At 44.7% G+C, this 71,719-nt stretch overlaps 2 protein-coding genes across 7 annotated transcripts in view; both read right to left on the reverse strand.

Moving 5' to 3' along the window:
* Positions 1 to 1,288: 1,288 nt before the first annotated feature.
* On the reverse strand, positions 1,289 to 38,181 carry GNB5 (G protein subunit beta 5). The gene is made up of 11 exons (XM_036917762.2): positions 37,926 to 38,181; positions 25,348 to 25,484; positions 22,718 to 22,759; positions 20,730 to 20,806; positions 15,834 to 15,966; positions 10,843 to 10,986; positions 9,341 to 9,432; positions 6,977 to 7,025; positions 5,093 to 5,189; positions 4,145 to 4,311; positions 1,289 to 2,351 (listed from the first exon to the last, which is right to left on the reverse strand). Exons 1-11 carry the CDS (start codon positions 38,035 to 38,037, stop codon positions 2,340 to 2,342), a joined length of 1,062 nt encoding a protein of 353 aa, XP_036773657.1. The 5' UTR covers positions 38,038 to 38,181; the 3' UTR covers positions 1,289 to 2,339.
* A 9,538-nt stretch (positions 38,182 to 47,719) lies between these two features.
* Positions 47,720 to 71,719, reverse strand: part of MYO5C (myosin VC) — an 88,922-nt gene continuing 64,922 nt past the window's right edge. For 3 of the 6 annotated variants that reach the window (XM_036917758.2, XM_057488809.1, XM_057488811.1), the window contains 10 exons: positions 71,464 to 71,632; positions 68,222 to 68,309; positions 65,250 to 65,342; positions 63,819 to 63,973; positions 61,862 to 61,951; positions 59,395 to 59,545; positions 58,449 to 58,731; positions 50,840 to 51,014; positions 50,235 to 50,315; positions 47,720 to 49,122 (listed from right to left, as the gene is read on the reverse strand). In XM_036917758.2, coding sequence (XP_036773653.2) covers positions 48,970 to 49,122; positions 50,235 to 50,315; positions 50,840 to 51,014; positions 58,449 to 58,731; positions 59,395 to 59,545; positions 61,862 to 61,951; positions 63,819 to 63,973; positions 65,250 to 65,342; positions 68,222 to 68,309; positions 71,464 to 71,632 — 1,438 coding nt within the window. In that variant the 3' untranslated portion in view covers positions 47,720 to 48,969. Of the gene's footprint in view, positions 49,123 to 50,234; positions 50,316 to 50,839; positions 51,015 to 58,448; positions 58,732 to 59,394; positions 59,546 to 60,756; positions 60,918 to 61,861; positions 61,952 to 63,818; positions 63,974 to 65,249; positions 65,343 to 68,221; positions 68,310 to 71,463; positions 71,633 to 71,719 lie in introns of those variants that run through there. The other 3 variants (XM_057488810.1, XR_008992606.1, XM_057488812.1) reach the window with 3 other exon arrangements.

Raw genomic sequence — 71,719 nt, forward strand, 5'->3', positions numbered from 1 at the left:
TCCTCTAAAAATAGGAAAACTGATTTAAAAACTCCACTCAGCCTATTTTAAATATGCAAAATACAATTTATTACTTGGAGTTTCCCCTTGAGTTTCCACATGGTGCTGTATATTCCAAACCAAGTATTTCATCAATAAATACTAAACAACACCTACTGTGAGATTAAATACTTGTGGCTTACTGCCCATGGGGCTGAGGGAGCATTCTAGGGAATACTTTCATAGTTAAAAAGGTTTTTTTTCATAGCTTTTTGATTGGGAAGTTATGGGCTATTTTGTACATATACTGAAGATGCTCTCTATCTCTCCAAACACATAACCTTGAAATTGCTGTCCCTGAGTCTAGATGATGTTTCCTTTGTCCTGTCTTCCTTTACTTCTGGGAGGCCCAGGTTAGAATGCAGCGACACTGAAGGGTCTGTGGGAAAGAGGGAAGGGTATCCTAGCCAGGAGCTAGGAACAAACTCTGTAACATCCTGGGAGCAGAGCTTGGAAATACCCCGGGACAAACTCTGGGACCTTTCCGCTTCTGCAGCTGGCAGGAGCCCCGTGGCCCCTGCCCAGACTGGAATCCACCAGGGAAGGGAGAAGGCTGGGAGAGAAGGGGGAGAAGATGGCTGAAACATCATCCCTCTGGACCACGGTCCCTCCCTCTGGGCTCTCTGGAGGCAAGCAAGGACCTTTCATATTTCGCTCTTTACCCTAGGGCCTGCCGTGTAGTTAAGCCCTTGGTAAAAGTTTGCTTGGCAGATGACCAGATATAACCCTAATGTTTAACAAGAATTGATGGAAAAACCTGGGCTGGCTGATTTTTGACTGACTGGCTCATCACAGGTAGTCTGAGTGAAGGCATGTCCGGAAGCCTTTGGTGCTTCCACAAGTGCCGGGGCCAGACCTCTCTGGTGACTGACAGGCCTCTCTGAGCCTGGCTCATCTCTGGGGAGGGCTTCTCTGAGCAGCACGGCCTACGGCTGGGCCTGCAAAGCCAGCACGGCTACTAAGAGGAGGGCCAGGTTGGAGGAGGGCCAAGAGAACAGGGGATCTGGGGAACTCCAGACATACGTCCTTGGGCACCCCAAGGACCTGGCCTGTCACATCCCAGACTGCCCACAGGGTGAGCCTAACAGGAATGGCTTTTGGTGCCTGAGGTGACCTTTTATTTCTCTAAGTAATGCATGCCATTTTTATGAATGAGTTTTCTAAAACAATAAGCCTTGACATCTAAAAAAAAAAAAAAAAAGGAAAAGGGATCCTTGTAACATAAACACTTGGTATCTTCCAGAAGGAATTACTGAATTTCAAATAAAGACAAGTTATCTTCTATTTTTTTCTCACTGTAAGAGAAGCAAAGACATTATCACATGAGACCTATCAATTAATTTGTAGATGTAATTATATCTGTAATGCAATAAATATGACTACAGTTTATGGACTAGTATGAGTCCACATATATATAGTTTCTGAGTATGGTATGGACAAGATCCTCTTTAGCCTGACTGGATACTACTTATCTTAATACATCTAATATTACTAATAGGTTTTTAAATAAGTTCACTATTTTGTGTTCCCACAGAGAAAGGTTTTGGTTGTTCTGAGAAGCATTTGTGTCACGAACAGCACTCAGCTTTTCCCTCAAATGAAAGAAAATGTCCTGTCCAAATGATATAGTGATAGACCACGTCATCATAATTCATAAATCAAACATCCTGTCCATTTTATGCATATCTCGACTTCATTTTAGTTCACACAGATGAAAATGTTTTATAAGACAGTATGAGAGGAGACTGAAAAAGATACCCTTATAATAAAAACATATTTTCAAAAAGTGATTTTGTCCAATAACGTTTGGAATTGGAATTTTCTTCTATCATAGGCCAATTAATTAACACAGTCCTCAAACAGTCCATTAAGATCAGCACATCTAAAAGGTTCCAAAAGTCACAGTGCACACTGAGAAAGGTCAGATTTTTAAAGTACTCCCAAAACAAATCTGACTCAAGGAAATAATATGGGATATATGTGATGCTGAATTCTATTGGTAATAGATGGAGCTGAGACTCGTATAGTAACATTAAAAATGAATACATTTGAAAAAGTGTTCAAAATGAAAAACACTGTACTTGAAGGTGTTCTCCTAGTGCTAAAGCACACACTGGTATCTTTCCAGTGGTGGTTTTAATAGTCATATTGGAGTTGCGTAGTGAGCTTTTCAGCCATGGAGCTGCTCCTTTAAGCTAAGCTGCAAGCAACGCTCACGTCCTCCAGAAGTAAGATCTATTTATATGTGACGATTTAAAATTCCATCCTCAGGTACCCATGTGTGCATCGTGGGCAGACGATTAAGCCCAGACCTGCAAAGACACAGACAATTTTTAGTCCCTTTGGTAGTTAATGACTCATAAAACGAGTTTAAAGAGAGAAAATCAAAGTCAGTTTCACACAGACACACACCACCCATCCCAAGTAGAACACTCACAAGTCTTGGGAGGATAACACTTTACTCCCCACAACTCAAAGGTGATTCTTTGGACACCCTTTCCCTTAGCTAACATGTGAGGGGCACCTGTGGCCTCCTTAGCAGGGACTGGTTACTCTCAGGTCGGACACTGAAACCACCTGCACCACACAGCTCACTGAGTACATTAACTCGACTACTCATTCAGGGACCTCTTGCCTAGGAAGTCACAAATAACTTCTTTGTTTGTTTCAAGAACTTGGCAAAAAATCTTTTTATCTATTTACCCTAAGATTAGACTACTCAACTACCCTTCTTAGGAAAGATTTTCTTTTCTCAAGACAAAACAGAGCATCAAATGACTGGTTACTTTTTTTTTATTATTAAGGTATCACTGATATACAATCTTAGGAAGGTTTCACATGAGCAACATTGTGGTTACTACATTCCCCCCCATTATCAAGTCCCCACCACATACTCCATTACAGTCACTGTCCATCAGCATTGTCAGATGCTACAGATGACTGGTTATTTTTTAAGACTGTCTTTGAAATCATCTCCCTCCCCATACCCGGTGTCCAGCAATCCTAAACTACAGGTCTTCCTTAACAATAGGATTATATCCTGATAAACCCATCTTCAGTTGAAAATATCATAAATCAAAAATGTATTTAATACATCTAACCTAATTGCTATCTTAGCCTTAGCCTACCTTTAATGTGCTCAGAACACTTACATTATAATGTCTCCAGCTGGGCAAAATCATCTAGCACAAAGCCTATTTTATAATGAAGAGTTGAATATCTCATGTAATTTGCTGAATGCCATACTGAAAGTGAAAAACAGAATGGTTGTCTGGGTACAGGGTGGTTTTAAGTGTATCGGTTGTTTACCCTTGTGATGGTGTGGCTGACAGGGGGCTCGCTGCTGCTAAGTGGCATTGCGGGAGTATCATACCACATATGGCTAGCCAGAAAACAGATAAAAACTCAAAATTCAAAGTAGCGGTTTCTACTGAATGAATGCATATTGTTTTCACACCACTGTAAAGTTGGAAAATGGTTAAGTCAAACCATTTTAAGTTGGGGACCATCTGTATTATGCCACAAATGTGTCCAATCCTAATTAAGTCCCTCCATCTAAAGACCTGCCTTAAACCAGACCCCAAACCTCATGAACATCTGTCCTTGCTCTCCCCGTCTGGGATTCTACTACAACTGTCATGTTTGTGGTCTTCCATACTGTGTTAAACAATAAACTTAGCATTGCTGTATTGGTGGTATTTCTGGAGAATCAACAATTAACAAGGTCATGGAGCTCTTTGAGAATCTGAGGGAATTTTCCACAGAATAACAACTCTTCACTACTGGGAGATGAGTGGCAATCTGTGGCTTACTAAAGTCTGAGCTCAGAAGAATCAGACTTTTAGGATCAAAGGGAACCTTTGGATCACCCAGACCCTCAACGACATGCTGATGCACTGTTTAATCTATGCTTGAACACTTGCATTGATGGGGGACTCATTACCTCCCAGGCAACTCGTTCCTTCTGTGGCCATGGGCAGTGCTGAAATTAGAGCTCCGTTTAGCTGCTTTGGCCCATCCTTGCTCATCTAACCCCTCTGCTATAAGGCAGGCCAGTCACTCCTCCTCTCATACACAGAGTAAAATAGAAAAACTTCTCTCTTACTCTTAGGGTATGATCCCATGATCCTGAGCAAAAAGCAGTCCCATCAGGGGAAACTCGTAGAGTACTAACACGGTTTTCATGTCCAAACAGGATGGAGACTCGAGACCCTTTAAGAACATCCCAGACGTTGATGGTATAATCATTGTATCCAGCAAACAGCAGGCGACCTCAAAACAGGAGGATATAATGGTTATTGAGCCAGTTCCTCCCTTCCTGTTTTTTTCATGACTGTCACTCACTCACTGCGGGTGGTGGGCAGGCAGGCACCTAACTGACACACTGCAGCACCATGTGGTAAGGCTATAATGGAGCGCTTAGCTGTGTCTAAAGTGCTATGTGATCCAGAGGACAGGGGATCAAGAGGGCACTGCACAGGGAGTGACCCAAGTGGGCTCCTGAGGACCGAGAAAGAAGCTGCGATGCAGAGAAGGACGGGAAAAGGCGTTCCAAGGCAGCAGTAGCAACATGCCTGACCAGGGGCCAGACGCAGGGCAGGGGGTGTGCTGAGGAACTGGGTGGCTCAGCGACACAGCCTATCAGCCTAGCCTCCCCAGCTGGGAGGGCAGAGGAGCCATGAGCTTCAGGGCATTAGAAAGGGACTCTTGCTTCACCCGCTCCACCTCTGCAAAAAGTCCCTGTAGGGACAAAGGGGAGAAAGGAAGGCTGGGGAAGAAATGCTTACAGGAAATGCAGATGTGAAGTCTTGATACATCACTGTCAACAGCATTAGGTGGGCACAGCCTTCATTTCTCCTGAAGTGAATGGGGCTGGGGGAGGCTGCTTTGGGCAGGGTGAAGTGGGGGGTCATGGAGGAAAACTGGTACAACTGTAGATTACTTAGCCTATCAGCCCACGGGAAGTTCAGCTGAGAGCAAGCTTTATAGGGAGCTGGGTTTCGTTTAGGTCCTGTTTTACAGTCCTGGGGAAGTTTCTGAAAAAAATTCTTACCACTGAGGGAGAAGTCCACGCTGGATGCTCCAAATATGATACTGTCTTTGGAATAGATGGCAACCTCCCTGTCTGCCCGGAGGTCGTAGAGGCGACACTGGGGTGACAAAAGGACAAAGAGGTACTTATTTCTGGCTCTAGTTTGGTGAAGTGATGACCACACAGCTGTAGGCAGGTGTTGATGGCTTTTGTAGTTTGAGCGGTAAGGGAAACAGCTCCTTAGTTTATTTCTCCTGGTATTTTTCTCCCTCAATCCTGACTCCTCTTCATGGATCAGTGGAGATTCAAGGAAACAGCAAACACAGAACACTTCTTTGGGTATCAAAACAAAAAATGAGTCCCTTCTTTTTTTCTCATAAAGGATACATGTTTATTGTAGAAAACTCAGGAAAACTCAGAAAAGCATAAAGAAGGAAACAAAACTCACCCCAAGTCCTAGAAGTACTAACTAACATCTGGGCTATTTCCTTCAGTCTTGTTTCTATTTTATGTGTGTATTTAAATGGAGTGGATGTTTCATTATTCTATTAGCACTATGTTAATGAGCATTTTCTCTTATCATTAGATCATCTTCAAAAACCATGACTAACATGGATGTTGAATATTTCTCATGTGGATTTATCAGAATCTGCTTAGCCATTCCCTGGTGTTTTGATTGTATCTAATTTTTCTTGTATAAATAATAAACGACGACTATTCTTACATAAAAATCTTTATACATATCTCTGAAATTTTCCTAAGAATAGCAAAAGAACAGAATCCTTAGAAGAGAACTGTTCTAAGAAATAGCATGACCAGATCGAAGGGTAGGGATGTTTTGAGAGCTCTTGATTCAGATCTCAAGACTGCCCTCCAGAAGGGCGGCACCAGTGGTCCTGACCCCAGCTCATCCAAGGCTCCTTTATCAGACCATCTCTAGCACCAGTTGTTTCTCGGCCAACCCAAGAGGCAAATGAGCATCTAATCACTTAAACTGGCATTTCTTGGAATACAGGTGACTTTGAAAACATTTTGACATTTATTTGCCATTCTGGATTTATTGCCTTGTAAGCAGCCTGTATTTTATCCTTTTTTTTTATTGGGGGTGTTTAGCTTAGTGACTATGTAACCTCATTTATATCTGAAGGATTTCAACTTGGTCTGTCATATACATGGCAAGAATTTTTCCAAAATGTATGCCTTTATATTTTGTCATATATTTTTTTGACATACAGATGTTTAAATTTTCATTATCAAAACTCTCAGTGTACTCCTTAGTAGTTCTTTTTATAGTACCATATTAGGATGAAACCCATTATTTAATAAGATACTTGATATTCTGAGGGCACAAGAAGGAATTTCTCTTGAAAACTAGGTCAATATAACTTGGCAATTAGTAGCAAAAGCCTTAAAACAAGGCCTATTTTTGACGGAACAGGTTCATATCTGAGAATCACAAGGAAATAATAACTAGCAAAAAATATTTACTTATAAGAGTGTTTTTAACAGAAAAACAAAACCTTGAAAAATCTAAATGTCCAAAAATTGAATATGTGCAGTAAGTGATGGCATGTCTATAACATGGAATACTATTCAATCATTAAGAAAACATAATATAAAAAAATATTTATTGGCATGGGAAAATGTTCACAATCTGTGGTTAAGTGAAAAAAGCAAATATAAGACATTTTGTTTAAAAAGAAAAGATACAGCAAGGGATTCATTCAATTGTCACTTTTCTTGGGTAGGAAGAGCAGAGTAATTTAATTCCCCTCCCCTCCAGGTTTCTTTAATAAATGCACATTGCTTCTGTCATCAGGAAAAAAATTAATTTTTGAAAAATAAAATTAAGTCAGTACGCCTCTCTTTCAAATAGGAAAGGCTTCCAATAACTTAGAAACATACCGTAGCATCATCTGAGCCTGAAGCAAAGGCATCTCCACTCGGGTAGTATCTGCAGAGACAAAGTGTGGGTGGAAAGCTTTCACTGAGTGGTGATTCCCAGTCCCTCAGGCCCGTCAGAACCAGCTGGGAAGGTTGGCCCACGTGGGCCCTCAGAATCAGAATCTCTATGTCCAGGGACACAGGACCACCTGTTGCAGAAGCTGGAAAGGGAGGCTCATCGGGCTGGCCCACTGGCCTCTAGTTTCCCTCCCCGTAAATAGGCAACAGAGACACCGGCCTTGCAGAGTGTTGGTGAGGAGTAACCGAGATAATGAGTACTTGCACCAGGTACCACACAGAGCAGACCCCCCCCAACCACAGTTTCTGTTGATCACACACTTCATTCCCAAGAGTTGGCTCAGAGCTCAGGGATAAGAAAGTGGTTTACACACAGACCCTGGAATCTGATCTACAGAGCCTCGTGCCTCTCTGCTTGACCACCTACTACATGGGACACCTATGGCAAGTGACTCCACCCCGCCCAGACTCAGTGTCCTCATCCAACAGTGAGGATGAGAATGCACATGACCTGCTGTGGTGACTGAGTAAGACAGTATGTGCAAAGACTTTGGCACGGTGCCAAATAAAAAGCATTCAATAATAAATGATGGTGATGATGATTATAGTCACTCTCTTCTCAATGATAAGGCTTCCTAGAGGGAGGGAAGCCTAAACTGAGGCCTGATGCACATCGGAGGAAGAGGGTTCAGGGCAGAGGGGCAGCATGGGTGAGAGAATGTGCATTTTTTAGCCGTATTTCATGAATGTATAGGGGTCTTGTTTATTTTTGTGGTCTTATATTCTATCCTGCCTCTCACTAACTTCATTTACTATCTGTATTAATTTCTGGATTGATTTCCTTTGATTTTCTAGGTAATTACTACACATTTGCAAAAAGTGACAGTCTTTTTCCTTTTCCCCTATCGTACGTTTGAGGGCAGGGAGCTAGAGAATTCTTACTAACACTTCTATTACTGAAGTAAATAAGCATTCTTACTTCGTTCTTGCTTTTAAGGGGAACAAGTATAATGAAGATTCTTGGGTGATTATACCGGAAGTATTGTCTGTGCTGGCTTCCAAATTCACACGTCACTTCTCTCTTGGGATCTGGTTCACAGATCCTGCTACCGACTCAATGCCTCCATTTGGTTGTGTAACAGGCATCGCAAACTTAACTATCTCAAAACAGGGCTCCAGAATCCATGTGCAACCACTGCCTCCTACCTGTACTTCATCCAGTCTTCCCTCTCATAGTAAGTGGGTCCCTGCTTACTGCCCCTTATAAAGGTTTGGGCTTCCTCAGCTCAGGGGTTCTTCTAATGTGACCCCTCACATGTGACGGTGTCATCTGGCTCTCCTCATGTCACCCTGTGGAGTGGGGCTCAGGCAACCCGCACAAATAGCTGGTACGCTGGCTATGGCCTTTGCTATGGGTATAACTGTCCTTCCCCTTTGGCCCAAGTGTCTTGTGTCTTCTGCCAGCATCCTGGAAACTGTGGCAGCCTAATTTGTTAGCTGGCAGCTAGGGTAAAATCTCAGCCCCTTCACAATCCTAGACAGTTCTGTCTCCACAATGTCTTCTTTAATTCTAGCCACCAACATTTCCTTCTTGAACTCATACAGCTTTCTAACTGGCCATCATCTTCCATTTTTGATTGCCTGAAACCTATTCTCCATACAGCAGCCCGAGTGATCTTTTAAAGGCAAAACATAGATCCAGTTAGCCACGTGACCCCCAACCTCCCAATTCAAAACTCCCGGGCAGTCACCTGGCCTGGGTTAGGTCTCCGTATCTCAGCTTCCCCCGGCTCTCTGCAAGCCCGGCTCTTTCATCATCCTGGCTTCAGTTTAAACATCACTTTCTTAGAGAGGCCTTCTAAGTAATAACCCATGCCATCCCACCAGCATGTTTTACTTCTTCCACAGCACTTTTCAGCATCTTAAATTAAATTGCACATTGGTTTATTTGTGCTTGGTTTTGTCTCCTGCAGGAGAGTGGAGACCTTGTTTATGTGGATCACAACTGTACTACCAGTTCCTGAAATAATGTCTAGCATGTAAGTCTCAATAGATATTTGCTGAGTAACTGAATGAATGAGAAAAATACTGACTTAAGGAAGACAATATTGTTCCTGGTGCAATTAGATTAAAAATCTTCAAGAGCTCTAGAGCTCTGTTCAGTTCCACCACGAATCAGCCCTCCTTGCTGGGGAGGCCTCTCTCAGCCAAGTAAACAGCCTGGAGGTGGTTCCTGGGCTAACCACTACGCCAGGCCAGGGGACAGCAGCAGAGCAGAGAAGTAACATGAACATTCTACTCACTGACCGGACACTGTTGATGTCAGATTCATGTGTTTCAAAAGCCTGCACGCACTGGCCCGAGCGCATGTCCCACACCATGGCCTTCTTGTCACAACCCTACAAATGCAAAGTTACCCAGAGTTATGGCCACTGCACGGACTGTCTACAGGCAGGCATGAGTTCCAATTATGGAACAGAGACCATTTATTTCCCATTGGTAAATGGCTGACAACATGCTCTTCTTAGCTTCACCTAAGGCCACTGGCCTCTACTGGGATGCACTTGTAAGGCCGGAACTAGGTCTTGGGGTGGGAAGGGGAGCAGAAGGCCTCCATCACCACTTTTAGCATGTTTTCTTCTTTCTCACCTTTCTGAGTGGGTGTAAACCTTCCAGCCTCCAGAGCCTCGTTCTCACCTCCATCCTGAGCATTTCTCTTCTCTTCATTTTGTTCTTTCCAACCGTAAGCCCCTCAGCCCCCCGCCGACCTCTGCCTCCCTAAGCCCAGAGAGGAGGTAGACAGTGGGTACACAGTGGGACTTCCCCACTTTGTCTCAAGTGTATGGAGCAGCCCTGCAAAGGGGGAGCACCACTGCCCCCAGACCATCTGCACCCCCAGTCCTAAGCCAGGTTGGGGTCGGCAAACTAGGGACCAAATTATGGCCCGGCCAGCGGTCAGCTGGGTGTCTTGTGTCGCCTCCCAGGGCTTCTGCCTCAACCCCCGTAAACACTTGTCGTCGTGCTGCCCAATGCAACCCAGAGAACCATAAACATGAAGTTTCTACATTACACCATTGTAGTTCCAGGAGCTCTCTGATGAATCCCTGCAGGGCAGTCCTGTTATCAGGCCTAGGTAGCATAAAGTAGACTCCCAGGAGTCACACAGAAGAAGTAATGGCTTAAAGTTCGCATCCGAGCTGCAATATGTCCAATTTACAGATGAGGAAATTTAGTCAGGTAGCAAAGCCAGACCCAGGTGTCCTGACTCCTGGGCTAGTGCTCCTCTGTGCCACCTTGTCTGCCTGACTCAGAGCCTTCCATACTCCATTATACTTATACTCCTGTACCCTGGGGTGGGGGTGATGGTGACTGGTGGGAGAGCATCCCACAAGCCACCGGCCCTGACCGCATGGCACTGCCCCACCTTGGCAGTCATCTGACTGGGTCACTGCCCTTGCAGCTCATTTCTAATGCTCTCCAGGGCTGACTCTGCTGTTTATTTGAGGAATGACATTTAAAAACATGGCAAACTAGCACCTTGAGTCACAGCGTTCACACTGGAAAAACACTCTAGATCCCTATGTAGGATGTCAGCCGCAGATCTGGAGACCCTCACAGCCCAGCACTGTGACTGCCCACCAAGTGCTGCTAAATGCTGCAGGAGATAGGGGGGCAGTGGTGAGCTGAGGACAATTCCTGCAGCCCCTTCTAGGGAAGCATCCAGTCTAGTCCCAAGAAATGGCAGCAACTGCTGCCATAAGCCTCCCATGGACACAAAGCTCCCCTAGAGGTTTTCCTTAGGTCTTTACCCCAGACACGAAGGTGTTTCCTGTTTCTGAGGGGGCCAGGTCCAAGCAGAGCACGTCAGCCCCGTGCCCATGGAAGCTCTGCAGCAGCTGCCCGCTCTCCACGTCCCACAGGGCACATGTCCCATCACCGCTTGCCGTCAGGATCTGCTCACAGAAAGGACAGGAAGGGTGTTCTGAATGAATGAGAAATATACTGACTTAAGGAAGACAATATTGTTCCTGGTGCAATTAGATTAAAAATCTTCAAGAGCTCTAGAGCTCTGTTCAGTTCCACCACGAATCAGCCCTCCTTGCTGGGGAGGCCTCTCTCAGCCAAGTAAACAGCCTGGAGGTGGTTCCTGGGCTAACCACTACGCCAGGCCAGGGGACAGCAGCAGAGCAGAGAAGTAACATGAACATTCTACTCACTGACTGGACACTGTTGATGTCAGATTCATGTGTTTCAAAAGCCTGCACGCACTGGCCTGAGCGCATGTCCCACACCATGGCTTTTATTATTACTCTGCCATCCATGCTTAGAGATCCACAGGGAAAGGGAGGCGGCTCAACACACACGTGGACACACACCTTGCTGTATCTGATTCAAGCACAGAGACATTTTTCCTGCACCGAGAAAGTTCATTCTTGACACCCCCACTGTCCTCGAGCTGTGTGCTTACGTGCCTGTCCTCCTGGAGTACAAACCCCTGCGGCCTCCCTGACACACCTGCAGGCCCCTCGCCTGCCCCGGCACAGCGGAACTGCTCTGAGAACATTTGTTGAACCTTGAGCAGCTCCCACAGGCAGCCAAACCCACTGTTGTGCAGGCCAGACAACTGAGGTGCTTCTCAGACAGTAACGTGCACCCTGTCATCTGGCTGCTGGCTCACAGAGAGTCTGGGGAGAGTCTGAGATTCCAGAAATCTCACAAACTCCGGTGATGCCAGTGCTGCTCCCTGGACCCCACTGGGTGAGGCAGCATTTTGTTGGACACACTGTCCTGTCACTGCTTCTCCCCAGAGCTGGGTGCTGCCCAGAGGCTCCCAGGACCACTGAGAGGTGTGGATACTCATGCACTCACAGATCAACAAGCATCTGCTGTGTGCCGATGCCATCCAGGCGCTCCGCTCAGCATTACGGTTTGCAGAAAGATTGTGTCTTGGTCTGTTTTCCTGGAGCTCATTTTAAAAGGATTGGCAGTGTGGACTGAAACCAACCTAATTCCCTGTGCCTGTGTTAAACTGTTTTCTGGGACTGAGCATAGTTTCCTGGTGCTATGTAGGATGATACTGAGACCAAGTAAAAACAACCCAGCTGCTTGCTCTAGGAAGTAAGTGCTCTTGCCATATAAGACTATAAAACAGTGAATCAGCTTACTTCTTCAGACTCTTAAACTTGCTCATCAAGACTTGCTTCAAGACCCTCACCTCCCTCAGCTCATCAATTCAAAGCCAATATGTCATAACCAGTATCCCACCTCAAAGACCCACCTTGAAATCACCCAGCCCAGATTCCGGAACCTTCCAAGTACCCTTCCCTGATTTCTTCATTGTGAGATGCTATGGAAATTCTGTCAGGCTGGAGTTCTCCTTTGCTGCAGTAATAAACTTAGACCTAATAAACTTAGCAATGCTGGATTGCCAAGTTCTTCTGAGAGTCTTGGCAGACAAGACGATGATCACAGTGCTGAGATATAGGCAGGCCCACGGGAAGGGCACCAAACCCACTCTGGCAACATCTGAGCTGCTCTTCAAGACTGAGTGAGAGCTGGCCAGGTGAAGGGCAGGCGGGGAGGGCCCTGCAGCTAAAGGCCTACCTCTGTGTGCCTGGTAGACTGTGAGGACTTTGGCCTGTGGGCAAGAGGGAGCTGTGGAAAGCCATAGTGGGATGAGAAGATCAGGGGTATATTTTAGAAAATTCTTTCTTGAGGTCAGTGCAACCACCCCTTGAGAAGCCTCTGTGTAGCTTAAAAGAACAAAGGCTGCCCACGTGGGGAGAGGAACAATGGGGTGCTTAGAGAGAGGCATGGCAGGTGAACAGGAGCTTTAATTTTTGTCACTGCCTGTGTGTGTGAGAGGCCTGGGCTCGGGCTGGCCATACCTTCGCGGGGTTGGAAGAAAGCCAGAGGAGACTCAGGGGTCTGGGACCCAGCTGACTACATGACGGAGCCCTGGGACCAGCTTGGCCCTGAGCAGCCATGCGAGGGATCCACAAAGGTTAAGCATTGGATAGCAGAGCCTCCCTGCACCCCACCTTCCTGCTGCTCAGACAGCCTGGTGAAGTGATAAGACAATGCAGGAAGTGGCACAACAGAGAGCCCTCAGTGGGTGGAGGTCACCAGCTGAGGAAGACAGCGGAAGCCAGGCCCTAAGGACTGCTAGCCTTCAACGCCGCCACTGACTGGGCTGCGCCTGCACCTCCAATTTCCAATTTCCTCTCCTTCCTTCCTATTCTCTTCCCTTTTCTTTTGCATGCTAGGCCTAACCCTGATAAAGAATCTCCCTTTTACTGCAGAGAAGGAGCACATTCTTAGGAGGGGAACCTATTCCCACCCTGGCCTTGTGCCTGCTGGCTGTACCACCTTGGAGTGGGTTTCCTGCCAGGCAGCTTGGGGAGGCCTAGGATCTCCCTGCAACCCGGTGAGGCTGCCCTGGAGCCCCTCCCTGGAGCAGAAGGTGGGTGAGCTGAGCAGCTCTCAGGCTTCTTAGGTGTGACTCCCAGGACCCTCCTTAAAGCCCCTACTGGGGACAGCTCTCAAATTGCGGGACTCTCCAAGGCTGCAGAATCTCTGCATGGGACTCCCTCCAGGCTTGACTTCCCTCGAGAGGCCTGTGTGCATCTGACAAGATGACCTAAGCTGGTAAGAACAGCTTATAAACACACAGGCTTGGACTGCGTCTTAATCTGGGTACTTGTATTTTATAATATGCTGTAATTCCCTCCAATCTTTCCTGGCCCACACCCACTAGTGGATGTTCCACCCCATTCCTGTCCTAACACTTGCAAAGGACCAATAATCTCTGATCTTTTGGGAGACATCAGGTCCAAACAATCTGCTTTAAACTACCTCAGTCTAGCTATTTAATTTGGAATTTCCCACATCATATTCTTCAATCAAAGAAATGAATAGATTTTAACAGTTAAAAGTAAATTCTCAATACTTAAAAAAATATTTAAAAATATTTTTTGTGATCTTTTTTCCAGTGTATGTAAAAATAAATTTAAAAAAAAAAGACGTTACAATAAGTGCACTGAATAGGACCTCTAAGTAACTCACTGCCATTTATTCTGGAATGTAGAGAATTTGCAGGTTTAATACCATAGTCTTATAGCAGCCACTGAGCTTTTCTTTTTTCATCCTAGATCCCAGAATGGAAGAAAGCTTGAGGTTCATTAGTTCAGAGGTACCCAAGCCAGGCCATGCCTTTGAATCATCCAAGAACCTTTTGTGTTAATGATAATAAAATAATAAGAGCTAACATTTATTGATATTTGCCGGGAGCTTTGTGTATTTTACACAAATCACCTCATTTAATCTTCAGAAAATGTTATGAGGGAGGAATTTACTACTGTTCTCACATGCACATGAGAAAGACAAAACGGAGAATAAAACCTTGTTTAGGACTGACCAGCTGGAACACAGTGGAGCCAGGATGTGATGCAAGCTGACTCAGCTAGATTCCTGCTAGGAAGAAAGCATTCTCCACAGTACAGGTGCCGCTTTCATCCCCACCCCAGCACCTACGGTAACAGCGAGTGAGGGTGACGGGTCTCCACGAGAGGGACTGCAGATGCTTGACGACTCACTGGTTCTTGCAAACTTCTGAGCCTTTCCTCATTTGGACTAAACATCTCCTGTAGCTTTGGCTGCTCCTCAGGCCCAGAGACATCTGATTCTGGCCACTGCAGCCACCTGGGGCCACAGCGCCCCCTACTGTACATGTATGCAAGACTACCGGTTGCAAACAGCTGCAGACATGCACTCCTCGTCCAAACACCCTTCCTCGGGTCAGCAATCGACAAATACCCAGTCTCCTGGTCTCCGTGCTCCCGGCCACGCTTGCCTGCCCTTCAGCATCAGTCAGCTGAAACCAGAGCAGGTCATGGAAGGCTTTCATCTGAATTAAATGCTCTCCTCCTTAAAACAAACCCCAGTCTGATCCAGCCCCTGCAGTGGCTCCTGCCTGTCCACAGAGTCAGCCTAGATACTCAGGGGCCCTGTGATCAGGCCCAGCCCACCTTCCACTGTACTCCCAGCACTCCCGCCCTCCAAGGCCAGCTCAGGCAGCTGCTTGCAGCCAGCTTGTGGCCACCCCTTCTGCTCCGAGCTCTCAGACACCCTCACTGTTCAGTCATGATAGGTTTCAGTGAGGGCAGTGGCTGAGTGCGAGTCCAGCTCCAGAACACGGTGGTATCTGGCAATGTGGGTGGTGAGTACTTACGAAGGTTTGCTGTACAGATGTGAATAAATAAACTATGGAAGATTTAAGACCTGTTAAAACTTAGCCAATATGTTGAAGTTGTGTTGTTTCCACTTTGTGGTTTATTCAACGTAGATCACTACCGGAAGCTTTTTCTTTTTGCATTTGTTCAAAAAGGAGTGTGAAGTAGGTACAGTGAGACATGTAAAGTGCACAACTCTGAAGCTCAGAAGCTCAGAGCAAAGCTTTACACACGGAAGCACCTTGGAACCACCACCCCAGAAGAATGCCTGTTCCACTCCCACCAAGTCAATCAGAGGAGGAGTTCGATGTGGTGTGCAGTTCCTCTCAACTCTGTCAACAATAGCCCTGATTTTTCCCATTTCTGATTTTATTAACAATTATTATTATAATAATAGTAATAGCCAGTGAGAAACAACAGGAGCTTTCCCTTAGAGCCAGCTGCTGAAGCACAGCCGCCCTACTGAGTGGGACACTGGAAAAGCTTCCTCCCCTGCTATATTCCCTTCAGTTCTCTGCCACATACCCTGCTCTCCAGCAGGGGGGTCCCCCAGGCAGCTGCTTATTTACCTGCATGTCAGAGTTCGTGAAGCTGCAGGCTGACAGGTAGTTGGTATGCATAGCAACAGACTTCTTCTTGGCAGCCATGTTTTCATTTTTGTCAAACGTCAGTGGATACACAGAACACTTATTATCCAGACCACTAGCAAGGAAGGAAGGCGTGTCGAATGTTAATATAGGGCAACAGAATAAGAGTACACTTTCTCATTCACACAAAACTTTCAGAATGTTTTCCTTTGGCAGCGTCATATAAACTTTCCCCTAATTTTTACTTGGAAGGTTTCTGAATGTGCAGTAAATTGGAAAGAAAAATAGTACAATGGACACCAGATCACTAACCTAACATCTTGCCATATTTATGGGAGCAAGTTCTAAACCATTTGAACGCAAACCAGACAGGACATGTTATATCTAAATACTTCAATTTGCAAATTTACATCTAAAAACAATTTGCAAATTTACATCTCATAAAAGAAAGAACATTTCTCCTATAAAGCTGGATCATCACCACATCTAAGAAAACTCGCATGAATTCCATAACACTATGTCATAAGGCATCCATAGTCAATCTTCCCCAGTGGGGACATCCCCAGTGCCTAATCAAGGTTCACACATTACATTTGGTTTTTATGGATTTTTAAGATCTTTTAATTTATAACAGACCTTCCACCTATTTTTTTGTTGTTTGTGACAACACGTCAGGTCACTTGTTTTACAGTATGTCACACACTCTGGATTTGTCACACTGTTTCCTAATGGTTACTCAAGTATCACATTTTTGGCAATAACAGTATAAAGGTGATATTGTGTACTTCTTACTGCTTCACTTTAGGAGGCTTGTGATGTCTGTTGTCCCAGGATTGGTGATGCCAAGCTGATTGTGTGGTTGAAGTGGGAACCACCAGATGTCTCTGTGGTGAAGGTGATTCATTTATAATTAGCAATTTGTGGTGTGACACTTTTGAGACCTGCAGATGTCCTGCTCCCCAACAACCTTCCATGCGATGGCTTCAGAATAATCACTCTTGTTTGAACTAAATATCACTTTAGGGGTGAAAAATGCTAACCTTCTAATTTGATAATCCCACCTGCATTTATTAGCTGATATTTTTCTGCAAAGCCAAATATCCCTTCCCCCAGTATAACTGTACACCCATGGGTTCTTTCTTCTCTTAAGTTGTGTTATGATCCATTTATTATCATTAGTCCATGGATGCTCAAATTGTTCCAAATTTGGACAATGGGGGCCCCTTCAAGCAGCTGCTGTTTCTGTTTGATATGACTCCACTGGTTCTTGAACATTTCCTTCCTTTCTGGAACAAGAAAATATCCAAGGCTCACTTTACTGTTCTCCTGCCCCAGACCTGCAATCAGCCTTCCTCATGGGCCCTGTTTCCTTTTGGGGAGGAATGGCATTTAGGAGGGATGCCCTCTCCTGCAGCCCTGGGGAAGCAAGCGGACCCCTTGCCCTTCCGACTGCTTGCAGGTGCAGGACTTAGGAAGTCCCTTGCCGGTAATTAGCCTTGGTGAGCTCGTTCACACATCGCAGGGTGAGCAGGACCTGCAGTTAGGCTGTGGCAATGACGAGCGTGTTGTGGACTATGGGCTTCCCCGACCCTCACGGTGGGATGTGGTCTCCCGTGCTGAAGCTTCAGAGTAATTTCTGTAGTTCTGTTGCAATACTCAGTCTTAGGGTTATTTGCATTGCCCTGAAAGCAGAGTTTTACAGTGTGATGCATCTGCTGTTGAATTTCTGCTTTAGTATTTAGCTCATGTTATGATGTTGGTTATGTTTTTTTAGGTTCTCTGAGCCTCAGTTTCCTCAACTATAGAATGGAGTGGATCCCACTCACCTACCACAGGGGGCTGTTTTTAAGATTACATGAAGAGTTCAGAATGGTATGCTCAGTAAGTCGTTACTTTTAGTTCTATATTCTTCTTGCTTGGAAGCGGGTGCTATGCTTTCTCATCTTTGAGTTCCCTGAGGACATGCAGTCCAGTGCCTTGCACATAGCTGCTCAGAGCAAGTTTATAATACCTTAAGGATATGGCTCTCAACTAAAAAACACTTACACATATATAAAAGCAATTAACACTTTTTTCTTAAGAAGGAGATTGTGTTAATAACTGTTGGAGTTTTTGCTTTCAGGTTTGGAACCCACTGAGAAAGACTAGCAGTCAGGCAGAGAGAGAAAAATAGTCCTGTTATTGCCTGTAGACGTTGAGAGGGTGGCGTAGGTGTTGGTCTGTGTGGTAGTGGAATTAGGGTGTGTCACAAAGCCAGGACAGAGAAACACCTTGTTAGAGCACCACTAGAAACTCAAATTAATCCCAGCTGCTCTCAGCAGTTCCAGGGAGAGGTCTGAGTAGGGGAGAAGGTGCTTTGATCTAAGATGGGGATTCTGGCTTCCTCAGTTTACTTTGTGGTGCTCTCCTCATTCACTGGATCCCCTATTCTACAAAAATACTTTCACAAATGTTCACTCCCTGAACTTCCTCTGTTCTGGTTTTCGTGACAGCCTCTGAGGATAAGGGGTACTGACCACCTGCCACGTGCCGGAGCCCAGGGAACAGACGGGACCGAGAGGAAGGCGCCAGCCACCCCTCTAGCCTGGACTCACACCAGGTGTCACCAGAAGCGTCGCACAGGTCTTGTGAAACTGCTCTCTTCCTTGCCTGCCGCCGCAGGGAAACTTTTCCACCGGGTTACGCTCAGGGAGGTTAAAATAAGGAACAGTCTACAGAACCGTTTTCTAAATGACTGCTGAGGACATTGTTCCCTGTGGTAACACGTCCACTGTATATTACAGAAGGACCTACCCGATATATTCTTTTGTGATTTAGAACCAGATAACTGGTATCTCAATATCAAATATTGAGAAATTATGTAACTTACCCAACTCTACGCATACGCTAAACATTCATGCCCAACTTGAAACATATTACCCTAGAATTTTTACAAATGTAGAATGTTTATTATTCCTAATGAGTAGTAAAGAACTGACCTTACCTAATGAGAGGTCTGACCTTTGCCCTTGACTCCTAGGACTGCTGGATGGGGTACCTTTGTTTGCCGGGGGCTTTGGCCATCAGTCTAACAGTGCGATTTATAAGGGGGGCTTCCAGACACACCCTGTGAGTCCTGAACTCCAGAGGAACTGGACACTACAAGCATCAGCCCAAACCTCCAGGAGAGACTGGAGAGTGAAGGTCAGCCATGTGGGCAGAATGTGATTGAGCCCCAGTAAAAACTCTGGACACCAAAGGCTCAGGCAAGTTCCCCTGGTTGGAAATACCCGGCATGTACAGTCACACACTGTGGCCAGGAAGCATAATGCCAACCACGACCCTACAGGGAGGGCACAACTGGAAGCTCCCGGTCCGGACTGCTCCTGGACCCTGCCCCGCGTGCCTCTTCCTTCGGCTGGGTCTAATTTGTATCCTTTCACTGATAAAACTGGGAGCCTAAGTACAGCACTTTCTGAGTTCTGTGAGTCATTCAAGGAAATTGTGGACCTGAGCGTGGTTGTGGGGGCCCCCAAATTTGTGGCTGGTATCTGAGGTGAGGGAAATCTTGTGTGGACAATGCCTTCTGACTGTACAGCTGGCTGAACTCCTGTGTGCTTACCTTATGTGTGTGTGTGTGTACACACACACACACACACACACACACATATATATAATAAATGTTATACAGATATATAGGAATAAATCTGTGTTTCTTACTGTGGTCACCTCAGATCCTTTCAGGAAGTAAATGGGAATGAATTTTACATAAATATCACCATTCAGTGATAAAATGGAGACACAATCTACTTATGAGTTATTAAACAAATTAGAAAGTATGAAATGCATATGTATGAGCATGGGTACCAAAGGCACACAGGGTCTCTACAAGTGGACAGAGTGGAAAGATACCCCCACAACAGCAACCTGATGGGAGGGACTTTGGGAACCATGGCTGCTATGACTCTGGCTGAAGAAGACTCCAGAGTTTTTGCCTGGAGTCCCCGGGTTTCCATTTTTGAAATAAAACTCTCTTCTCCTGATTGTAAAAATATATGCTTATTTTTAAAAAATTGAAAACAGGAAATTATAAAGATGAGAAACCCCCCCCCCCACCATAGTCCCATCATCCAGCAAGAATTACTATTGCAATTTTGGTATAGTTCATCACAGTCTTTTTAATGCCTTTTTTTCTAAATATGGCTGGGATCCTACTGTAGAAATATTTTGAATGGTCTCACAGTTGCTTAACGTAAGTACATGGAATCTTACGCTGGCTCCAGTTTTCACTGCCAACTCTGTTAAACTGAGCTCCAATAAAATAGAGAATAGAGAACAATCTTTCTAGAAACTTGGATGTTCTTTTCACTTAATGTAATTACAAATTTCCCTTTTTTAACATCTGTATAATATTCAACTCAATTCACTTAATGATTTCCTTTGATAGACATATAGTCCCTCCACCATTTTTTTGCTTTATTTTAAATAATGCTACAACAATTACTATTGTTCATATGGCTTTCCTGTATTTTGGATCATTCCCTTAAACAAGTTCTCAGATATGGAATCATTAGATCAAAGGTTATACATTTTTGAAGGCTTCTGGTATGTTATTATCAACATGCTTTCCAAATTGTTTGCACCAGTTCATGCAAGTGGGGCCAACAGCATTTGCGAGTGGAGATTACAGGTTTGAGACTTACACCACTGACAGTCTGTAATGAAAATAATTATGAAAGAGATTTTTGGGGTTTCTCTTTTGGTCAAGTTCAGGGAGAAATTTGAGACATTGCTTAACCAGTAAACAAAAAATTACAAGTTCTTGTTTGCTTATTTTGCCCACAAACAGTATTTTATGGCTAACAAGAAATCTGAAGAGCTGCTGCAGCCCCTACTCACCCACACGCAATGGCACATCCTGATGGGGCATATGCACACGCCATCACCCACGTGCAGGGCATCGTAACCGCGTGCTCCTGAAACACAGGACGCACTGTTCACAGAATGAACGAGGGGTGCTTCTGCACAAATGTCTTCACATTTCGTTTTTCAAAATAAAATCACTGGAGTTCCTATTAAATTATTGTTTCAAAGGGCAGTGGCATGGAGTAAAGATAGGCTTGAACTGACGAGAGACTCAGCTCCCCTATTATTAACCAAATTTTGTCACCTATACTAAAAGTTAAAAATCTCCATCAGTAACAAATATCCGTAATGTTTTACTTCTCTCTTAATGTTTCAGTCCCCTCAGTCTTCTGAATGAATACTGGCACTTGTTTTCTTTAAAACAATATACATGACTTTTTACACATGTAGGTGTGAGTATACAAGAGCCGTTGTCCTCTGTGGGTCCCAAGACCATTCCTGGAAGGTCTGGATGGGGGCGGGGGGCGGGGAGGGGGTGATCCTGAGTTGCACTCAGGGATAAAAGAGAAGCAGTAAGAACTAGGTGTAACAGTCCCTGGCTGCTGGCTGGTGGTCGTGTCACCTACCTTCTCTTGCAGGCTGAGAAGCAAACAACGGAGCCACAGTCCACAAACTTTTGAGTCTGTGGTAGTATTTCCCTGCTCCTGGTTCTTACACCAGCAAGCTGTGCAACCCTGTGCAGGGCAGCCACTGGGCCTACCTCAGTCTCATTGTCCATCTGTGCAGGGAGAAGCTAGGACTACATGACTGTTGAAGTCCTTTCAAGGGCTGGTCTTCTTCCCTGCTGTGATTCTCTGTGTTTTTGTGGGGAAATGCAGGCCCTGATACTGCCTGTCAAAATTCCATTGTCACTCACAGCTCAGCAGCCTTTCAGAGACCAAGAATAATCCACTGTACTGAGCTGAGGTGGGCACTTCCAGCACAAGGCATCCTACACCCCTTTCCTTACAAGTCATGAGTACACTCCCTGCCAGGGGCCACACATGGCAGCACAACCCCTCAGATATCAGGCAGTGTGTGCTCTGTGACACACTAAGGCATAAACAAAAGCAACAAAACCCCTCACACACCTGAAGATGCTGAAGGGTGCTGGAGGTGCGGAGGCTGCAGGGAAGGAGGTCATGTAGAGGAGAGCCCTTTGCAAATTGCTAAGAAGTCATTTTTATTATTCCCCTGGGGCCTAAGCATTAGGGACTCTGCTCTGAAAGATGGGTCTGGGGTCTGCCTTGATCACATCACGTAACAGCCGCTTACCGTGACATTTAGTGAACACATTCAATAACGCAGAATATGGACACTGCTCAGTTTGAGACAGATATAAGTCTCCTTTTCTACGTAGTGGAAAGGAAGCCTTTCTAAGTAAATTTCGGAATTGAATTTAATATAAAATACTTGTTAATGTAAATGCCAACATGATGCAGGCATGCAATCTACACATATGGGCCTTTTTCCTTAGTTAAGAGAAAAAATTTAAGTCTAATTTTGAGTTGGCCAGACGTTCAAGGATGTCACAGGATAGTCAGTTCAAACCCACTGCAGGCTCAGCTTCCCCAGCTACCATTTGCTCATGTCCACAGTGCTGTGGAGCCTGGTCAACGCAGAGAGGGGAGAGAAAGCTGGGCGTGTGGGTACCTCTTGTCATCACTCGGAAAAACAGTAAGTACAGTTGCGTGTGTGAATGTGAGAAGTTTTCCAGGCCACGCTGTTCCCTGTTTTACTGTTAGCACCTCTGTGGTGGCTCTGCACGCTCTCCTCTGGGCTGGGGCTTCGGCTCACGAGAGGAATGGTGCCACAGTGGGCTGCTAAGGTGTCTGAACACGATGCGCTCCCATGGGGTCCAATCCCCAGGCAGCAGACAGGCTTCCGAGAGACAGGGTGACCGCTAGCGGGGGGGGTGTCTGGTGGGGATGAGGACAGGGCTGGGCTCCTGAAGTGCCCCAGTGGCTGGGACAAGGCCTTACCTTGTTGGTAGTGAAGGAATCCCACACGATCACCTTTCCGTCCTGGAAGAAAAAAAGGAAAGAGTTCGGAAGTGGGTCCCTGTGGGCAGCTGTTCAGCAAGCAGAGAGCACCTCTGTCCAGGGCAGGCTCTGGGCGGCAGAGCTCAGTCAGTGCTGCCGCCTTCTCTGTGGCTGCTGCTGTAGGCCACACAGGGACGTGGGACTCACTGCCATGTTGCCTATTTGTAACACAAACCTACCAGAGAGAAATGCACCTGAGCCCTGGGGCCTACAGCATAGCCACCTGCCCAGAATGTGGGGTGGGGTCACTGGGCCCCCAGGCTCTAGCTGATAGAAGAGGCCCGCTGAGCAGATGCCTTCAGCCTCCAGGTCCCCTGCCATCTCAGGGCTGATGACTCTACAGCAGGCTTGATTTTTTTAAATCACTCAAGCCATTTGGAGTCAAATCTGGTGAACGAGGTAACAGGGGGCTGGGGGGATGCCACTTAAGGGCACAAGGTAGGTCTGATGATCTAAAGTGACATAGCTGTTTGCTTGACATGATCAGATGGAAGATTTCCATATTCATGCTGCATGTGGCTGAGGGGCCCTGAAACAAGGTCAAAGTGGGCAGCTTGGGGCCTGTCCAGATTCCTAAGCACATGGTTCTTTCAGTCTAATTTCTCTGGCTAAATGCCCAAATGATGTGTGGGGTAGATGAGGTAACAGAGCAGAGAAAGAGCAGGAGCTGCAGGCCTGTGCCTCGGGGTCCTCATACCCAGAGCCCCAGTTGCTGGGCAGAACTGATTCAGTGCACTGCCCAAGCCAGGGTCCACTTCCCCCACCACAGCCCCACCTGCCTGTCCCCACTGCCCACCCACTGTGTGCTCTGGAGAGAAAAAGGCAAAAGTCAGTCTCATCACCCTAAATGAGGTCCCCTCAATGAGTGCAGGGCCCTGGGTACAGCAGAGACTGGGCCTCCACCCCAAACCCCACCCCACATGGTCAGGGCCTGACTGATCTCCTGCCTTTTGAGGGAGAAGGGTGGCTCTGAGTCACTCCAAGTCTGTTCCAGAGCCTTCCTGCTATTTGCTGGTCTCCTCTATACCCCACCCCACTTCTACTCTCTCCGCAGCAGGGGAGAATGCATGGAGCGCCCTCTTCCCGCCCTCCCTAATGAGAGCAGTACATGAGAGCATTTCAACACAGCTCATACCTTTAAGGATAAAAAAGTCAGAAAGAATAGGTAGCAACTTAGTACATGTTTGATAATCATTTTGCAAAAATGAGCATTTGACAAAAAAAGTCTAGAAAAAAAATGCTCTAAAAACCACACATAATGGTTGGTACAGGGTGGTGGAAGTAAAAACCTTTTCTTTGTTCTCTTTCTGGTGTTTTGTTAATGTGTTAAAATATGTAAGCAATAAATTCATTTTTATGAATATTAAAAAATGCAATTTTTGTAGGTAATACTAGAATTGTAGGTAATACAGGAGATTAATAACACCTGTCCTATTAAACACAGATGTTAAAGCTTGTAGATTACTTAGAGCATGTACAGTTTTTATACTTAAAAGGGCTATAAAAGAAGATCAAATCATCCTTTGAAAAAGTAAGGCCAAAGGCAGGGATGCGGAAAGCCCAAGTGGCCAGAAAAATATATGACTTCTGTTCATAGCTTTATGTTCAATGCATGTAACACCAAAACAGACACAGAAGTACTGAGGAGGAGAGGTAGCCAGCTTCCTGAAGTTCAAACCCCTGTACAGGCCCTTCCTCGTTGTGTCAGGGCTGCCCTGTGTCACCAGTGGAATACAGAAGTGATGGAATGTCACTTCTAAGGTCAGGACATGAAAGACAGGGTGGCTTCTGCCTCTGTCTCCCTCTCTTGCTCTGGAGGAGGCCAGCTACCTTGTCGTAAACAGCCCCACGGAAAGGTCCACGTGGTGAGGAACTAGGGCCTCCAGCCACAGCCACATGAGTGAGCCATTGTGGAGGTGAGTTTCCTCTTTAGTTTAGCTGCTAGATGACAGCAGCCCCGACCAGCATCTTCACTGCAACCTCATGAGCCCCTGGGCCAGAACCAATTCTGGACTCTCAGAAGCCACCTAAGATAATAAATATTTGTTGTCTTAAGTTGCTAAATTTTGATGTGATTTATGCAGAAGTAGATAACTAATATATAAGATGTAAAATAAACTATGTCAACTATATAAAATGAATGATGAAATTATACTTCACAGAACATATATCTTAAATTTGTTCTTTAAGGAATAAAAAAATTGCTCAACACAAATAGAAAGAACCATGGTGGAATCTCAACCACTAAGGCCCTCAATTTGTGAAAAAAAAAAAAAGAAACACAAAAAACCCACTATTTTAAAAATGGTTTCACTCACAAGTAAGACCTTGAAATATGCTTAGGAAGAAATAATTCTGAATGGTTTGTCAAATATAATGTATAATGCTTCAGTTATTACAATTCCAAATCTACCCACATTAGTAAAGTTCTACAGTATGCAAGAGAATTCTTAACTATGCTAATTCAGCGTGATAATGATCAGAAAGGGTTTTTGAAAAGGACAGCTCTCTTTTCCCCTTGGCTATACAATCAAGAACACGCTCACTGTCACACAACAGGTGTGACGTACCTGTGACGAGCTCACGATCCTCCTCTTATCTTTGCACCAGTCCATGCAGAGAACTTTGTTCCCGTGGCCTTTGAGGGTCCTTCTGGTCTTCATGACAAACTGCCCCAGGGCCTCCACCCGCTCTGCCACCTGGTGCACTGGGAGGACAAGGTCACAGTCAGTTCTGTTACCAAGGAACAGGTTCTGAGCCATGTGCTGGCACGTGGAAGGCACTGGCCTTTCTCTGTGGCCACAGCTTGAGTCTCCTGCTCTTTAATACTGTGCCCTGTGATGCTCTTTTAAGCTCCTAAGAGGGCAGAGACAGCATTGTCATTCTCTTACTTTTGCAATATATGCATGTTAAGGGATTACCGACAAGACTACCTCGTGTTTGTAAAACACCGTGTAGACTTCTCCGGTTGAAGGGCCACAGCTCTGCAAGGCAGGAGCAGAGGAAGGTTGCTATCCCCATGTAGCAGGTGAGGAGACGGAGGCTCCCAGGGTGATCTGGCTAATACAAGTTCCTACAACCACCTGGGAGTTAAGCTGGGCCTTCTGTTCTTTTACCTACCACTTTCTAGTTACAGGGAAAAATGACTTTATACAAATGGTCCCATCAGGCACCTTATTGTGCATCCAAGCTGCTTGCTAGCAGGCACTATGACTCCTGGCACCCCGGACTCATCCGCTGTGCCTGGCATAGGCTGGGACATGGTAGGTGCTCCATTCATGGACTACAGGAAAGGAATGAGGAACCACCAAATGGTACACCTGCGGGTTTATTGAAAACTTACAGTGTCAGTAGACATCAAAGCAATATTCTAAAAGTCTGAACACATGACCTACAGAAGGTTACCTACACCAGGAAGGGGCTGGGGCGTCAGCCTCTTTCCTGAGGCTATGGGCGAGCCTTAGAGGGGCTTACAGAGGCTGTCACTAGTAAGTGTCACAGGGAGCCACGTTCCCAGGCAAAGACCATCCAGTCCAGGCCTCACATCCTAAGGTGAGGAAACTGAGGCTGGGGGATCACGTGGCTCATCCCCCTGTGGAGTGCCCCTCCCTTTCTGGTTAGAGGCTGCACCAGAAAGAGAAGCCCAGGCCCCCCTCCACCTCTTCCACCAAACATCCCAGCTGGATCTTTCTCCAGGCAGGTTGGGGGAAGAAGAAGGGTGTTTGAAGCAAGGAACAGCCCCCAGCAAAGAAGTGGCATCTTAGCACAGACAGAGAAACATGGGAGGTACCCAGCAGAGCTCTCATTCCTTCCCAGGAGCTCAGGAACTTGCTGGGGAAGTGCCCACCTCTCCTCGGAAGCTGGGCTGAGAGGGGGCGACCCGTGACAAGAGCAGCCCTTCTGGGGAACTCTTCCCTCCCCCCCGTCTCCTCCTCCTCTCTATAAACACTTCAGTGTGTAGTTCCTAAAAACAAGGAACTCTTACATAACCACAGTATAATTAATTACCTAAGTCAGAAAATTAACGCTGAAACACCACGCCTCATCCACAGACCTCACTGAGATATTCTGCATTGTCCCAACATCTTTATAGCAAAAGAAAACCCAAGATCATGGGTTGTGTTCAGCTGCCAGGTTTCTTTAGTCTCCAGTTATTTTGTTTCCCACCCTGGGTGTGTCGACGCCTCCGCAGGCTCAGGCTGGGGCAGTGCATTTGGCAGGCACGTCGCAGACTCCCGCCGAGCTGCTGTCGGCAGCGGTCTCGTCAGGAGGCACCTGCTGGCCCCCAGGGCCACCACAGCAATGTTCACCCTGGTCACCTGGTTGCACTGACGTCTGCCAGGTTTCTCCACTGCAGTTGCCACTTTGCTTTTTGAAATGAAAAAGTATTTTGTCGGGCATATTCTGAAACCACATAAATACCCTCTGACTCCACAGACGTGCACACCCTAGTTTGGATATGCATTAATGATTCTTGTCTGAACCAGTTATTATGAGGGTTGGCAAGTGGTGGTTTTTCTAATTCCATCATCCCTTGTGCAGTTTCAGCTGGCTTTCTAACATAAACAGGAACTCTCCCTGCGCCCCAGTGTATTTATCATTCATTCACATTAGTAGGATTCATGGGTTCTTATCTTGTTCAAGAGGTCAGCGCCCTTTACTGTTATTATTTATTTTGATGCTCAACTGGCCAGATTTTCTCAGTGGGGGCCCCACCAAGCAGGCTCCCGTGACCTTCTGACAGGTCCCCATTAATCACTGGGCACTTTTTATCCCAGGCTCGTGTTCTTTCCCTTCCTAGCCCTGGAATCAGCCACTTTCCCAAGAAGTCTTGGTTTCATCTAGTTGCCTCATTCCTTTGTGATGAAGGGAACAGGTTAAAAATCTTTGTGAAAACCCAAACTGTAAAAAATACTTTCTGAACCACAAAAGTGCTACATGAATGTGCAATTACTGTGCCATTGCTTCTGTATGCCACATTCTTCATTGCCACAAATGGCCCATTAGTGCTTTACAGAAAGATTCTTAAAAACATACTGAATGGAGTGTAAAAACAGACTGAATTTCTCTAAATTCTTATAGGTCTTTTATATAAACCTATACCAGCTCAGAGTTGTGAGCATATTCTATTTAGTATTTTACTTTGAAATTTCACATTGATATTATTGCTGCTTCCCCCAATTCAGCATTAGGACAACCGTAGCTATTTATTTAATGTCCCTTTACAAAAAAAAAAAGATGACTCACCTACCCAAAATAGGTCCTTCCTTACATAATGTGAATCTGAACACATTCCAACTATTAATTAGTTTTTCTCACTACATTTTCCCTTCCCACATATAGATTCATTCCCAACCCACTCCATCCTGTTTCTATCTGTCAAAGCCCACATCTGTTGAATTAAAGAGTTTTAAAAAATTAATACCATAAAGTTAAAAAAAACACCTCAAAATGAGCCAAGGAGATCCATTCAGGGCAGGTGTGGCTCCTTGTCCTCTGAGGGACAACGCTTCCAGAATTTAATTTTTTTTAAAGAAATGAAAACACCCAACTGATTTCTATAATAAGAATGTACTAGGATCTAATAGCCCATTAGGAAATCCCTTGGGAAGGTAAGCGCAGGAGGACGAGGTGCTGTCTTGCTCCCCCTCCTTAGTGTAACTAGAGCAGAACGTCCAGGCACCCAGCGCCGGGTTCAGGCTGCCTGGGTCCAAGCCCCACTCTGCCACAGGTGAGCTATGCAACCGGAGCATGCTGCTTACACTCCTGCCTCATGGCATTGTTGGGACAATTACTCAAGCCTGGCACACAGTGGGTACTGGGTATTTGTTCAAAGAATAAATGAAATACTTAGTATTTATTAAATTTCATTCAGTTGTAGCAATCCTAAGCAGCAGTTTTTGGTGGCCCAACATAACTTTTAAGCCCCTTCCCCCTTTGCCTGTACTTCTCCCTACCCCTCATCTATCACCTCTGCTTCGGCTGCCAAGTGGTTCCTCAATTTACCACGGCAAACTCCCCGGCACTGGGGTGGGAAGCACATTTGTTTCTTGATCCAAGGAATCAGGATCCACAGGGCAGAGCTGGGAACCCTGCCATTTCCAAAGCTTGCCAGGTGAGTTATGCCCACTACAGGTGGAAGTAGAGACAACTCTGAGATGGCTCAGAAAGAAGGCTTCTTGGACAAGGGGGTGGGCCAGAAAAGGGGAGGATTCCATAATCTGTGGTTGAGAAATTGGTGATGTCTGAAACACAAAAAGGCGATTCAAAAAGGAGCTGGTTGGAAATAAAGATGGGAAGTGCTCTTTTCTGATGAATGAAGAGCAGGTGGGGAATCAGTAGAAACTGAAAGCCGTAGCGGGAACTCCAGAGGAGGATAGAAATGGACATAGAGGCCAATATATTTTTACTGCTTTGTTTCTAGAACCCCTACTATATGCCAAGCACTGTGCCAGATGCTTGGCTACAGAAAAGAAGGAAAGAATAAGACAGTCCCTATTCTAAGTCCACAGTCTGCAGGAGGCAGACAGGTTACCACAGAAGTACTAACTGCTGTGAGGCAGGAAGGTGGCTACAGATGCATAGGGGAGCAGAGGGTAGCATGACTGACTGCTGGCAGGTGCAGCTATCACAGGAGACATCACAGGAACCTGCTTATGAAGGATGGATAGGAGTTGGAGTAAAGGAAAGGGGAGGCGGGAAGCTGGCCTCTTGATATGTATTTTTGTTTGCTGCTGGGTAAAATGGACCTCATCCACAGTGGTGTTCTGAGGTTTAACTGGGAAAACAAATTCAAGTGCCTAACAGGTGTCTGGTAGGCCAGGAATCAAAGATATAGACTTGGAGTACTAGGGACTGGGGACTACAAAATCAGAAACAACTAACCTGGAAGAGAGAGGGGTTTTGAAATGGAAGGGCCATGAAAGCTAGAGATGGTATTTAGACCATCAGTATGGGAGAGTGGAAGAGGAGATTACAGACAGGGAGAGGGTTTTTTTTCCTTCACTTCTTTTAATATAATTATAGAAGTAAATGCATGCCTACTGAAAATAATTAGAAAATAGAAATATATGATCACTTTTAATTCTCTTTTAGCCTGACTATTCTTAACATTTGGTGTCTTATTTTTCCAGACCTTTTCACTGCATATGGGTACACATGTTCATGTGTGAGAGCAGATAATACTCCATGTGCAATTTTGGGAGCTTGTTTGGTCATCTGATGTATTTATGGATGTCTTTTCATGTCAAATATCATTGTCATTTTAAAGGACTGCATACCATGACCCAAAAATTCCCTACCAGCAGACACTTTGCTCCAGGGCTGCCATGATACCCTTGCACTGCTGTACCTTCTTAGGTGAATTCCAATGCGTGGCACTGCTGAATCAAAGAGAAAGCACATCTTTTGAAGGGTTTGAATATGTGTTGCCAAAAGCACCATTTATTGCCTATCTCCTGGGGAACAGGTGCTGGGCTGAGAGATTTACACACAGCTTGAGGACAGTCTTTACCTCCACTTACAGAGAAGGAAACTGAAGCTCAGAATGGCTAAGGACCTTATGCACACACACTCAACAAGTTTTGCGGAACACAGTCCCCAGGCACCCTGTGCAGGGCACCAGAGTGTGGGGCTGAACCTGTGCCTGGTGCCTGGGATTCGGCCACACTGAGGAGAAGTGGCTTTTCAGACTTCCATCTGAGGCTGCACAAGCCCTTCTCCCTCGTGCTCCTCTACTTTCCTTCACAGACAGAAAGCCTCCTAGAAGCCCACCAAAGGAACTAGAGCAGAGCCAAGCTGGTGCACAGTTGAGGGAGGACACCTTGTGCCCACTGGCCCCCAAGGTCCAGACAGCAAGTGTGCAGGCCAGCGAGCCGCGCCGACCCTCTCACTTCTCAGAAGAGGGGGAGGAGGCCTGGGGCGGGGGCACAACTTACTAGTGGTAAACAAATGTTTCCTTGAGCCTGTGCCCTCCTCTGTCAAACACTGAGGGTGGTGACTTTATCTAGATGGGTCCTTGAAAATACTCTGTAATGCCGGTTTCAGCAAAGATCAACTTTTCATCAAAATATGACTTCCTCTCAACTTTCAGGGAATAATTTTGCTATTTATGTTGTCATTTGTGCACATGAACCTGAAGTAAAATGTACAGTGTGCAGTCAGTACACAAGATTCCAAACCACACTAACTTCATAAAGTGAAAATGAACAGCAGAATCCTTCTCATCACTCTATAGGACCATGAAAAAAGTGACACGAGTGTGGACGAGTCTCAAATTTCCCTGAAAATGAACCATGTGGGAGTCTTGGGAAATACAGAAGTTAAGTTCAAAGATGAGTGACATGGCTTCAATGAGAAGACAATGATTTAAAAAATGATCTTGAGAGAGGACTTGAGACGGTGGTGTGAGAGGTGAGACAGAGAACTCCTCCCAAAACCACAAATAGCATGAAAATGTAGTCAATTGACACAACTAACCCTAAAACAGCAATGGGAAAGAAGGCTGCACCAGACTGCACGCAGACCTCATGAACAGAGCAGAGCTCCCGAAACAGGGTCAGGAACAAAGGCCTGAATCCAGCGGGACCCGAGCCCTTCCTGCACCCCAGATCCCCATCAGGAGGAAGAGAAACGGAGCGGGGAGGAGGTGGAGGCCTGGGACTGCTGAACACCCAGCCCTGGAGCTCTGCTTTGGGAGCAGAAACCTACCTTGTGTGGTGCTCTGGAGGTTGGGGAGCTTGGACAGGCGGAGTGCTGGAGAGACTGACACTCCAGCCATTTGTGGAGGAGGGGATCCACACCTGGCCGCTCTGGAATGAGGGAAAGGCGGGCGGTCTGCGAGGCTTCCTAGCAGTGAGAGGGCTGCTGAAGGGACGGGGTTTGCGCGGAGCTTGCTGCATGGGGGAGGGGAGAGCTGGACGAGGTTGTCTGGGTGCGCTCAGCCCAGCTGCTTGGGAACTTTGAGGAGCTTCAGGTGCTCCATCCCCCAGGCTGCCTGCTCAGCTCTGAGGACCCCACGGTGACACGTACCCTGCTGCGCCTCCCTCCTAGCCTGCTGGCACTGGCTCTCAAACCGGCAGTCACTGTGCTGGCGTCAGACCAGCTAGAGGATAGCCCTGCATGTTACAGCTAGAGACGCCCAGCACAGAGGCTTACACCTGGGTGCTCGGCCCACTGGCTCTGACACTGCAGACAGGCTCCACAGATGGGAATCAGGAAACAGACCTTTCCACCCCCCAGGCACCAGCTCTGCTTCCCTACAACCCCCAGCCTCACTCTAGGGGCTGAGAAGCTCCAGAAACTGGAGCTTCTGGGCACTAGTGGGCACCACACAGAAACAGGAAACGTCATAAGAACATGGTTCAGACCAAAATCTCACAAACCCCATAAAAAGGGCCAAATGAAACTGAACTCACCAATCTGCCTGAAAGAGAATTCAAAATAAAAATCATAAACATGCTTATGGAGGTACAGAAAAATATTCAAGAACTCAGGAATGAATTTAAGTCAGAGATTCAATCATTAAGAAATTCCATATCTGAAATTAAACATACAATGGAGGGATTTAAAAGAAGATTAGATGTAGTAGAAGAGACAGTAAATGGAATAGAAATTAGAGGCCAGGAATACAAAGAAGCTGAGGCACAGAGAGAAAAAAGCATCTCTAAGAATGAAATAATATTGAGAGAACTGTGTGACCAATCCAAATGGAACAATATTTGCATTATAGGGGTACCAGAAGAAGAAGAAGAAGAGAGAAAAAGGGATAGAAAGTGTCATTGAGGAGGTAATTGCTGAAAACTTCCCCAATCTGGGGAAGGAGAGAATCTCTCAGGCCATGGAGGTGCACAGATCTCACAACACAAGGGACCCAAGGAAGACAACATCAAGACATATAATAACTAAAATTGCAAAGATCAAGGATAAAGACAGACTTTTAAAAGCAGCTAGAGAGAGAAAAAACATCACATACAAAGGAAAACCCATCAGGCTATCAAAAGACTTCTCAACAGAAACCTTACAGGCCAGAAGGGAGTGGCATGATCTATTTAATGCAATGACACAGAACGGCCTTGAACCAAGGATAATCTACCCAGCAAGGTCATTGTTTAAATTTGAAGGAGGGATTGAACAATTTTCAGATAAGAAAAAGCTGAGAGAATTTACCTCCCACAAACCACCTCTACAGTGCATTTTGGAGGGATTCCTATAGATGGAAGTATTCCTAGGGCTAAATAGATGTCACCCAAGGAATAGACAAAGAGTACAGAATATGATTCATAACATACAAAGAATGGAGGAGGAAGAAAAAGGAGGGGAAAAAAAAAAAAGAACCATTAGGTTGTGTTTGTAATAGCACACGAAAGTGGAGCCTGCTGTATTTATCAGGAGCTGTCTATCACTTTGGAAAATGACTCCCAAGAGGCAAGACCACTCATGGAACTCTCCTCATCGTTCATCGCCCTCCTGCATCAGCTCACTTGGGCAGTGGTCACATGTCCAGAGAACCTACAAGCAGAGTCTCACATCAGCTTGTCTGCTGTCTTCTAGGGTTGTAACATCCAAGCACTTACATTTTGAAATGTATACTATTTTATTAAAATTACCTTTCCTTTTTCTTTAAAAAAAAAAAAAGATCTTGAATCACCTTCTAAATTCTGCACCAATATAGTCTTCTGATGGCCACTATTTGGTAGATCAAAGGAGTCAGGGAGGAAAAATTATCCAAAGCTAATTTTTAAAAACTCATTCCATCTGACTCTACCCCAAGGCAGAATCGGGTGGGAGGTATATAAAACTGTTTAATACTTGGAAGGAAGGAAAACATCTACAGTCACATTACCTTACTTGCGTTTGTCAGAGATTTTTGAATTGCCCCCACACCACACATTAGCCACAGGAGAAAAACCTATGCTAAATTCCCTAATTAAAAGTTAGAAGGGTTAAGCTATGGCACAGCCTTTAAGATGGACTACTATATGGTTCCATATATATAATTTTTATATACTGATATTAAATAATAACAGTTTTTAAATACTGATATTAAAAAGAACTATAAAATGTTTTTGAGTCATCCTGTTAAAACTGTTCAAACTATCTAGTACAATCCCAAGGGTGCTTATAAATATGGACACATATAGAAATTTAAGTTATAAAATACATAAAAATATTAAATGTGGTTTTCTCTGGGTGGTGGGGTTATGGATGACTTGTTTTTGTCTATATTTCTAAATTTGCTACAGTGGGCATTAGTTCACTATGACAGTATTCTAGACACCTTTGCATTAGCTATTTCGTGTAATTATGAATGAAGAGCAAAAGGAAGGGGAGAGGAAATGAAATGCAGATTTCTTTCTGCTCCCTCGATGGTTGTAGGTGCGTGTGGAAGATGACTCTGTATGGAAACTCACTTCTATAAGCATGTAGTATCCTGCCACAGATTTAATGCATATACAAGTATCTCTTCTGAAGTTAGTAAGATCATATTTTATACACTCTTCGGCACCTTGCTTTTTTTTTTCTCACTTAATATTGACACCTTTTCATACATACACATGAATTTACCTTTTTTCCCCCCTTTTAAATGTAGATCTCAACTTTCTGAGACATGGTCCAGCATGGTGAGAAGGGGCGCTGTACTAGGAGCCTGAATCCTGGTATCTGCTCTCCATTCTCCCTAGAGTAGCTGCAGAACCTCAGAGAATCCTTTAACCCTTCCCTGGATCTTAGCTGCTTCCTCATCCATAAGAGGATGGGTTGTTGGGAGAAGACAACTTTTTGTGCCTGAAGACTAAGAATGAAGCAGATGAATCCTCTAGTTTTAAGAGCTGTGTGATAGGCCCTCCAAAGATGACCATGTGCTGATCCCCAGAACCTGTGACTGTGTCAGCTGCCATGGCAAGAGGGCCTTGCAGATGTGATCAGGTTAAGGACCGTGAGATGGGAAGATGATCCTGGGTTATTCAGGGGAGCTCAATGTAATCACAAGGGCCAAAGATGGAGTTGTGATGACAGAAACGAGGTTGGAGTGACATGGGGCCACAAGCCAAGGAATGCAGGCAGCCTCTAGAAGCTGGAAGAGACAAAGATTTAACTCCCCACTAAAGTCTCCAGAAGGAATGGAGTCCTGCTGACCCATTTCAGACTTCTGACCTCCAGAGCTGTAAGAGAATAAACTATATGTTGCTTTCAGCCACCATGTTTGTGGAAATCTGTACAACAGCAATCGGCAACTTTCACAAGCCATATTCTAAATGCCTGAGAATCCAGTGAGGGGGCATTCGCCTAGGTAGAAGGTAAGGAGAAGGCAGTAAGTAGGAAGCTCTGGAGGAGTAAGGGGAAAAGGGGCACAGGGCCTGGGGCTGTGGAGTTCGATGTAGGCTCATACAGGTCACCCATATAAGCCACCTCTTATATTTAATGTTGGCCAAGGGTCTAACTTGGGGATGAGAGCCTAACAGAATGGTCAGTGGTCTGAGGGCCAAAGGGACAAGAGCAGAAAAAAATAAAGGTCTGGAGATGGGTAAAGTTCACTTTTCCTCCAAATTTATGTTCTACAGTTTTGTTGTGTTGACTTCTTAAAGACAAAATTTGGGCAAGTCACAGGTAATAGAAGGCTGAGCAACTGTCCCAGTTTTCCCAGGAATGGAGGATGTCCCAGAATATAGGACCTTCCATTTTAAAAACGAGAGTTTCAGGCAAACTGGGATGACTTAGTCACCTTGGTTTATGGCCTAGCCTGAATAGGGTAGGGGCTACAGGGCCATCTGTATAACACCAAATGCAAAGCCGGGTAAGCTCGGGAAGAGGCTGAGAGACCGGGAGAGAGAAGAGCCCACTGATCTTAGACCACGAAGACCTCCGCGGGAGACTGTGGTCAGAGGAAGAAGAGCAGTTCGAGTGCTAACAAGACCCCAGGGGGCTGAGACGGAGTGAGGCGCCAGCGTGTTAGGAGGGTCACCCTCTGGGACCCTGAAGACACCAGGGATGGGGCAGGGTTTAGGGTAAAAAGCAAGGCTCAAGCCATGTGCCAAAGTCCTTAAGAAATGAGGGATCCTGGCTGGGAGGTCAGAAGACAGCAGCAGGGAGGAGGCGAAGGAGGTCAGCTGACTGACAGGCGCCTCAAGTAGGCAAGCGTTTTATGTGGGAGTGGAGGAGCGGCGGTCTAGAAGCTGCAGAGGAAATAAAGGGAACATGACCACATGAATTGTGGTCATTTCAACTCAAAGATTCTGACTTATACACAGTGGGGATAGATCCTTCCACTGTGGCCTCTGAGGGCACTGCAGGCTTGGCAGGACAGGGGTTCCTTGCTGAAAACCGCATCTTGACTATCTCTCTGCCTTAAGGCAATTTACGAATTTCAGAAAAGGCTGAAAATATCCCAGTGGACAATCTGCACCGTTGTGTAAGAAAATTTCTACAGAACCCCCTCTTGCAGAGAGCACAAAGGGGTTCAGCAAACAAAAAACCCAAAAAACTGAACTGAGGCTAGGCTGGAGTTCTGACGGCCGATGGCCACCACTTAGGAGCTAAGCCCTGCCTCCGTTTCCTTATGTAAAATGAAGAAATCAGATGGCTCACCCTGAGGCATTAAACCACACTTACAGCATTGTCATGATCATCTGCAGGGTACAGGCATTTGCAAAGGGAAATGGGGCTGATGCTGTCCCTTGCCCCCAGTATCCAGGCCCTACTTCTCCCCTGGTAAAACAACCCAACTTTATTTGGGGGCAGCATAGCAATGTGCCCAGCTCAGTTCTCCCTTTCCCAGCCTTCCTCGCAGTAGCCATGTGACCTACTTCTGGCCAATGAAGTGTAAACAGAAATCTGTTGGGGAGAAAGAAGTTATTGGGAAAAACTTTTGCTTTAGTGATAAAGAAAAACAGACTTGTGCCCACAGTCCCCCCTTTTCCTACCCTGGATACAGAGGTTGATGTTTGGAGCTGTGGTAATCACATTATAATCATGGGGGTACCCGCAATGGCACAATGGACAGCTGATCTAAAGTTGGTGGTGACCTATCCTTGTTCTTATTGTGTAAGAAAAATAACTCCTAATTTGCTTAACTACTTTATTTGGGGTTTATAGGTAATAATTGTAACCGGACATATTTGTGAATGATATAGGGGCTTAGCCTGCCTGCTATGTAAAGGAGGTCCCTACAAAAGCACAGCACACTGCAGATTCAGATTATCTGCCTCTATCAAGTGATTTTTCAAAGAAAAGAATCACGTGCTAAAGGGCCTAGCATGAACCCTATTTTCTTTTCCAAACAGAATTTAAAGGGGGTGGCACCAAATCAGAAAGGCAGGAACACAGTGCCTAGGTGGGAGGACACCAGGAGGAGGCCATGATCAGCAAAGGCGGCTGCCACCCTCACAGCTGAAAAGTACGCAGCTAAGGCCGCTCCCCCAAGCCTCCCCCGAGCCCAAGCGCTGCCGGGGATGAGCCTTCTGACCGAGTAAAGGGAAACTGACTCTGCCAAGAGTCCTTTAACCCGGCGGTTTACCTGCTCACTCATAAAAATCACAGAGCCAGTTCTGAATAATGACAGCGGCCAATAACATACGTTTATTTAAGATTGTTAGTGTTCTTTGCTGCCAAGCACACTGCATCCATCCGAAAGCTTCTTTAACAACCTTAAATGAACTAAATGGATAGATTTGGTAAGCGCCTGTTTCCCTTCCCCCACCCAGCTCTCCGCCCCCAAGGAAGGGGACGATTGTAAAAATAAGCTTTTACATCTGATCTGGTTTCTTGTAAAAGCAAAACCGAGAAAAGACACAGCGGTGGAGAAGGCCAAATGATTCAGTAACAAAACGGGAGTATATCCCAGGCCGCGCCCACACGGGCTCCCTGCGTTGCCACCACGGCCCCCGCCACCGCGCTCCGCTTGGGGAGGGCAGGGCTGCGCTCAGTTTGCATCTTCCCGGCAGTTGACGGAGGGATCTGGCACCGCGGTCCTTGGCTGGGAGGACAGCGGCCGCAGGCGGCCGCCTCCGCTAGCGGGCGGGGGCTCCCAGGTCGGGCCCCACACCCGCGCGCCCGAGAGCCGGGCCCAGGCCGACCCTCTCCCGGGAGCCGGGCGCCCGTCTCGCTCCCTCGGGCCTCCCGGCGCGCAGCCCCCGCCCCGGCCCGCACTCACGCTCCACGTCGTGCAGCTTGGCCCGCTCCTCCTCCAGTTTGCCCTTGAGGCTCTCGGCCTCGCTCTTCAGCGACGCCAGCGTCTCCTTCTCGTGCAGCGCGTCGGTTGCCATCTTCGCGCGGGGATGCGGCGGGGAGGGAAGCGGGGAGCGGAGTTGCGGGTGAGCGGCGGCGGCGGCGGCGGGGGCCGGCGGGCGAGCGGGCGCCCAGCGGCCAGGGGCGCAGCTCCACCGCCGTCTCCCCCGAGCGCGGTCCCGCCCTCCGGCGCTGACGCGGGAGCTGCGGGCCGGACTGCGGCGGCCGCCTCCCCCTCCGCCCGCCGCGCGCGCCCTGGCCCCGGGCGACGCCCGCGCTGCGCGGCTGCGTACACCGCCCTGGGGAGGCCGGAGCCCTGTGACCACTTGACCCGTGGGAAAACCGAGGCTGGACTTGGGACGTGGCTCAACGGAAGACGCACTTAGCGACAGACCAGACTGGATCCCACCCCAGGAGGCGTCCAAGGACACAGTCCTTTCTGCCGCCTCCCCGCACAGGTCTCCCCTCCCTGGAGCTTGAAACGTTGCCCAGGGGCTTCTACCTGCAAAGAGGAGAGTGCCCGGCCTGCGCCACCCATGTGCGGCCTAATCCCTGCTCCTCCCCGCAAGAGGCGGAAACTTCCCTCATCTGTTGGCTTAACTTTACAAAAATAAAACTACTAATGGAGTGTGAGAACCTCTTAGTTCTTTGTGGCATTAGAAAGCCTGCTGTAGGTTTTGCTTTGCTTTTCTTCTCTCCGAAATTAAGTCCTTGGCCTGGGGGCAGCAAAAGGAAGTGACAGCAGGGCTGGGAGGCGGGGCACATAGGGGCCCAGACCGGGGCTTCTGGGCCTATGCCCAGCGTGATCTCTGATGTGCCTCACTTCTGGACAGCTCCCTGCACCTGAGAATGAAGGGTTGCTGTAGCTCTGCAGGACTTGCTTTTAACGGCTTTAGGGCAAGTGCACCAGGCCCTTCCAACAGTCCTCTGCGGTGCCAGGCACAGTTCCAAATGCTTTCCATTAATAACTCACAATGGTTATTAACGTGATGACTGGACACTAGTATCATCCCCATTTTACGAAGGAGGAAACTGAGGCACTGGAAGATTCAATGATTTGCTTCTGTCACACTCCCAGAGAGAGGCAAAGGCAGGACTTGGACACAGGCAGTTTGGCTCCATTCGGCTTCATACCTCTGGACTTCAGGGTGGAGGACCCAGCCTGTGGCTTCTCCCTTTTCCTCTCTCCATGACTTTGAGTGTATGTGTGTGCAGAATGGGGAGGCAGGTCAAAAGGCTTTGCAGACTGTGGCGTGAGCATTCCCAAGCAGAACCCTGGGTGCCTTCCCAAACCTGTTGGTGCACTGTTCCTCCCTGAGGAATCCAGCCTTTACTTGCAGGCCTGGCAGCTCTCTAAGAAAAGGTGGAAGTAATCTGTATTGATCTATATACATGCTTGTTTTGGAGGTTAGATGCTGAGCTCCTCAGTTATCTGGAAAATCTACTTCACAGGGCTGTTATGAGAATTAAATAAGGTAATGCGAGTGAACCTCTTAGACTATCATGGCAGATGCTTATTAACTGCAGGACCCTTCTCCCTCCCCATCAGTATAAATGTATTCATTATTTATCTTTGGTATTTAGCATATAACTGGTATATGGTAGGTGCTCAGTTGTTTATCAAATTGATGTATGACACAATATATAAAATAAACACAAAACAAATATAAAAATATGTATATAAATAGAAATAGAAATGCTTTAGATACATACAACTATTTATAAAGCAAAAATATTACATCTGTTTCAGGGTTTGTGGAGCAAAATTTTAAGAGCACAGGCTCCATCTATATAAGATTGCCTAGCGGTAAATCCTGGCTGTGCTGTGTGGCCTTGGGTAATTTATTTAACTTCTCTGTGTCTCAGGCTCCTCATTTGTAAATATACAACACCTCTTTCTTAAGGTCCTCATCAGGAGTGACTATGCACAGCACTCAGAGCTGTGGGGGACGCACAGTATACGCTCGCGGTTATTAAGGCAGCCTGACACAGCGGGGCAATTCACATGACACTTCCCACAAGAATCATCTCAACGGCCTGGCCAAACAATATCTTTTCATCACATCCTCAGGCTGGCACCTCTTGGCCCATCGTGGGACGTGTGTGCCTGCTCAGTGTCTGCCTGCCCATGAAGATCTGGGGTGAGTGAAGCTTCACACTGGTGTGTGTCCTCTTCTGGAGGTTCTCCATGTAAAATAAACCCCAAACGTCCCAAACCTGGAGGGTCTATCATCTAGAGTTGAGGCCACATAATTTTTTAATGGCTGGGGAAGTTTGCAAAGTGCCTTCATGTACTTTAGTTTTAGCTCCTTCTTCTAAGTAAGGAAGTTGGAGATCAGAAAGGTTGAGGGCTGCTACATCCCAACAGTGGTTGAGTTTCATGGTTGCCTCTATTCAACGACAAGGGTCCACTGGTGGCTGTGTCTAAACAATCCCAAATACTGGGATAAAAGTTAGCTGTCGGTCATTTGGATGTCTCCTCAGCCAAAAGAGGCTGTCTGAATATTTGGAGGGCTGGGGCTGGAGACAGCTGGTGACATCCCTGGAGAACATCTCCACTCAGGGCTTCTGGCCTGGGGAGTGTCTGTGATGCTACCGAAGACGTGACAAAGGGGATCCTGGCTGCTTCTGTCCACAGAGGAAGTGGTTTAAAACACAGAAGAGCTAAATTAATAAATAGCACTGCTCCAGGAGGGGAGGGCCAACAGAAAGCAGGCTAATTTTAAGAACTGAACGTCCTCAGTTGGACAGTTTGCAGAGCCAGGCTGAGAACACAGCATGATGCAGGTAGAAGCAGCCTGCATCCTGTGACGTCAGGATTACTCTGCTGTACCAAAGCTGTGTGTCATGCTGGGCCATATACCAGAAAATTGCTGTTTGAGAATAATTTTTTAAATGTCATTACTGTCAGGGGTTGCCCTGGGACCAGGAGGATGAACACTACCTTTGCATCTTCAGCTGGATAAAATGTAAACATCGCCTTACCTCTCTTTGATCCCTGAATTTGTAAATGTGTTGATAATTGGGAGTTTCCTTCCGGGCTTTTGGGGAAGGGTGCTATGCCACTTCTGAGCAGGTGGGGGCTGTGCTCAGCTGCGCTACTGAGCACAGCTTTGCAAATCCCTGGAGACAACTCATTTCTAGGGTGTCAGCCATGCTGTGGGTATTTTTTCTGGAAGATCTGAAGACGTGCAGAGTCACGTCTTCACATTAATTTGCGTACTTTGAAAAATGTCAGGATTTGTGTTCAGTCCCTAGCTCTCTCTGAAGCCTTAGGCCTAAGAGCACTTTTCCTTGAACTTAATTTTGCTCACTACTGAGGCCTTACAGAGCTCAATCTTCAGTAGAGCTATGTCTAGGGACAGCAGGCACAGGGCCTTCGGAAAGTCCTCTCAGGCTGTTTATTTGACAGTCCTTTTTAGCTTGGCTGTTTGCCAAGCAGACTTAGTAGAAGACAGAAGAAAAAAGCATTAGCCCTAAAAAATAACAGCCTAAACATTCACTGAGCATTTCCTATACTGGGTATTGTTTTAAACACGTTATCAAATAAACTCATTTGATTTTCATAATTCCCTAAGGGATAGATAAACAATATGATTCCTGTTTCACAGGAATGGGAAAACAGACTTTCTGTGAGAGGGGAGATCCATTGGCACACCATCACCAAGGAATACAACTAGGATTTGAACCCAAGAGCTAAGAGACCAGGGTCCACACCCTAACTGCCATGCTGTGCTGTCCCATTCAGCCCACCTGTGCTGAAAATGCTTGTGTGTATAAACGGATTCTATGTTCCTCATCTGTCACAAGACCCTTCCATTAGACATTGTTTTAAGAAGTGACTAGTTCAGTTTTTAAAAAGGGATACTTACAATTTCTGCACATGTTGAACAGTAACTGAGCTGTTGAGATTTTTTGAAAACTGGTCTTAGAGGCCGTTGTTTGAAACATTTGTCACAGGAGCCAAATACACTAACTAGAAACGTCTGATCACACATCTTTTATCCAAGATGAAGCTGAAAAAGAGAAAGAAAACGGATGGATGTGTGTGAGAAAAGCCAACAGAAAGAGGCTTTTAAAATCTCATCTTCCTTTTATTATGGTAGTTGCTCAGACTTCTACATGTGGGATAAAGTGAAGCAGTTAATTTGTAACCTTTGACTTATCACAGCATGTTGGGTCAACACCAACTTATTTATTTAATCAGTAAGAAACTATCAGACAATAAGTTTCCTGAACTTAGGTTTAACTGGTTATTTTGGCAGGTTGCAGACATGGATACAACTGATCTTTGCAGGACAATATTAATCCTGTGGGGCTTCATAATGGCAAATGTCATAATGGATACTATAATTTAAAACTTAAATAAAAAAATTTCTCCACCAGGGTAAACTTGGGAATAAAGATGAGAGTCAGGAAATGGTGGAGCCTGACCTCAGCGAGTGCCGCGAGGCCAAGGAAATGTAGAGCTGGTTTTCTTTAAGGAATGTGTCCCATTTATTAAACATTTGACAGCCACAGACCCAGACTGTCTGGGCGTGCACCCAGAAATCAACAGATAGACCCAAGCCCGTGGCTAAGGGTGCTCACTCTGGCTGATGGGATCCTGGCCCCACTACTTAGGCAAGGCACTTGACCTCTCTGAATCTGTGTTTGCTAATCACCCAAGCGGGGATCTTACTCTACTGTCACAGGATTGTCAGGGGAGTTACAAGAGACAGAGCATAAAGCACTTAGCTCAAGGCTGGAATGTAAGGAGTGCTCCATAGCAGTTACGGCTGGGAGGGTAGCGCCAGTGGGAAGGGGGTGGGGGGAAGAGGCTGGAGATGCGGCAGAAGGGAGCCTGTGGTCACAGGTCAGCACGACAGGATGAAGGCCTGAACTACAGCAACACTGTGGGTTGGGTGTGGACCATACTCACAAAGGAGAAAAAGGAGCTGGACTTGGTGACATGTGGTGACACGGTGGAGATGTGTAAAGCCTCCTAGGTTTCTGTTTGGGAGGCTAGGGGTTATGGTGCCACTGCTGGAGATGGTGGACACCAACGTGAGGGTGGCTGGGAGCAGCCATCGTAGCTGTGCCAATTTGACAAGTGTTCCAAAGAGCAGGCATGTCAAGATTCAAAGAAATAACACCCTGAGTATAAAGTTACTTTGGGGGACTAGTCTGAACATTTCAACACAGCCAAATTTGAGAGGGATGTAATTGTGGGACAGATGGCAGAGGGCACACCTCTGAGGGGGAATGTGCACCACGCAGTGGTCACCTGGGGCTGGGGAGGGAATGGGGAGCTCGGGGATTGGCCGAACTCATACAGCAAAGGGGCAGCTGGCATAGTTTTTGAGACCTGTAAGTAACAAAGGAGTAGAGGATAGTACCTTAAGGGTGAGAGACCACCACAGAGTGCTTGGCCCTGACCTCACAGCCACCCTGGGAGGGAGGCAGGACATCTGTGTTAATAGCTGCGGAAATGCTGAGGGATTTAACAAGTTCAAGAGCAGCAGTGGAGCCTGAATTTGCATGTAGGGGGACTCCTCAACCCACACCATGGAGCTAGCACCATCAGGCTGCTCTGATTTGTCACAAAATGTGAGTCCAAGAACATGAAAGGGTCTGCTCACTGAGCCTGGCCTGCAGTGGGGGCCGAGTAATGCTGCCCCCGTGTGCTGCCCAAGCCTGCCAGAGCCGCTGGTCACCAGGTTGTGCTGAGAACTCCAAGTAACAGCAGCAGGACGGGGAGCCCTGGGCTTTTCAGCAAGGGCACAACGTCATGTAAGCGGATTATTCCAGCTTTTGTGCTTCCAAAAGTAGGTCAGAGAGAGAATGTACAGCAGAAAGATCAACTGGCCTTGTTCTAGGGAAGAGGAAACAAGCTCTGAATGGAAGACAGGAGGAACCGATGGGGAGGAGTTGTGGGAGATCAAGAAAAAAGTAGAAAGAATGGCCAAATTTGAAATCTGGATAAAGACACTGCTTTCTTCCCAGACTGAATTAAAAAGATTTTTTTCAAATTAGGAGTTGTGCAGTTTTATTTCAAATAATGGGAAACAGAAGGACATAAAGAAGGAAAACTAATAGCTTACATGCCCTCTGCTAACAAATAACTGACCTCTGTTAGACGTTTTCTTCTAGTTTCTTCATAAGCATATAAGCATATACTTTTTTAAACAATGGAATTATGTTCCATATACAGTTTTAAACCTCAGTTTTTTGCTTAATAGTGTCTTCACATGTCAGTGCATATTCTTAGAGATCATTTTTTAGTGGAGCCAAATGTTTTGAATCGTACCAGCTTTACAGTACATGACATAGCTAGCATTTTAGATCTGATTAAACATGGACAAGCTACAAACTAAATTTGGAACAGTATAGTATTTTTAAACCATAAATGTTATATGTGGCCATTGTAACAAGTTTGGAAAAATCAAAAAGGCATAGGAAGAAAATAATCCCTATAATCCCACTACCCGGAAAGACTCCTTTTCACATTTTACCATATGCAATAATAGATTTTTAGGGCCATGGTGGTCACACTGTTCATGTACACTGTTCATTTTTTTATATCCTGATGGTTTTCATTTGATATTTATATCATGAGCTAAAATTAATTTTAGTACATTCTACTGACTTACTGTCAATAATACTTTTTACAATAAGGGATCTTTTCACAGTTAGACCCACTGCTCCAAAGAACATTTTGACAAGAAAATGATGTGAATGCCCCATTTTAACAAGTTAGATGAAGTTCTCTGCAATAGAAGGAGTTCAGAGACCTTTTCAAACATTCCCCTAACCTATGCCAAGAACAAACTTTTTTTGAAATGTTTCATCTAAATGCATGACTTAAGTATTACCAAAAACCCCACCACCCCATATTTATTTTTAAAAGAGTGAATGCAAACATAGAATGTCAAAAGTTAAAGTCCCCATTACCTGCTTTGCGGTCACTCCCTTTAGTTTGGTGCATATTCTTCTAGACTGTTGTGACATCATAGAGAAAGCTTTGACATTTATACAAATGGACCATTAACTACTTTTCTCACATAACTTATTCTGCTAGTACTTATAGATCTGTTTTTGTTTTTTTGGGTTTTTTTGGGTAATAACCAGTATTATTCTATACTATGAAATATCACAATTTATTAAACCAACCCCCTATTGTTGGATATCCAGTTTTTACTTTTAAAATAATGCTTCATTGGTAAATGGGCAAAAAGTACCCTTACACTTTGCTGGTGGGAATGTAAAACGATATAGCAGCTGTGGGAAACACCTTGGCAGTTACTCAGAAAGTTAAGCAGAGTTGTTACCATATGACCAATCAAATCCATTCCTAGGTGTTTACTCAAGACAATTGAAAACATATGTTCACATGAAAACTTGTACATGAATGTTTGTAGCGGCACTGAAGCCAAAAAGTGCAGACAACTCAAATGTCCATCAAATGATGAATAAACAAAATGTTGTAGATCCCTACAATAGAATGTTATTTGGCAATAAAAAAGAATAAAGTTCAGATATATCTTGCAGTATGGACAAACCTTGACAATATTATGCTAAGTGAAATATGCCAGACACAAAAGGCCACAAAATTGTGATTCTATTTTTAGGAAATATCCAGAATAGGCAAATCCAAAAAGACAAAGTAGATTAGCGCTTGCTAGTGGGTGGGTGGAGGGGGGAACTGGGAGTAACTGCTTAATGGGTATGGAGTTTTTCTGGGGGGTAATGGAAATGCTTTGGAATTAGATAATTTACATCCTTGTGAGTATACTAAATGCACTGGAATGTATGCTTTAACATAGTTTTATGTGCATTATATCTGAAGAAACATTATTTTTTAAATGGGCAAAAGGCTTAGACACTTCACACATGCAAATATGGTCAATAAACGTATGAGGAAACTTTCAACATAATTAGTTACCAAAGAAATGTACATTAAAACCACACTAATATCACTATCTACCACCAGAACACCTAAAATTAAAAAGACTGACAATCTTCAGTGTGGCAAGGATGTGCAGAACTGATGGGAGTATAAATTGCTACAATCACTTTGGAAAACTGGTTAACAGGACCTGCTGAAGTTACACATACGTCTAATCTGTGAGCTGGCAATTCCACTACTGGACATACACTCAACAAAAAATGGATATGTACATCCTCAAAAAAAAACCTAAACAAACCATGAATAAGAATGCAGCTTTGTTCATAAGAGCCTCAAACTGGAAAAACCCAAAGCTCATCTATAGTAAACTAGATAAACTTCGAAATGTTCTCGCAATAAAAAAGAATAAACCACTGATACACATAACTTATGTCTATATAATGTTTAGTGTCAAAAACCTTTTACTATTCCATAAAGGTACACGCTGAGGCTTTTCTGTTGACCTTGATCAATTTTTAAAACTGGTTAAATGATTTTAAAGATGCTTACTTTTTTCCCTGATGCCAAGATTAAATATATTTAAAAAACAAAATATCTTATTCTTTCAAAAGAAATGCATGTGAATTGTAGAAAATTTAGAACAAGCAGATGAACAGCCATCAGCACCCTCACCTGTGCTCCCACCTCACAGGGAGACACTGTTAACTCCTTGGTATGTGTCCGTCTGAACACTTTGCTAAGCATTTAAGAAAGCCGGAGTACTCTTAATTTAATGGAAACAAACATACCTTCTATAGAGTCAACACTTGGAATCGATCAGCAAGAAGGCAAGAAGTTAGAGCTGCAGCTTTAAGGCGCCGAGGCGACTGCGACACATCTGATCCCCTTAGCCAAGCATTACAGCTCAGCGGCTTCCACCCTGCAGAGCCGGGCTCACACTGCGCACCGCGTCACTCACTCACCCCTTGCACCTTGTGCCCACCCTCCTGCCCTGTGCCCTCAGGACCCCTTAAGTAGCTTCTCCGTCTTTCTCTGCCTCTGAGGAGTTCAGCAGGTTTGACCCCCATGAATCCATGTCCGGCTCCACTGAGCAATCTTTACATCCACCTATGGCTGTTATCAGCACCTCCTGCCTCTTCACAGTCCTTGTTCCACCAGCACCTCATTCATGTGGCCACCCTCTCCATCTTCAGCTTTGCAGAACCGATGAAGATGATTGGGTGGGCGGTCTCTTCACCCCCTTCTCCATGCGTAAATTTATCAGTTCTGCAAATCTCCTTGTCTGGTCCCTAAAGAAGATCCACTCCTTCCCAAGGCTGACCAACACCCCCACCCCAAATCCTGCCGCCTCCAATGAGACTTTGCACCTGGGGTTTTCTCCCATCTTCCCAGCATCAAGATGACTGTGGGGATGAGTGAGATGTGGACCTGCCCTCCAGAAGCTCACGGGGCAGCAGAGGAAGTGGGTAATGTTTGTGGCTTAGAGCCCAGGGTCAGTGCTGTAGAAGTCGTGAACCCTGAGGGTGACGGGCTCCCTGCAGTGTAGGGAAGGTCTGGAAGGGACGAGGAGAAGGCCATGGATGTGGATCAGGAACCCAGCCAACTCTCTGCCAAGTAGCCCCTCATCCTGGCACTGTTGGGAGCCCCATGGTGATACAGCCTGAGCCAGGGCTTAGGACATATCTTTTTATTTACTTCTTATGTACTAAAAAATTTTATATACTTCTTATCATACTATGAATCTGTAAAGATTTCAGCATCTTTAAGTATGACCCTTAAAAGAAGGGCATAAAACTTGTGCACTTAAGGAATAGCAATTAAAGGAATTTGACTCAGTTCATTCAGTAATTTTATTGATTAAAATACTGCAAAGTTCTACTTTTCATTTCTTCATACACAGGTATCTGAAGGAACAAAATTAAATTATTTCTAGTATGAAAAAACACTGTTACATTTTAGTAGGGTGATGTTATTTCATGATCATGTATCATTTCTACTCCTAAGATAAATGTCCATGTTACAGAATCACCGCTATTGCCTATGAGTCTGTTGGAAACAGAAGGCTGGCTGGGATTCTTGGCGTGGGCAGAAGGGCACTGGGGCCACAGACTAGGCCTGCTTATCAAATGATGTCTTTTGTCCTGAAAGGAAGGAATGAGAAGGTTTGAGGGATGAGAAACAGTTCCCATAAAACTTGGGAAATGAAGGTTTCTCAAAAGGAGGGATGGACTAATTCTTCAGTTATTTTTATGGGAAAAATTTAAAACACATTTGAATACTGATAAGAGAGAGGAAATCATTTAGGTTGCCTTTTTAAATTAAGTATTTTTTTAAAAAGTAATTTTATGAAAGATATTAATGAAAAATTACAGCAAATATTTGGGAGATAGAATGTAAAGAAATGGTCTCTGAAGAGATGATAAATGGTGTAGCAATTCAGCATTAATGATATATTAGTTTTAGATAGATTTATACATAAGAGTACTTCATATGATTCATTTCAGAGTGAATACTCTTAAAATTCAAGGGGTCTAAAATAATGTTTTTTATGCAGAAGCATTTTTAGTAAAAAGAAGCATCAGTGAGCCCCCATGCCCTAGCCCACCCAGCAGACTTGCGGTGAGAGGACTTTGGACAGGCCATGGTGGCCAAATGTGATTATTTCCTGGAAGACTCAGCCATGGAGCCCACTTGTGGCTTCACAGATGCACCTTAGAACACTTAGAGATGCTGCATCCCCAGATCTGGCTTCCTCTGGGTGGAGCCTGGTCCCAAGATAGATACAGACAAGAGGCACCTGGGAGAAATCAGGAGCCTTCCAAGAATGCTGGTAAAAGCCAGCTGAGATTCCAGAGGTAGGCATGGTCTTTCCAACCACACCCACTGTGTGTTAATTCTTACAAAAAGACAGAGGCCGCTCCATCACCGTGAGCAAGAAAAAATGTGGCTTATTTGGGAGAATTCTTATTTTCTTCCTTCAAACACATTCTAGAGCAATTCCAGTTCCAATTAATAAACCACATTCCCCATATTTGATCTTCATTTAGCTTTTGGGGGAAAAGTGCACTTACTCTCTCTTCTGTTATAATCTATTGAGAAAGCCTAGCTTGAAACTGCTGGGAATCTGGATCATTTCCAGAGCATGGGGAGAGGGGGTAAAAGGAAATGTGACTTGAAAGAGGTATTTGGTATCCAGCATCAGCTGTGATGAATCCTCTCGGGTATTCAGGAGAGCCTGAAATTAGAACCACAGGAAAAATGAGTAAGGAAATCAGTGCATTCTGCATTGCTGAGTTCTGGAAGTCAAGAGTAAGGGAAACACAACAACTCTTATCTCCAGTGAAAAACTGCTTGCTTTCAAAATCACAGGAGATAACACACAAAACAGTTTTTTAACAGCACAATTCCAAGGTGAAATGGTCTATCCAGGACTTCTAGACCAGCTCTCATGAATACTAACTGGCTTTTCAGAAGTTAATTTCCCATGGGATGGATTGACTATAAATTGTTCTGTTCTCCATTCTTATCTATTCTCACGGCATAATTCTAAGCCCAAACATGAGTAGATCTCAAGTATTACATTTTTACTGCACTCATCTTTTTTTTTAGATCAGTGGTTTGGACATTTTTTTTGGTCTCAGAACCCCTTTATATTCTTAAAATTATTGAGGCCCCCAAAGAGCAACTATTGATACTACTGTATCAGTAAGTAAATTACTGTAACAGTAATTTAAAATATTTGTTAATTCCTTAAAATAAGAACAAATTCAATACATATTAACATATTTTTATTGAAGAATATTTCTGAAAACAGAAAAATTAGTGAGGAGTGGTATTGTTTCATATTTTTGTAAATCTTTTTAATGTCTGACAGGTGGAATCTCGAATCTGTTATGCTTTCACCCTACTGTGATAGGTTTTTTTGGTTGAAGCATATGAAGAAAAATCTGCCTCACACAGATGTGTATCCTTGAACCAAACTTTGAGAACTGCTGCCCCAGTTCATTGGGGAAGAAACTTTAGGAATTAAAATGAGAAAAATGGGTACAGAGGTTGCTGTTTCCACCCAGCCTCTGCTCACTTGCCTGGTACTTGAAGACTGATAAAAAAATCAGATGCACTGAAAGAGCACAGCACCGAGGCACAGTCTGGGGGTTTTCATTCCCTTCCCACCAGGATTAAGATGGGTTCTGAAAACTAGGGAATTTGATGGGGAGAATTCCTGCTGCTTTTGCTGGGCACCTTTTGTGCATTTTGGTAAATGTACTTTAATCCAGATTTCTATAACATTAATTCAATAGCAATTTCTTATCTAAAACTTGAAAAGCACATCCTTAATAATCTCACCTGTACTTTGCGAACGAAGGATGGAGTCACTCTTTTTTCAAAGTCATCTATAGGTGTATATGAATTAAGGATCTTTATGATCTGCAAATAGTACAGAAGATGGTGTTTGGTCATGAAAAAGGACAACTCTGTCCATGAAATAATGGTTCTGGTGGTTTTGGAACTGTTGGGAACTGCATATAATTCTTTTATACTGTAATTTGGCTCTAGGAACCATGTGTTATTTGTTTCCAAGCAAAGAGAAAACAAAGTACGAAGAACATAGAGGGGAGCAAAGACAATTCATATAATGAGAGGGCTGTAGGAGAATTCCCCACTTTCAGCCTCCTTCCCTGCCTTCCCCCACCAGCACCTGCCTCTTCACACACATATAGCCATCTGTGAGTTTAGAGGGGCAAGGAATGTGTCATACGCACTCCTGTGTTAAGGCCTAGAGTCCGTATTTAATAAATCCTTATTAACGAGAGGGTGGGCCATGGAAGGTACATATGCTCCCCAAAGAGCAGCAGAGACCCGTGCACCCCATGTGGCTAAGCTAGGAAAGGAGACACCAATTATACGTTCTGTTGGTGAAGATCAGTGAGACACTGAGCAAGCCTGGTCACCTGCACAGCAGACAATGAGGTGCAGCGCTCATAGATCTCCTCGGCATCGCTGTCTGTGGTCTTCTTGACCTGAAGCAACCAGGCTGCCTGAGAGAGAGGTTCCAAAGTTTCCTTGGCCAAGCTATTTTGCAAGTTCTTCTCTTTAAGCCATTCTTCTAAGTAGCTGATGTTGCACCTGGAGTAAAAGGCAGAGGAGCAGAGAAGAGTGGGTGGTCCATTAGAACACTTTAGGGAAGGGTGCTGAATCCCACAGTGGGTACCAAGAAGGTACCGGAGTTCACTGAGAACCTTAGGACCACAGTCCAGCAGTTTCTTCATTTGTAACTTGAGGGGGTTGGACCAGATGATCAGCTCTCATGATCCATGGTTCTAAGGATCTAGGCTTGGGGTGAGGGTCATATAGTCATAAATTTTGGGGAAAATCTAAGCAGAAAACAGTGACTGCGGTAATTTATAAAGTTATTTACTAATAGATTTGAAAATCTACTAAAAGAAAAAATTATAGTGAAATTTGGAGAGACTTAATTAGCATAAAGACTTGTTTAATTCTTTTTCCTAAATTGGCAGAAGGCTTTCTTTCAGTCCACTGGGGTTTTTCTTCTTGTTTCTGTCACTAATTGTCATCATTTTATGAGTCAATAGGCATGGGTTTTATGTAAGCTTGAAAGTTACTCAACCTCCCAGGGTAAATGAGAGAGTTGAGAACCCTCATACATTGCCAGTGGGAATATAAAATGGTACAGTTGCTAAGGAAAACAATTTGGCAGTTACTCTAAATGTTAAGCATAGAACTACCATATGGCCCAGCAATTTCACTTCTAGATATAGACTCAAGAGAATGGAAAGCATGTCCACACAAAAAAGTGTACACATGTGTTCAGCACTTATAATAGCCCCAAAATGAAAAAAACCACAAATGTTCACCAACTGATGGCTAAACAAATCATGGTATAACCATACAATGGGATATTAGTCAGTAATAAAAAGGAATGAGGTACTGACACATGCTACCACATGGATGAATTGTGAAAACATTACACTAAGTGACAGAAGCAAGTCATAAAAGACAACATATTTTATGATTCCATTTATAAAAAATGTCCAGAATAAGGCAAATCTACAGAGAAAGAAAATATATTCGTGACTGAGGGAGAGGAGACTGGATAGGGCTAAGAGTGGCTGCTAATGGTTATAATGTTTCTTTTTGAAGTGATGGAAATGTTCCAAAATTCCATTATGGTCATGGGTGCAAAACTTTGCAAATATATCAAAAACCACTGAACTATTCATTTTAAATTGGTAAACTTTATGGCATTATAAACTTATGTATCAGTGAAGCTGTCTTAAGAAATTGAGTGTAAAACTAGGAACTCTAAGGTCAGTACTAGCTCCCAACTCCCCACGGAGTCTTATCTTTGCTTATAACATTAGCACAATAATGTCTAAGTAATGTTTTCCATAGGGACGTAATGAGATCAACATATCTTGTACTGTCTCCCCCCATCTTTGCATTGTCAATTCTGTTCCTAGTTTGAGTTCTTATTACAGTAGATTCCTAGTGGGCTGTTGAATCCTAATCTTATTCAATCCTGCCACAGTCCTTTCTTAATCTGAGTTTTGGGCATGTGAATTCTCCTGCTCAAAAATCTGTGGTAGAGTTCTGGTTCTTGGTAAGAACACACTCCACTTTGTGTCTCCTACTGAATGCAGCCAGAAAGCCTGGATGGAATGCCTGGAGCAGCTATTTGAAAAGTAAATAGTAGCAGGTAGATTAGAAAGGAAGACCAGAATCTGAAGCATCAGCAAATCAGCAGTGAGTTTCCCAGTTTTGCCCTCTGCTGCTCATTGGCCTGACCTCAGAGCAGACTGGAGCTCAGCAGTAAGCACTGATGCCTATGAAGCTCTAGGAGGAGCCCTCCAGTTCTGGCTCTAGGAGCTGAAAAGAGGTTTCTTAATGCTCTGAGAGAGGGAGGAAATCCCCTGCTTTTCTTTCTTCTCCTTTTCCTTTTCTTCATTCTTTCATGTTCAAGTCCCAAATAACCCCCTGGCGGTGGTGGTGGTGGTGGCGGTGCCAACACGGTCAGCAGGAGCCCAGAGCTCTGAGGGAGGGGGACTTTCACTGACTGCAGGGGCTGCGGTTCAAGAGGACTGGTGGACCCCCATTTACTTGACCCAGATGCGATCATTTGCAGAAAGCATGCCACATAGTGAGTTAAGTAAAGCCCTAGTTTCCTGTCTGGGGGACCAAAGAGAGGATCCCCAGGGATCTGAAAAGTACCAGGGGTATTATGGAGAAGAGGGGCTTGGGAAAGCAACCCTTTCCAGTTGTCCATGAACTCCTTCCTGGGCACACCCCTGAGACCATGCATGGTTCTGACTCTCAGCAGCACATGTAGACTTTGAGAACTGAACTATGGGATAGAGACCACCCAAGTTTCAGGCCAGCCACTGTGTGTCCCACACAAGATGGAACCAAATGGTATTACAAAGACTTTGAAAACTTCACTGACATGAGACGCACAGCCCACAAAGACCTTGCAACCTGAACTTAAGTGGGTTGATTAACATTCCGATAGAAATAGCAACATTCTCCATAAGATTCAAAGACTCAGAGTCTCATAGTATAATGTTAAAAGCTTCGAGGAGACAATTCAAAATTACTTGGCATATGAAGAACTGAGAACACCTCAATTCGCATTAAACAAGACAATTGATAGATGTCAGTTCTGAGATGACATAGACATTGGAATTATCTGACAAAAACTTAAAAGAAGCTATTATAAAAATGCTCCAAAAAGTAAAGACAAACTGTCCTGAGATAAATTTTAAGATGTAAAGTCTCAGAAAAAAATAGAAAATACAAAGAAAAACAAATGGAAATTTTAGAACTGAAAAATACAGTAACAGAAATAAAAGAACTCACTGAATGGGCTCAATAGCAGAATACAGGTAACAGAGGAAAGAAACTGAAGTGACCCTGATGGAACTTCAGCGAACTTGAAGGGATCAATAGAGATATCCAATTTAAAGAGTACAGAGGAAAAAAACTGAAAAAAAAAAAAAAAAAAAAAGAACAGAACTTTTGGGACCCATGGAACAATAATGAGAGGACTAACATTCGTGTCACTGAAGTTCCAGAAGGACAAAGTATGATTCATTGAGAAAGATGAAATGTTCAAAGAAATGGCTGAAAATGTCCCAAATTTAGTGACACACACAGACGTATAGATTCAAAAAGCTCAGGGAATCTGAGACTAAAGCAAAGAAATTCACACCCAGATACACCATATCTTATTGGATCATATGTATGTAAATTTGTATGATGTAAATCACATCATATTGTAGGGAAACAAAAATTCAAGTGATTATGCATTTCTCATGCATGAGGAACCATGGAAGCCAGAAAAAGTGAAACATTTTTAAAGTGGTGAAAAACACCTGTCAACCCAGAATTCTAGATCCCTAAAAGGACTACTGAAAGGATTTCTTTAGACAGAAAGGAAATGATATAAAAATGAGATTTAGGGTAAAAATGAGACTTGGAGCATTAGGAATGAAGAAGGAGCAACAGAAATAGTAAATATCTGGGTAAATGTAATAGGCTATTCTTCTCCTTTTGGGTTCTTTAAATATGGTGAATAGTTAAAACAAAAATTATAATGTTGTTCGGCAGAGTTTTTGATATATGTAGATATATAAGAAAAATACAACATAAATTAGAGAGAATATAAAGGCCTATGTGATGTTAAGGTTTTTACATTCTTCTTGATGTGGTAAGATACTGATTCTAAATAGACTGAAAAAGTTAAGTATGTGTACTGCAATTCCTGGAGCAACCACTAAAAAAGATACAACGATATATGGTAAAAACACAAGTGATAAATTAAAAAGGGGTACCAAGAAATGTTCAAATACCCAAAGGAATGCAAAAAAAGGAAATTAGAGAAATAAAAACTGTCAGAAACAAACAGAAAATAATAAAATGGTAGACTTATACCTATACATAAATCAATAATTACATTAAATTAAAATGGTCTAAACACTCCAATTAAGAAGAATAGATTGTCAGACTGGATTAAAAAAACAAGACCCAAATGTATGCTGCCTCTCAGCTTACCGAGAAGGCATAATAATTCTCAGTGTGTGTGCACCTAACCACAGAGCTTCAAAATACATGAAATAAAACCTGACAGATTAAAGGAGGAAACAGATTCATAATTATCCCTGGAGACTTCAGAACTCCACTCAGTAATCAGCAGAACTAACAGACAGAAAATCAGCAAGAATATAGAAGAACTGAAAAATGCCATCAACAAATGGGGTCTAATTGATGTTTATAGAACATTCCACCCAACAAGAGCAGAATACACACTCTTTTCAATTGCATGTGGAACATTCACAAAACCCCACCATATTCTGGGTCATAAAAGCAAATCTTAACAAATTTAAAAAGAATTGAAATCATGCAATGTTTGTTATTTTTTTAAGGTAAAAATATTTAGTTTTTATTTTAAAAACAAGCCTGGTGAAGTCTCAGGTTAAGTGAGATGGTTGGTGACTCTGGTATCATAATTTATGGTATATTTCAACCTGTATGCACTTCGAGATTTTTTTTTATTGTGGTAGAAAACATATAATGTAAGATTTACCATTTTCACCATTCTTCAGTGTGCAATACAGGCGTGTCAACTATACGCTCATGTTGTACAACAGATGCCCAGGACTTTTTTATCTTGCAAAGCTGAACCATTGAACAATTCCCCTTTTCCCTGTCTTTTTAGCCCCAGGCAACCACTATTCTACCTTCTGTTTCTAAGAGTTTGACTGACAAACTATGTTCTTTGATCACACAGAGTTAAACTAAAAATCAGTAACAGAAAAGTAACAAGAAAGTCTCTAAACACTGGGAAATCACACAACATATTCCAAATAATCCATGGGTCAAAGAGCAAGACTCAAGGGAAATTAGAAAATAGGAACAAAATGAAAGTACAACATATCAAAATTTGTGTGATAAAGTAGTGCTTAGAGAGACACTCAGTGCATTAAATGTCTATGTTAGAAATGAAAGGCCTCAAAGTCCATAATCAAATCTTCTATCTTAAGAAACTAGAAAAAGAGCAAAATAAATCCAAAGTAAGTAGATGGCATGAAATAATAAAGACAATAAAAGAAATCAATTAAATTTTTTAAAAATAGAGAAAAATCAATGAAAGCAAAAACTGGTTCTTTGAAAAGAGTGAAAAGTGGCAAAATTGATAAACCTCTAGAGAGACTGATCAAGAAAAAGAGGGCACAGATCACCAACATAGGAACAGAAGATTTTCTGCAAGAATGGAAAATCTCTACAAATCCTACAGAAATTCAGTGAATAAATAAGGAAATATTACAAAAGCTCCATGCACATAAACACAACATCTTAGATAAAATGGACCAATTCCTTGAAAACCAAAACCTACCAAAACTCATTTGAGATTAAATATGTAACTTGAATAATCCTACAACTATTAAAGAAATCGAATTCACAGCATAAACCCTTCTGAAAAAGAAAAAAAAGTCTGTAGTGGCTGCCCTTTCTTAGGACTACAAAGCCCATATTTCTCAAGCCCACCTTCCACTTTCTCCTTCTAACCAATCTTTCTGGATGCTCGCCTCCCTCCTGGGGCTCCACTCAGAGGAAGCCATTCATTCTCTGCCATCTATTTTCCTTCACTGAGGCCTGTGCTGTTCCTCTAATCCTCGGTCTGCTGAAACCTTCCCTGTCTTTTAAGACCCAGATCAATGCTTTTTGTATTCCTCCCAGATTCCCTCAGGCCAGCAAGCACTGTATGTACTTGGTTCCCATTATTCTGGCTCCCTAACTGAACTGTCCGCAAAAGCCTACACAGGCTTATATCAAATGTCACCCAGCAAAGCAGCCACAGAGAGACCTGCTGTCAGCGTGCTCTTGTGCAGACTGCAGATAAAGTTCCACAGGAAATAGAGCTGTTATGATCGATGACTAGGAACACAAAAATAATTAGGTGTTAAGAAAATCTCTGTATCTTCTCAGGAACTGGTCGGCCTCACCACACCCAGTGGGTCCAGAGAACGGAGGCTGTCATACTTTGTGTCCTGGCAGCCAGAAAGCCCAGGGCCAGCTTTCAAGTAGTCGGTCCACTGTTTCTCTTTTTCTTTTCTGTGGCCTTGGTTTTCTACTTGTATTCATATTCTGTTATTTTGTTACTTGTGTTTTCATTGTAAAGCCATGTCTGATCCTTATGGGCCTTGCTCGTGGCAGGAGCTTCATAAATATCCGGATGAGCAAATCCTCTAAAATGCTCCTGCTGCTCAGAGCGAGGCATGGTGAAGGCACCACTTTCTCTGATGACCACTTTCAGCTGGTAAAAGGAATCAGTACCGCGTGCCTATGGGGACAGATGTTGCCTATCTAGAGCCATTCATCTTGCTCATGTCCTCACTCAGTCTTGGGGACCCGCAGATGAAATGAGATTTGTTTAGCAAAGGCTCTAGTGGCACATTTAGGTTTATGGATTAACTTTAAATAGTGCTAAACCTACCTCCAAGGCCTACAGAGCCTCTGCTCAGAGCTTGTGTGATAAACAAAACGAGAGAAGACAACTCCCAAAGGCCAGTCCTTCTGCACGCCCCCCTTACCTGCAGACCACCTGGTGTCATGGCAGTTTGCCAGCCTGCTCTGTGCGGATGGCCAACATGAAGTTTTACTGATGCTGGAGAGGTGTACTGGGTGCCTCACATTGCTTTCCTGGCTTAGGGTCCTTCCTCTGTCACCTTCCTTTGCATCACTATCATTGGCCCTATCCCAGCTTTTCACATCTCATACAGGTATTAAAACCCTGTACATATTTTTAAAAATCTTAAATATCTGCCCCATACTATGTACTTTGGGAATGTTTATTCAGACCATAGCTCCGGAGTGTGTGTTTCCTCAATTCAGAGATAACGAGGAGTTGACACATTCCCTTGGCGGTCCGGATCCAAGCTACAGCTCTGCTGTGGTCCTGCTCCCTGAGCGACCCTGCTTTATGGGGACAGGGCTTTCCCCGCCAACCTGAGGAGGGTCCTCCCTTGGGCCCACAGCTGTGCGTTTGCCTGCCTCATTTCCCCTGCCTGCAATGTTCTTCTCCCTTGTAAAATCCCTCCGTGCACAGCTCTCAGGCTTCTCTAGCTTTTCTGTCCACAGTAATCTCTCCTCTCTGAAGTACGTCCCACACCAGTTGCTTGTGACTTAATGGTAGTTGCCTTGAATAGCTGTTTAGCTCTTTTGAGCTTCCTGAGGACAGGAACCAAATCGCTCCTTCCTTTGTGTCTTGTTGCCTCCAGCCGGTATGCCATTTCTAGCCGTGGTGGTGAATAAACACTAGTTCAGATATGATAACCACAGAGGGCCAGAATTTAAAATATATAATTACTAGTTCCCAGTTTAAGCTACTTGGCCTGAGTGTCAAGTGGGCACGGTGCAGTGGGGTGGGAGCAGGGGCTGGGGCCTAAGCTCGTGCGGGACGGGGCAGGGCTGTGTGGCCCCAGAATTTAAGAGCATTCTTTCCAGCCAGCCTCTCCAGGGTAGGTGGGGGCCTTTGGCTCTTACCTGATTTGCATCCCTTTTCTGCAGGAGCACATGTCCTTGCGCAGGAAGAGGCTGTTCAGCGTGATGGCCCCGATCAAGAAGAATTGCTGCTTCACCGCCTGCCTCACCAGCTCAGGGTCCAGGCCGTTCTGGCACATGGTGCTGTAGAAATAGCTCAGCTGCTGCAGGACAGAGGTCATGGTGTAGGTGTCCGTGTCGTCTATGCTAGATGACCGCTTCCGGAAGCCTGTGGGCTTCAGGCCAGAAATGCCTTGCAGGCTTTCATACTCCAGCATGCCTGGCACTACAGAGAAAAATGGGAGCTTTTCTTGCACACACAGTGGGGACAGCCAGAGAACATTTTCCCCTGCTCTCACGTGTCTATCTCAGGCGGTGGGACATCATCTACAATAGTCAATAGTAGAAGCAGTTAAGACAGAGAAAGCAAGGAATCAAGGATTGGGGAGCACGAGGTGTAGGGGTGAAAGGGGTGGATGGCTGTTTCCAACAGCTCCCCTACTAGGCTTGGAGCAAGTCTTGTTTCAACTTCATGGGGAAGAGAGCAGGTTAGCATGATAACTCACGGTCTGGGACCATTTAAAGCCTAAGGTATTTAAACTTCAGAAAACTGAAGAAAGTATACAAGAATTTGAGTGGGGCATTAAGAGTTCAAAAATACTTGGCTAAGACCCAGGATCAGTCACCTAAGTAGCAATGGTTCTCCCAATATTTTCCCTTCAGGATAAATCACCCTTACAGAAAGAAAATTATGAACTATGTACTTATATGTATGTAATCATTTCAAGCAATCAAAGAATTAAAAAGTGGACATTTATACTAAATTTAAACTAAATTTTCCTGGTTTTAAATTTATACTCTTTGTAGTCACACATTCCATATACCACATCTACTTTTTAAGGTCTCAATGTTACTATAAATATTTTTTGGCCATCAATTCTTTTCTTACCGATTATTGGCTGAATGTTATTTTCCATTACGATAATGAACTGATGATATATTCGTATAGCCACATCACTAAGAATTTGTCTGTATTCTGAAAGGTCAAAATTGTTCAAGCAATTCTTATTCTGATGTGGACTATTATGCTTCATGAATTCCTGTAAGTAATCGTGAGCACATAAAAATTAGGATAATACACACATGTAGAACATTAAAATATTCTCTCTTACTAATGACATAAGAATCAACTTCTACTGCAAATCCTACACTTGAAAACATAATGTCTGATTTGTATCACCTGAATTCTTCATGTTTGACATAGCGCTTATTTTCTGTAACTGTCACTGCATTGCAGACTCCCCTGCAGACATGTGCCGCCATAGCCCACAGACTACAGCAGACAACAACTCCCACGGAAGCTCAGGGAAAAAACTGCGAAGCGACCAAGGAGACAAACTTCTGTAAGGGGTTAGGAGATGCGATCAATAAGATTCATGCTTTTGTAATTGCAGAATATAGAGCAATCTGAAGTATTTTAAAATGTGTGTTATGGACTGAATGTTTGTATCCTCCCAAAATTCATATACCCTGAAGCCCTAACCTCCATGTAGCTCTATTTGAAGATGCGGCCTCTGAGAAAGTAAGGGTGTGATCCTGATTGCACAGAATTAGTGCCTTTGCAAAAAGAGACACTATAAAGTTCAATCTCTCTCGTTCAAACCCCGTGCATCAAGGAAAGGCCATGTGAGGACCTTCTCCCCCCGACCCCCATGCACTAAAGAAAGGCCAGGTAGCAATAAGGCAGCCATCTACAAGCCAGGAAGCGAGCTCGCATCAGGAACCAACCAGGCTGGCACCCTGGATCTCAGACTTCTAGCCTCCAGAACTATGAAAAAATAAGTTTCTGTTGTTTAAGACTACCAGTCTGCGGTGTTTTGCTATAGCAGCTGGAGCAGACTAATACAATATGTTTAATATGTTCAAAGAGATAAAGAAAAACATTAAGACAAGAAGATGTTATGTTAAGAGGCAGAGGTACAAAGGAACCATGAAATTTTAGAAAAATACAGTAACTGAAAAAATATTCAGAAAAAAGAACATTGTATACATGGTCAAAGGGGACAAAGAGAGGGTCAGAAAACAAAAGGTGCTGAATGATATCCTCCTCTTCCATTAGTGTCTCACAGATGCCAATGGACTGGTCTGTGGCCTCCTCCTCATTTTCATATTACTTTTAGCCAGAGGTAGAATTTTATTTACTTATTTCTCCTTTTGTTCCACAGTACTGGTAGGATTACTTTTGAATTTTTTTTACTTTCCTTCCATTGGGACAACTGAACTATCCATGTAGAAGAAGACAGATCACTACCTCACACATCAGCTTGGGACAGATAAATAACCACGCCCATTCATGAATCAATCATGAATAGATAAAAATGTAACTGTGAACGCTCAGTTTGAATTACACGCATTTAGAAACAAGGAAGAGAATCAGTCCATGATCTTAGGGCAGGGAAGAATTTCAAGACACTAAAACACATATCATTAAAAAATAGGATTGATAGATTTAAGTACATTAAAATTCAAAAATTGTGTATGACAGGACTACATAAAGAAAATTACAAGATAAGCCCATAATATATAAATACCTCTTACAAGTCAATAAGAATAAAAATCACCTCCAAGAAAAATGAAGAATGCTTGTCAGTCGGCAATTTAAAAGGAAACCCAGATGACCAGTAAGCACATGAAATGATGCTTGACTTCACTAGTGATCAAGTATTTGCAATTTAAATCAACAAGGTGTTGTTTCATATCCATGAGATTGGTAAATAATAAAATGTCTGCCAAGACCAAGTTTTGGTAAAAGGTAGGAGATGCTGGAAACTTCACAGTCATGGAACTATGAAATGGTACAATCATTTTGGAGAGCAAGGAATACCCTAGAAAGCCACTTTGTTATTTTAGGTTAATGGAATTTTGCTCTGTGAGTACTTGAAGGTGGAGAACTCCTTCAGGATGTTAGCCCCTGGGGAGCAGAGTCAGAATGACAAAGGATTTACGGATTATGGAGGAACAATCAGAATCTTATAGAAAGAACAGCTGTGAAGAAACAGGCATGCTGGATGAAAACCTTTATTTGAGAGTCATAATTCTGGTAACTTCAGAATTTTATAACCAGAAGGAAACTTAAAAACCATCTAATCTACCCCAATGATTGAAAACTCAAGGCAACTGAGGACTGGCTCCATGACCGAGGTCTAAGACTTCCTAGGTCTTATGTCTGTGACTTCTGTCCAAGCAGGTACGTGAAGTTGGCCTCCTGGGTGAAAAGGAAGCTAGAGAGCCAGTTGGAACAGAGGCTGTCCCTGGAGCTGGGCACATTCCTAACCCCTCCGGTGAGCTCTGGCTCATGAGGAGGGTACCCACAGGCAGTCAGCGTAGAGCACAGAGCAGGCAAGCACCCCCCCTACCTCTTCTCCGCTGTACTGCTTCAGGCAGTTGAGGAAATGACAAGTATTGGAAAGCCAAAAGGACAGCATCTCGAAGTCTTCTAAATGTTCCTTAAAAAAAACAAGAAAACACCAAGTTGGATTTGGTGATTTTGGTGCTTGTTTGGTTAGCTGGTGGCTGTTGATCAAATGGAATCCTTCTTTTATTCACTAAAGACTTTGTGAAGTTTGTATTACATTTACTTAGCAGGTTATGATTTGCAAATATTTCTGTGTACGTTATGTCGCTTATTACAAAGCTGGAGTCAGGGCCTGCAGGAATGCCTCGTAAATATTGGTCTCAGTCTCTGCTCTCCAAAGTGCACATTCTGACTTGGAAGACAGATATAACATACATAGGATACAGTTAAATGAGTGGCTGGGTGCCACAGGATGGGCGTAGACTGTGCTAAAAAAGCTCAGAGGATGGAGGGATGATGGGAAACCACGATAGCTGAGACAACATGAGAGAAGCAGGAGGATGTCCTCTCTGAAGGAAAGGGGTGGAGAGACAGGAGCTCAGGACCAGGGAGTCTGTTGTGGGGAATACTCCCGCATAGGGGGCAGGAAGGAGACAAACAAAGAAGGCAGAGGTACAGTGATCAGAAAGGTAATAGGAAAACGAGAAAATCCCCAGATTTAAATAAAAGACATGGGACGAGGGTTTCAAAGAGATGGTCCTCATGCTTTGGTCCATTTAGCGGTAATAAAAATTAAGGAAATACCATTGGATTTAGCAAGAGGAATTGCTGGTGATCTTCTGAGGAGTGATGGGGGAGAAGCTAGACTGCAAAGAGCAGGGGTGGAGACCACCAGGCTAAGCACTGTGGCGTCAGGGCGTGGGATAAGAGGCGCAGCGACTAGCGTGTGCAGACTGAGGGCCGCTTGAGTGCGCTGTGCGCCGGAGGGGGAGGAACAGGTCCTGCGCACCAACAACGGCAGAGGGCAGGGCCACACTGGGGAAGCTGAGGTGGAAGGTGCTGGCGAGAAGGAATTTATATTCACGCCATGCGTCTTTCTGTTTCTAAATATTTAAACATTCCAGAGCGGCAAGATGGGGCAAACGCTGTGCCTATGGCCTGAGACACAATGCAAGTTTGCCATAAGGAAACCCAATTTATGAAAATATGGACAGAGAAAACATCAATTTATGGAAGCTCCTTCCCAGGACACTGGTGGCTCTCCTAAGACAGTGACTATAAAGCACCCAGTACAGAATAAATGCTCCCAATTCGTGGTGAATAAAGACTTCTTGGTACAAAAATTTGGGGGGGTAGGGGAAAGGGAAAAATCACCCATACTCTGACCTCTCATGCATTTATTCTTCTCTTTTTCTAGAGTATTTAAAATAGCATTTAATTAGTCATGAGTCTACTAGGACATATATTTTACTAAAAGTGAGATAGGACTTCCTACTGAAAAATTCAAATATATTCCAACCTCAAACACTGCTTCTCATTTGGAAGGGGATGAAAAATAAGGGATCTATATTTCACTCCTCCCTTTTCTTCTGGATGGGAAATAAAATTACATCATGCAGTTTTAGACAGAAGAATTATTTAAATACAAAGGGAAGAGATGAGTCACTTTGCAGTCTTGCCATTCAAACCTGTTACATCAGCAGGTACGCGCTCCTTGAAGCCGGGCCTCTCACCACCAAGGGGTAGGGGGGCTGAACGCAGTGGCTCCCAGGTTTCAGTCTCCTGGGAAAGGCTGTGGGGTCTTCGGGCTGGTCCCTAGCCTTCGGAGCCCCTGACCTAGCTTGGCTTTTCCTAACAGCTTGGCTTCCTTCACTGACTGGGCCTCAGACAGGTTTGAAGAACTGCATGGCTCACCAGACACCGGAGGTGAGGGATGGGCAGATAGGAGCAGCCGGTCATTCACACAGGTGTTCCTGAAGAACCGTAATATCAAGGGCCAATGTCAGACATGTGCCTACCTTGACCACCTGCTTGATGCCATTAATGGTGCTGTTCATGAGGGACTTGAGCATGTTGGCGTCGTTCAGAGAGTCTGCGTAGCGGACGCACATGAACAGGATGTGAGCGGGCAGCCCTGGGATCATGTTCACCACCACTCCGCGGGGCTTCAGGTCTGGAACAGAAAGAGTTGATGAGGATTCCAGCTGACAGTCAGCCCTGCCCTTGAGGTGAGCGCCTCTGGCCGCAGGCCGGGGCTGTTTGCCTTCTGCACTTGGTGCTGTGTCTGCAGGTGCGGGATGTCTTTCCTCTTTGAGGGATTCAATCTGGCTCTTTTCTTGTCAAAAACACACAAGTGCCACCTACTGCTCTTCTCTTCTCATTTGCAAAGTACTTTCTCTTTTTTAAAAGTATGAATAAGAGATAGAATTTGTACTTCTTCCTGGTGTGGAGACCCTGGATTTCTGATCCGCAGTGCCACACGTGCCCCACTGCAGCCTCTGTGATGAGGACAGAATGCCATCCCGGTGACTGCATGCACCTGCCTGAAGTTGGGAAGACAGGTGCACGACATCCTGCAGAGGAGGCGTGCTGGCCTTGGCATGAAGAGAAGAATGGCAGGGAGAGAGTGGGGTAAAGGGAAGACAGAAACTTTATAGGACAAAGCAAGATAAGCAAAGACCTTGCCATGGCTGCATGAAGACAAGGGAATGAAGAGGCCCCATAGCTGTGTACCAGTGAAGGTGGGAAGGAAAGGGTAGGATGCTCATGTGCTGTGAGGGCGGCCGTTAGCAGAAAAGAAAGTTAGGTTACATGTCGGCTTTCTGCTCTGAGATGTTGGGAGCAGCTGATGGGAAGGCAGCTTGTCTCCCTCCCTGTAGAAAACCAGGTGGCTGTCATGGTGAAGACAGTGTATAAGACTGGTTCTAAGACCACCAACCCTTAAGGACACACACTGGGACAGTCCTGTAACTGAAGTGTGGCTGGGGAGCCTCCATCGTATTGCCTGCAAGTAAACTCCTCAGTAGAGGTCAAATGGGGCACAGGGCCATGGTTACTCCTGCCATGGTGCCACGCTGGGAAGGAGGGACGAGGAGCTGGGGCTGCCTCCAGACCCTGGGAAGGAGGGGGGAGGAGGAGGACAGGGCAGTGCTGCTAAACTGGGGGTACTTCTGGCTCCCATGGGAACCTGGGCAGTGTCTGGAGACTTTCATTGTCATGACTAGGCATTGCTACTGGCTTCTCGAGGGTAGAAGCCCAGGATGCCGCAGGGCACAGCCCCCCATGCCAGTGAATTATCTGACCGACAGTGCTGAGGCTGAGAGTCAAGCAGCAGAGGGAAGGGACGGCCTCCTCCCCAGGACCGCCCCCTCCCAGGACCGCCTCCTCCCAGGACCGGCGTTCAAGTTCTCAAAGACAAAGAGAGCACGCAGAGTTCCAGGTTTCGCTACCGAGAATGAGGTTTTGAATGAGCTTGGCCTCATCTTCTCTCTTGTATTCCAGCATTCCAAGGTACTCCTTGGGTCCTGAGTGCCCATCACTGGCTGTAAGGCAGAGGCAAACAGTCCATGAAATAAACAAAAACAACTTCCACAGGCTTTCTAAGGAGACTACTCTCTTTCTACCCCATTCTGGCTGGTTTGCGCATGAACTCCTGTGGCTGTCAGAAAAACGAAAACTTTATTAATCCTGAAGAATTTCTTCTAGTAGTGATTCCTATCTGAGTGTATCAATGCATACAGCTACTGCTAAAAAGGCTGGTTATTCGTGAGGGAATCTTTGAGTGTCTGGTATGTATCCAGCACAGCAGGGGCAGAAAGCAATCCAAGATGTTGCTCCTGTCTTCATGAGGCTAGCGCTACAGTTAAGGAAACAAGATTCAGGAAACATCTGGTGTGTAAAATGCCCAACTGCATGGTCCTAAGGGGGCTGTAGTGGTTTCCTACGTGCTGTAACAAGTTATCACAAACTTAGTGGCTTAACACACCACACACTTTTTATGTTTTGGAGGTCAGAGGTCAGAAGACTGAAATGGACCACGGTTACTCCTGCCATGGTGCCACGCTGGGAAGGAGGGATGAGGAGCTGGGCCTGCCTCCAGACCCTGGGAAGGAGGGGGGAGGAGGCACAGTTACTCTGTAAACTGAACTCACAGTGATAGCAGGGCTGTGCTCCTTGTGAAGTACCAGGGGAGCATCTATTTTCCTTCTCCAGCTTCTAGAGGCTGCCACCCTCCTTGGCTTGTGGCCACATCACTCAGACCTCTGCTTCCATCATCATCTTTCTCTCTCTCTGCTTCCATTGCCACAGCTCCTTCTCCCATCCAGCATTCCTGCCTCTCTCTTATAAGGTCTCTTGTGATTACACTGGATCCCTATCTTAGATCCTTAATCACATCTGAAAAACCCCTTTGCCGTGTAAGGTAACATATTCACATATTATGGGGATTGGGACATGAACATCTTTGGGTGGCCACAGGCTGCCTGCTAGTTCCCAAAGAATCATGTCTTTCCTGAAAGAAGGAGATGTGACAGCAGAAGCAGAGCCTAGAGAGTCAGAAAGATTTTTGAAGATGTTTGTTGCTCACTTGGAAGATGGAGGAAGCGGCCCCCAAGCCAAGAAATGCTGGTGTCCTCTGGAAGCTGGAAAGGCAAGGGAATTCTCCCCTAAAGCCTCCATAAAGGATGCAGCCCTGATGACATACTTATTTCAACCCGGTGGAAACCACTGTGAACTTCTGACTTCTAGATAACAAATTTGCGTTCATTTATGCCACTAATTTTATGATGATTTGTTATAGCAGCTGTAGGACATTAACACAGGGCCATAAGAATTCACAGAGAATGGCTGGAACTGTTGAAAAATGCTTCTTGAAGGTAGCACTCCAGTTGGCCAAGAAAGTGAGATGGCTCTGGGGGGTAAAAAAAAGATTAGCGCAGGTAGAGTTAACAGAATTCTTCCTACTGCAGGAGAATCTGTCTGTGCATTTACTCGCTCTGTTTCCTTGGAGACTGGCAGAGGTTGAATCGATTGTTTTACTAAGCAACACTGTTAATAAGAATGACCTCTGATCAGTAAATTTTAACTGGACCGGGAGGAACAATAAACGAAGCAGAAATAGCTGATAAGGACATCATATCTTGGGTATTCTTAAGTGTTGTGACTTGTATCTGGGCATGCTCTTTGCAGGGACCCTGGAAGCTAATCCCACCTATGGAGTGCTCAGGAGACATTGGCTTCCTGCCAAAAGCCATGTGCATGAGCTTGACAGCAGGTGTTCCAGCCCCAGGCAAACCTTCAGATGACTATGTCCCTGCTGATAATTTGGCTGCAACTCGGAGCCAAAACCACTTAGCTAAACTGCTCTTGGATTCTTGACCCTCAGACACTGTGTTGTTAAGTGTTTGTTGTTTTAAGTTGCTAAATTCGGAGGTAGTTTCTTACATGACAATAGATAATTTACACAAGAAGATAATCTGATGTTTTCCACTTTAGACACATTGAGTTTGGGGTGATAACAGGAAAGCAAAAGAGGTAGTCTTAGAGGCAAAAAGGGACCAGGACTCAGGAAAAGAAGGGTGTCCCTTACAATTACAGAGGGTCCTTTTCACAGAAGCTCATGGATTTTGGAAATTTTTATGCAGGGATAGTGTTTCATTCATTCATTCTAGCACAGGGACACGAGGGGTTTGGGAAGGACAGACATTCCCTGAGCTTACTGGGCAGACCAAAATATATCATTTATTACTGAAAGGGACAGATCTCCATGTTAGCTGTAGACATTTTAAATTTGAGGTGAGAGTTGAACAAGTAACAAGAAACAAGCTCTTCAAAGAAATGAATATGGAAAAGGGGACAGGCAGGTGAAGCTAGAGCCTTAGTGATAAAGGTTGGGAGGAAGAGGAAGTAAGAGTGAAGAGCATCAGAAGAGAGACGTCGGAAAAGTTCACCGACACTGAAGCAGACGAAGGAAAGAAAGGGAGAGGGTCCTTTTCACAGGAGCTCGCGAGAACGCTCAAGTTCAGTCCACCTTCAGGACTGCTGTCTGGCTTCTTAGATCTCTACTTCTTTCTAACCGAAATTGGGATATTGATCCTATGTAACTGGAAGAGGAAGTGAATTTCAAAGCAGTTAGATTTGAAACTTGTTCACACTTTCATTTTTAAAAGGGGAAGAAGTTAAAAGTATTCACTACAGGGTATCCCTTAAAATTACATGAGCATATCAGGTATAATTTGAGGGGGTGAGCCATCTTCCTGCCTCAGAGGGTCTTTCCATTGGCCCATCACTGAGCCCCAAAGCCCCCCAGTTGAGAATCATTCCTTTGGGTTTCAAAGACCTGGGATGATTAGGAAGCAGACACTTCAGTGCATGCTGCCCTTAGCTGAAAGTTCAAAAAACAGGAAAATGTTATCTTTCCTACCTTTTTCAATTGTCTTGGTTAGAGTCTTGACTTGATCTTGTAGCTTTTTAATCACTCTGTCCTTCATGTCTAACTCTTCTTCAAGATCCTACAGAAATCAAAAGAAATAAGGACATTAGTTTAGAAGCATGTTAATCTATTTTTTGGTAACAGCTTTACTGAGCTCTCTTGCACAGGCCATACCATCCACCCACATAAGTGTACACTCAGAGGTTTTTAGACCGTTGATTATGCAACCATTGACATTATTCAATTCCAGAACATTTCCATCACACCAAAATGAAAACTTGACTTTTAGCTGTCATCCCCATGTCCCCCCTTCCCTTCTAGCCCTTGGCAACTGCTACTCTTTCTGTCTCCATATATTTGCCTATTCTGGGCATTTAATATAACTGGAGTCTTACAATATGTGGCCTTTTGTGTTTGGCTTCTATCACTTAGCTTAAATGCTGTCAAGGTTTATCCGTGTTGTACCATGTATCAGTACTTCACTCCTTTCTATTGCTGAATAATATCGTACTGTATGGATATACCAATTCATCTTATTTTTCTCTTGATAAAGTAATCCCTATCAGAGAGATTTAAAAATATGAATGGGTTCTCTGATGTCAGAGAAGCTGGAGAAGAGAAACTTCAGAGAGTTGGGTCCTGGTCTCGCCTTTCCTTTGTGATAAGGGGGTGGTCTTGTCCAGGCTGAGTGTAGCTCAGGAGCTGGGACTATCCCGGTTACTTATAAATATTTCCTATAAAGAACACAGAGTGTTTAGGTTCTTCCTGAATTCCAAGGGCTTTGCCACAGAAGACGCTCAGGCTTTTCCGACCCAGCCATGCCCACCACGAAGTCTCCACAGCTGTGTGCCTCTGCGGACTCTCGGGCCCGGGGAGGCCGTGCTGCCCTGTCCCGTGGCCGCCTCTCCCCTGAGAGAGGTGTGTCTCTAGCTAACACCTGAGGAACTTTACCTGCCTTTACAAGTGGGGGTGTGCATACAGTTTCTTCTCCCCTATTTGAGCTCATGCTATAATGTATCTAATAATAAAAAATCCACTCATCCATCCAGAACCTGAAAGAAACTGCAGTTTACATTTTGTTTTTATTCCTTCCTTCCTTTTTTTTCTAATGTGGCACATACACATTTTTAAAAATTGGGGTTATACTGTACATAAAGTTTTAAATCCTAGATTTTCCTCTCATTACATTGCAGACGTTTCCCCCATTGTAATATCACACACTGTCATTTTAATGGCTGTCATGTAATTTACAATAATATAATCTACACACTATTATGGGATATCCTTTTTTTTTTTTTGTTATAACACTATGATGAACACTCTGAATACGAATCTTTGTCCACATATCTGATTATGTGCTTAGATTAGAATCTCAGAAGTTGCATTACTGAGTCAAAGAGAAAGTGCTACTAAAGATTCACATCTGCCTCCAAATCACCCTGGAGAAAGTTTACACCAATTTACATCCCCAGAAACCACGTGTGACCCTGCCCACTGCAAGAAGTTCTCACCAGCACCATACAATCTCTATTATTGGAGAGGCAAAAAAAAAGTTTCCATTTTGAATTTCCTTGGTAAATAATGAGAGGATCACTAAAAGTATTTTTTTTTCTTTTGTTAATGAAAATTTTCTTTGATTCAGATTCTCCCCTGGAAACTTTGGAGGAGTATGGCCCTGGGGACACCTTGAATTTAAGACCTCTGGTCTCCACAACTGTGAGGAAACAAATTTCTGTTGTTCCAGGACACCCAGTTGTGGTAATCTGTTACGGTGGCGCTAGGAAACTAATGCAGCTGAGTCTCATTTGTGGGTGAAATCTACCACCTAATATACAGAAGTCATATCTGTTTGTTCTGTATTCAGCTACTCATTTGTAATACTGAGGCTACTCACTGGGTCAGGGATAGTTCATTGGAACGCACCCGTAGATATGACTGCTCCCCAGCTCAGCGCACTGCGGAAGGAGCAGGCCGGGCCTGTCCCCTCCTAGGAACAAAGCCACACACACAGGGGGCTCCTGAGGAGGGGCACTGAGGGACCTCACTACTCCCAGCATATCAGAAACAAATTCTCACAAATCCCACACAGCTCAGGGACTGACAACACCTAGAGCCGCCTGCTCACAGCTAGGGAGTGAAGGTCCACCTGGGACAAGATGTGCTACATCCATGTCCCACACCCCTACCCTCTCCTTTACCACTGGCTCCAACTGAGACCAAAGGGGCGTACGTGGGCCCAGCTGCAGAGGGCAGGGTCACCTCTCACACAGGCTCGGCAGGCAGCTGTTTATCTGGTGTGATCTGAGGAGTCTATTCTCTGAGAAAGTTATGTCCTCCTCAAAATAGCTGGCCATCATCTAGATGCCCCCAATGGGAAAGTGTTACTTCCTGTTAAATGTTAACCTGTGTGGAATGTTCATTTTGGATGTAATTACTCTTTGAAATTAAATTCTAACACTGCAAAATATGATTTTGCCCTATTATGGTTTTCCTGTGAGACAGGAAATGGGGGTCCTGGTGAGGGGTAGCAGGCCTGTGCACATGTCCAGGCAGCCTGCCTGCCGAGCCCTCCCGTGGTCCCAGTTCTGCAGGCTGCCAGGCCAGGAAGCGCCCTGAGAGTGTCCGACTCCCAGGAATGCGCCTCACCTGCCACTTTGCTGGTTCTCAGTCTTGTGGGTTTCACACACCAACAAAATTTCAAGGGACTGACACAGAATTGCCAAATTTCACTTTGACAAGTGCATTTACAATTTGATAAAGACTTTAACAATTTTAAAAGTTTGTCAACTACTATGTGAGCATTTCATAGAAGAACGGTTTGACTCTAACTGCAGGAAGGGCATACCCTCTGAAGAAAGGGGGTAATGTTTAATGGGGTAAGTGTTGCTCAGAGAAGTTCACACATCGGCCCATCAGCCTCAACATGCTCTAGAGCAGGGCTCATCACCGCTAAGGGTGCCGTCCGTGGGACAGTGCTCAGGACCATGTCCTCTTCTCTTGTCTCCCATTACTCTGCCAGACACCTGCGAGGTGCGGCCTCTGCGATTCCCCTGGCACCCCTGCAGTGGGCTCTAAGTTCGGAGACCACCGGCCTTCTGAGATAAGGAAACAGACTGCTCTGAGGGAGGCTGTTTGATCTCCAGCTGTTCACTGTATGCTTCCGGCTTTGTGAATGAATCATTATAACTACAGTGACACCTGCAGCCATTTATCAGCATGTTAGAAGTTCTCACCCTGTTTTCCATAGTAAGACGAGATGCTTCCTGCTGGAACCTACTGTTGACTTCACTTTCTGTTTCAAATTGTTTCTTCAGGTGCTCACTGGCCTCCTGAATTTCTTGAATCTTATCAACCAGCTTCTCTTTTTCTTTGGTGTGTATTTCATCTTGGGTTTCTATGGTCCTGAGAAAAGGATAGAGGGAATTTTGCTATCAGTTTGACCACAGCAGAGAAGTCATTCATTGACATAGCAAGCAATGATGTTTCCAA

This window comes from Manis pentadactyla, chromosome 11 (assembly GCF_030020395.1).
Source record: "Manis pentadactyla isolate mManPen7 chromosome 11, mManPen7.hap1, whole genome shotgun sequence".
Taxonomy (NCBI): Eukaryota; Metazoa; Chordata; class Mammalia; order Pholidota; family Manidae; genus Manis; species Manis pentadactyla.

Coding starts and splice junctions, on each gene's coding strand:
- GNB5 (XM_036917762.2), bottom strand. CDS start 38,037: ATGGCAACCGACGCGCTGCACGAGAAGGAGACGCTGGCGTCGCTGAAG. Junction 25,485..37,925: donor CAAGCTGCACGACGTGGAGC/GTGAGTGCGGGC, acceptor TTGTCCTCCCAG/TGCACCAGGTGGCAGAGCGG. Junction 22,760..25,347: donor GGATCGTGAGCTCGTCACAG/GTACGTCACACC, acceptor TTTTTCTTCCAG/GACGGAAAGGTGATCGTGTG.